Below are 71,389 nucleotides of genomic sequence, written 5' to 3'. Positions count from 1 at the left end.
GCCCCGCTAAGGTCGTCCCGTCCACCGTCTTCCTCACCGCCGACCACCGCCGCAAGACCCAAGCACTCAGTACGTCGAATGATCTTCTCTCTTTAGTCTTTTTTGGCCCTGCGTGCATGAACATGTTGTTTTGACGACCGTGCAATGGATGCAGTGACGTGGAACGTGACGTGCACGTACTCGCAGCACCTGGCGTCCAAGTACCCGACGTGCTGCGTCTCCTTCTCCTCCTTCTACAACGAGACCATCGTGCCCTGCGCCAAGTGCGCGTGCGGCTGCGACCACAAGACCTGCGCTCGCACCGAGCGCGACTCGAAGCGGATCATGTCGGCGTCGGGGAAGAGCGCGGTGCCGGTGGCGGCGCGCGGGCACGTGAACCGGCAGAGCGCGGCGCCGCTGCTGCAGTGCACCACGCACATGTGCCCCGTGCGCGTCCACTGGCACGTCAAGCTCAACTACCACGACTACTGGCGCGCCAAGGTCACCGTCACAAACTTCAACTACCGCATGAACTACACCGGCTGGACGCTCGTCGCGCAGCACCCAAACCTCGACAACATCACCGAGGTCTTCAGCTTCGACTACAAGCCCGTCGTATCCTACGGCTCCATCAGTAAGTCACGACGACATAAACTCTGCAATTTTTGGTGTCTGAAGCTCGTCTGATCTTGATCTCTGTTCGGGTGCGCAGATGACACGGCGCTGTTCTACGGGATGAAGTTCTTCAACGACCAGCTCATGGAGGCGGGGCCCTACGGGAACGTGCAGTCGGAGGTGCTGATGCGCAAGGACGACACCACCTTCACCTTCAGGCAGGGCTGGGCCTTCCCGCGGAAGATCTACTTCAACGGCGACGAGTGCCTGATGCCGCCGCCGGACTCCTACCCATACATGCCCAACGCCGCTCCTGCGGCCGTCTCGGCACTGTCGCTCCTGAGCTATTCCGTGGCTGGCGTCGCGTTCTTGGCGCTACTCATGGCATAAGTGCCACATCGAGATGGCCCTGATGTTTTGCCTGTAGATAGCTGGGTGTTTTAATCATCCTTTTCCCATCTTTAAGCAGGATATGAGCATAGTTTCGAAAGGGAAATATGTCAGGTTGGAATTCACAGGCAGTGACACTTTGCAGTTAGCATCCATCTCACGTTTGACTGATGAGAACCGATGGGACTGTATTCTGTTCACTGATGCTGCATCTTTTGTTCACTTGTTTCAATCTTGGAGAACTCAGAAATAACCTTGGCCTCCATGTTTTGCCTGTAGATAGCTGGGTGTTTTGGGCTTCAAGATTACGAATGCTGTTTTCATCTGGGCGGAATCAAACGTACTAACTTTTTCCCTCTTTAAGTGGAGGTCACTGGATGTAAGCATTATTTCGATAGAGAAATCTGTCTGTAGAAACACAATAAGGATGGAATTCACAGACAGTGACACTTCGCAGTTTGCATCCATCTCACCTTTTCATGATGAGAACTGATGCCAATGTCTTCTGTTCACTGATGTTGCATCCTTTCAATCTTGGAAAACTCAAAACATAACCCTGCATAGACACACTTATCTGAATGTGCTTGTTCATAGCTACAAATGCTGCAGCAAATCATGCCAATGTTGCTAAATGATTAAGCATTCGTCTTGCCTGAGCTATAATTTACAATAACTAGGAATGCCTTGGTTGGATTAATCGTCTCTGCTCTTCTAACAACGTTAAAAGTTCTGTGCATTTTGCACTAATTTATCCATTCCACCTATTACTACGCATGGACAAGCAACAAGGCCGTTGCTGTCCCAACTGTGATGAGTGCAAGGGTAAGTGAAGCCGACAACCGCGGCGAAGCATTCGGCAGCCACGGGTACGCATCTGGAGGCGGCATCACGCAATTGTCACCGTTGAAGTACACTCTCCTCGGAAACGCCCAGCCTTTCTGGAAGGTGAACGCCCGGACTCCTTCCGGAACAGAAGCTCGGACTGAACGTTCCCATCTGGCCCAGCTGTCACCAGCATGTCGTTGTAGTACTTGATGCCCCACAACATCGCTGTGTCGTCTGCAACAGTCGAGGACTTACCGTTAGCTGGAACAAATAATATACACAACTGCAGCATATATGGAAGTGTGAAGTGCTCACTTATTGTTCCGTATGGGCTCAGAGGTTTGTAGTTGAAGCTAAAGATAGTAGTCAGGTTGTCGAAATTAGGGTGCTGCGCGACGAGGTTCCACTGCGAGTAATTCATCCGGTAGTTGAAGTTTGTCACCGTGATCTTCACCCTCCAGTAGTCCTTGTAGTTCACCTTGACGTGCCAATGCACCCTTATTGGGCACATGTGAGAGGTGCATTGCACTAGTGGTTCCAAGCTGCTCGCGCTTTGCCCATTCACCACAGAAGCCAGATAAGGTGAATTGCCTCTGTCAAAGAGTACACTCAACAATCACATAACTGAGCAAACAAAATTCTTATTTTTATACTGTTTCAGAGTATTATTCTGGATTAAGTCAGACGTAATGTAACTTACTCAACGCAGCTTCCTGGTTTGGAGTTGTTATTTTGGCAGCCACATGAGCATGTCGGGCAGTTAACAATGGTATCGTTGTAGAACGACGAGAGCGAAACACAGCATGTCGGGGACCTTCGCGCGACAAACTGCGAGTAGGTACATGTCACGTTCCATGTCACTGCACAGGGAAAGACGAGTTGTCACCAAAGTGCATGCTCAATGTTGTTGCTACTCCAGGAAGATCATGAGCTTGTGAAACAGGCTAGAAGCTTATTTCTGAAACATAATATGCATCAGATACTAGTTCCCGGAAATGAAATTCTCTTACCGTGGGCTTGAGTTGACCTCCTCCCATCCGGTGAAATGAACTTGGTAGGGCTTACAACCTTGGCAGGTCCGCAAGTATACCCCGGCCCGGGGGCCCTCAGGGTGAAACTGCTCGGCACTTTAACAGTCTTGTTTGAAGTCCCTGCCTGACCAACAACGACCTTAAATGATGCCACGGCATTGGCAGAGTCCTGTGCCCATGAGTTGAGGACTCCCCCTCTGCAGCAGTTTGCAAACTGCGTGCCATATGGTGCCCCAGGAAGCAGGTCCACAATCTCCGGGTCCCTCTTGCAGCAATGTGGGATTTCTGCTTTGAATTTGGAGCAATCGCCTTGCTCCGTGGTTTGGCCACCGAACATTTTCCAGATTATCTCCTTCTTTTGCCACATCCAACTGAGTTTCCAGCCCGGCAGTTGAATATGACGATACTGCTGGTAGTTGTATAGTGAAACAACAGCCTGGAGGAATGTGATTTTACAGTTTGTCAGCAAATTGGAAGTATATAGAACTGTGAACAGGATAAAAGATTTTATGGAGGTCAACAGCTTATTAGTTTAAAAAATACATCTGAAGAAAGTCTCAATGATGCAAGTCCTTGACCTGCAGCTCGATACATCACCAAAAACAAATGCACTATTTATTTATTTACCGGCTAATTCACTAATGTTCAGTCATGCCAACTGTTTATTTATTTACATGGTAATTTACTAATGTTCAGTCATGCCAGCTTCTTATTTATTTACAGGGTAATTCACCAATGTTCAGTCCTGGCAACTATCTGAAAGTTTAGCAAGCAACTTAAAGCTCACTACTGGCAGTTATGCAGATATTGTGAAGGCTGTCACATTTTGTTGCATAACAATGACAGAAAAAGATCACTTCGTCACAAAAAAGATTATATATATCATGTGGTAACGACTTGAGCTAATCTGCACAGATTGGAGTACACATAAGGTTGCGGAATAGTTATATTTCCTTATAATATTCTTGTCATGGTATTTGCTTATGTAAGAATGACAAAAGCAGATGTGGACTTCTGTAACGAAAGGGGCATGCACTGAATTGGTCCTAGCTTCAAACAGACTGCGGTGCTTCACTTACCGTATAGCCATCTGGATTCCACTCCATCACATCCCACTTGATTGTGATGTTCCCACCCGGATCAAGCGGATCATACGCGTCTGCAGAATGCCAAGGAAATTTGCTTGAAACACGGTTACTCCAAATTCAAAGAATGTCATAGTAGAAAACATTTAACAAATCAAGTGGAAGCCTTGTTAGCAAAACATTAAAATTAAAGTCAGGAGTCAGGATTCAGTGCCAAGATTATACTGGTCGGTGTTTTTGAAACACTTGACATGTTGCAAGAAATAGAACTGATGTTTGTAACAAGCGCCTTGAATGGAACTGAATGAACACTAAGTGTAATTTTCAATGACCAAATTAATGATTATACTACACCTATCTTACTGTGACTAACTGCCGTTTACATAGAAAGTGGAGATCACAGTTTTAGCATGCCACTATCCAGAAGGCCGATTTTTCGCTGAGTTGCAACAGAATAGTATGTACCCACTCAGTCTCCCTGTTAAATGTGGTATTTGGTTATGAAAAATAGACCAAACCTGCATAGGTGCATTGACTGAAAAGACATTAAAAACTAGATTATATGAAGTCAATTTGATTTTTACAATAAAAATACAGTAAGACGAAGAGCTAACGGTGCGAGAGGCCAAGAAGTAATGAAATTTCAAACTCTTCTTTAGGAGACAGTTTTTGAGCCTCATATTTTTTTAGGAGAGAGTGGAATGTCAGATAGATTCTTCCGATTTCAGTCAGGTAGTCAGGCTGCGTGAAGAACACTGCAACTAACGTGAGAACAGATTACTCAATGGTTGCGAAAATAGCATTCCCAACGAAAAAACTAAGTAGAGGGCAACAGAATCGCAGGAAATCACATTTCGATCACCACGATCGCATTATATGGTGTCAGCAATAAAGTCCAGAAACGTTACCAAAATAAGCAAACAAACCAAATCCTCTCCCCATTTTTTTTGCATTGCTAATTGCCGAATCCTCCGGCCATGGATCCCAGGAATCAGCCCGCATCTCTCGTCCCCAAAATTTCTATCACCCGAACAGGGCATGAATCGACGAACAGCTCTGGAGAAACAGGGGAAAGGCAAAAGAAAACGGCAGAAATCAAGAGCCCTTACCTGACGAAGGCACCAGCGCGGAGAGGGAGAGGAGCAGCGCAATGGAGGCACCAAGACGCAGGAACAGCAGGCCCGGTCTGACCGCCATGGCCGATCGGGAGCTTGCTCAAGAACGAGGCAATTAAGGAGCTGCTCACCCTGATCACTCCCTCCTCCAGTCCGTTCTTTGTGCCGAAGAAACTTCAGAGAAGCAGGTCAGAGAGAGTGAAGAAGGGAGAGAGAGAAGGAAGAGAGCTTTGTGGCGTGTGGGCCGGATTTGTTGCGCGCGGTCGTGTCTGTCCGGGGCGACAGACATGCAGACAGGGTTGAGCTATTCTCGTGGAAGCCTTTCCCTCTCGCTTCCGCGGGAGTGCAAGAAGCTAGCTGCTAGCTTCTGGATCACCATTACTGCCAGCCGTGTTTCTTGCTCGTTTTTCCATTCTTTGATTCACTGATTCTGCCTCCATGTTTCCACTTTTCTGTGAAAGACTAGCTGTAGTGTTTTTTCTCATGTAAGATTTCTGGTCCCATTCAGCCACGGGATGGAAATCTAATTTTACTGAGGCTTTACTACATGCATTGTCGTCAGTTCGAAAATATCCGCACTGAAGAAACTAATTAATCAGTTGATTGATCCAAAATTTGAAGGCCACATATGTATCCTAATGAGCATGATGAGAATTTATCCCCAAAGCCTTGCTGGTCCTCAGTCCTCGCTAGTGCTAACTGATCTGAATTGCCAGGCGCGTTCCTTCTAGACTAGACTAACAAAGTCTACCTTTTTGTGTCTTATGTGCGCAATCTTTTCCAAAAGATTTTTCCACTAGCTAGCTGATGACCATCGGCACACGATATCAACTGGATTGTTCTGGCTGCAATTTTGTCATTGCCTTACGGGCGAAGCCTCGACGGCTATATATAGACTAACCAAAGTGAATCGATCACGTCATCGTGTGGCGATCTTTTTTCTTTGTATATTTCGGGAGAGTTTTTCTTTCGACAAGAAAACAATTTCAGGAAAGTAAAACTAGATTTTTTTTAGCGTTCTTGCTAGTTTTCGGCTGGTCTAGAACCACCCTGGTGCTAGATTAAGCCACCATTTCTCTTTAAAAAATTAAGCCACTATTAGGGCTTTGTGGATTTAGGCCGCTAGATTTTGTTGGTGAGCTTTGGTGTTCTGTTAGGATTTTTATGTTGTCCTTTTGGGTTTTGTTTGCGTCCTTTTATCAGTTAGGATTTTTATTTTTCCCTTTTCTCATTCATGTTGTGCTCGAGTAAATGGGGAGAAATTACTCATTTGGTAGGTAGACGAGCAGACACTGGCGTGCAATTGCATTTTTGTCATCCTTTTCTAATCGAAATTGTCAAAAAAAATCTTGGACGCAATTACATATAATTGCATATATGTGTAATTAGAAACCAATGTTTTCTATGTGCAACTTCATGTAGATATGCAATGGCGAGTACAGTTCAGAACCCTTTGGCAATTTTTTGTATGTGCGTTTCTATAATATATATAAGGGTGTACCTAATTACTTAGTTCTCTCGAAGTACGTTGAATAACATTAGGAGCTAGTGTACCCTACCCTCTCGTTTAGGGTTTTGTGCTCCGGCGGCGATCTGATCGTCCCGTGAGATCTCTCGTTTTCCGCCGGTGTTCGCCGACCCCCACCCATGATCTTGTGCCCTCTGTCGCCCCTAGTCATACCTTCCCCTAGGGTTCTTGGCGACCCCTTGATGGCCTCGGAGAAGGAAGGAAGCCGCTCTGGCCCTACGGCTGGAGAGGATGGGAATCTGGATGATCTGCTTAAGCACTTGGATCTACGCGACGACGAGCTCGATGACGTTGTGCTGGAGGCGAAGACAGTTGAGGAATACCGCAAGGACGCAAGATGGCTGGCAACTGGGAAGGTCCTGACGTCTAGATCTTTCAGTGTGGATGCCTTATTTGAGAAGATGAAAGCGATCTGGAATCTCTCGCGTGAACCTGGATGCCGGGAGGCAGGTGAGAACTTGTTTATCTTTCAGATGCACTGGCTTGGGGACTGGAAGAAGGTGGTTCATCAGGGTCCATGAACTTTCCGTGGATGGGGCGTGATGATTGAAGATTATGATGGTCTTCTGGATCCTGAGGAAGTAAAATTCGGAGGGATGTACGTCTGGGCGCAAATACATGGAATACCTGAGTTGTATAGAAAGATTGCTGTTGTTGATGATCTAGCGAGGCGTGTGGGCAAAGCCAAGGAGGTCCAATTGTCCCCAAAGCTGTACTATGAAGGCAACTATGTTCGGATCCGAGTTCTATTAGATGTTTCAAAGCCTCTAATGCGATTTGTTTCTCTCTCGGTGCCTGATGAAGGGCGAAAGAGGCTGATGGTGAAGTATGAGAAGATTCCTTATCTCTGCAAACGTTGTGGTCTTCTCGGCCACGATCATGAAGAATGTGGCGATGGGGTTTGGAGTGAGAAGGACTTACAGTATGGTTCTTGGATGCTGGCGAAACGTAGGGCAAACCAACCTGCATCGGAAACGAGGGGTTTTAACCGGGCCCCTTTTCGTGGCAGTGGGCGACCGGGCCCCTTAACGAGGTGGTTCTGATGCTTTCTCCCGGAAGAGATCGTCTGCTGAAGCTGCCCTTGATGGACACGATGATATGAAGGAGAAGGCTGAAAGTTCTGGAGGTGCTAGAAGAATGCTCGCCCTTAAGGATGGAGAGGAGGGGACTGAAAACACACCCAACCCACTGGAGGAAGACCTGGAGGAGATTCCTCCGCCTCCGCCCCCATACACTGATCCAAGAGACAGGAACAAACACCGCAAGGTTAACCCAGAAAATAATTTGGTACTGTCAGCGGCCTCCCTCGAGGAGGACCGCCGGGCCCAATGAGTATCGCCGGCTGGAAATGTCGCGGGACGGGGCCTCCAGTGACAGTTCACCTTTTTATCCTCTTCCTTACCGGGAAGGCGCACTTCTCTTCTTCTTCTGGCCTTCACCTCCTGCCCGGCCCGGAAATAGAACCCAGCCCCCTTTCTGATCCATTCATTTCTGCAAGCAGGCGGGATCCAGAGCTAAGCCCCCCTCCTATTCGAAGCCGGGTGTGGCCTCGCCCTTTTGCTCTTCCTTCGGTTTGGCTCCACGAAGGCGCCGCCTAGACTAGGAGCCCCACTCATATTCAAAAGGCGCCCAGCTTTCAAGACGATGATAATAATTAGGCTGCCTTTTTCCAATATCATGGAATAGCATGGCCCAGGGCTAAGGTAACTCCAGTGGGAGAGCCAGGAGATTGTCTGCCTTGTGCAGACATATAGGCCGAGCCTGTTGTTTCTATGTGAAACCAAGCAGAGTGAAGAGCGCGTCAGAAATCTTCGTTACCGTATCGGAATGAAGAAATGTTTTCAGGTGAAAGGAGATGGAAAGGGTGGAGGTCTTGCTCTTTTCTATGATGATGATATTTCTGTTGAGCTACTCTCCTTTAGCAAACGTCATATCGACGTCCATGTTAGTGGTGGCCCGTTCAATCACAAGTGGAGGGGCACCTTTGTGTATGGTGAGCCAAAAGCCAGTGAGAGGCATCATATGTGGACTTTATTAAGGAGAATCAAGTTGAAATCGACGGAACCGTGGTTGATGATGGGGGACTTCAATGAGGCTATGTGGCAAGAGGAGCATTTTTCTCGCTCTAAGCGGTCCGAGAGGCTAATGATGGACTTCCGAGAGGTATTATCGCATTGTGATCTGTACGACATTGGTTTTATTGGCACTCCGTGGACTTGGGATAATAAACAGAAGGGACAACGAAATGTAAAAGTCCGGCTTGACCGAGCTGTTGCTAGCCCCTCCTGGTCAACTTGCTTTCTAGATTACAGGTTGCATCATCTTGCCTCTTCGCGGTCTGATCACTGCCCTCTTATGCTCTCTGTTGATCAGCCCACTGATGCCAGACCTGAGAGACCCCAACGCCGATATGAGGTGATCTGGGAGAGGGAGCCATCCTTGCCAGCTGCGGTTGAGGAGGCTTGGTCCCGGCGTGTGCCCATCCTAAATCTGGGAGATGTTAATGAAGCCCTTAGGGGCGTTATGTCAGGTCTATACGGCTGGAAAGGAAATCATTTCAAATCAGTTGCAAAAGAGATTGAGCGCATGAGGACTCGACTTGACTCCCTGCAACAATGTGCGGATGAGGTGAGCAAGATGGAAAAGGACCGGTTATTGAAGGAGATGGATGAACTACTCTATAGGGAGGAAATTCATTGGATGCAGCGATCGCGCATTGCATGGCTTCGCGAGGGAGACCAAAATACTAAATATTTCCATCGTAAAGCTTCTACTAGACACAAAAAGAATAGAATTCGGAAATTGAGGAGAGCAGATGGCTCCTGGACGTCGGATACTCGTGAGATGAAAGGAATGGCTAGGGATTTCTTCCAAAACCTCTTCACCCGTGAAGAAGACACTGATCCTGAGATCGTAACAAATCTCATGCAGGAATGCGTAGATGACCATATGAATGAAACCTTGTGTGCACCTTTTTCTGAGAAGGAGATCAGTGATGCCTTATTTCAGATCGGGCCCCTTAAAGCCCCAGGGCCGGATGGCTTTCCTGCTCGATTCCTACAGCGTAATTGGGACCTCTTGCGTCATGATGTTGTTGCTGCAGTCCAGCGATTCTTTGCTGAAGGAAGTATGCCTAAAGAGGTTAATGATACAACAATTGTTCTAATACCGAAAAAGAATGATCCTCTGGAGCTTAAAGATTATAGGCCAATAAGCCTCTGCAATGTCATCTTCAAAGTGGTCTCGAAGTGTCTGGTTAACCGCTTGCGACCTCTTCTTCGGGACATCAATTCTCCTATGCAGAGTGCCTTTATTCCTGGCAGGCTTATCACTGACAATGCCCTTGTAGCGTTTGAGTGTATCCATGCCATTCAGACTGGGTCAGTTGCAAGATCAAAATTTTGTGCTTACAAGCTAGATATGGCAAAAGCGTATGATCGGGTTGATTGGAGATTTTTGGAGAGGGTTTTAGCGAAACTGGGCTTTCATAGCCAATGAATACGGTGGGTTATGGCATGTGTTACCACCGTACGCTACACCATTCGCTTTAACGGACATTTGTTGGACCCCTTCTCTCCTACCCGAGGGCTGCACCATGGTGACCCCCTGTCGCCGTACCTTTTCTTGTTTGTGGCAGATGGTCTTTCTTGCTTGATCCGGAAGAAGATTGAGGATGGGGCGCTCCATGAGTTACATATTTTCCGACGCGCACCTAGGATATCTCATCTGCTCTTCGCAGATGATAGCCTTCTTTTCTTTGAGGGGTCGGTAGATCAGGCGTTAGTGATCAAGTCTATCTTGGATCGCTATGAGCGCAGCACGGGTCAATTGGTAAGTCTTGGAAAATGCTCCATCATGTATGGTGACCATTGTTCCCCTGAGGTGCAAACTGATATAAAGGACATCCTGAAGTATGAAACAGAGAGTTTTGAAGAGAAATATTTGGGCTTGCCGGTTCCTGAAGGCAGAATGAAAAAGGGGAAGCTAAAGACTACAAAAGAGAAGTTTGTTAAACATGCTGATAGTTGGGCGGAGAGGTATATGTCTAGTGGCGCAAAGGAAATCTTGATCAAGTCCGTACTGCAATCTCTGCCAACATATGCTATGGGGGTTTTTCAGTTTCCTATTGGTCTTATTGATGAATTATCAAAAATTATCCGAGATTTCTGGTGGGGGGATGAGGAAAATAAGAGGAAAATGCATTGGATGGCCTGGGACAAGCTTGCCCGGCCTAAATATCAGGGTGGAGTTGGCTTCCGTGATCTAAAACTTTTCAACCAAGGTTTACTGGCCAGACAAGCTTGGCGTCTAGTGCAATTTCCGAACAGCCTGTGTTCTAGATTGCTTAAAGCAAAATACTTCCCGGCAGCTAACCTCCTAGATACTGCTTTTGTTCAAAATACATCGCCTACCTGGAAAGGGATTATGCATGGCCTTGAACTGTTAAAGAAGGGAGCCATATGGAGGATTGGGTCTGTAACCAGCGTGAAGATATTCCGTGATAGTTGGCTTCCGCGACTCGGTGCTCTTAAGCTTCAAGGTAGGAACGGACATGCACGCTGCCGCTGGGTTTCTGACCTTATTGACCCATTATTGCATGTGTGGGACGAAGCGCTGGTCCGACAATGCTGTTTGCCAGATGATGTGAGGCCATCCTCGCACTAAAGCTCCCTGCTCGTCCGTGCGACGATTTCATCGCATGGTCGCTAGAGGCAAATGGCATGTTCTCTGTGCGGTCGGCGTACAGACTTGGAATTGAGCCAGTGTTATCTGCCCTGAGTACAGGTCAATCTAGCAGTGCTCCAAATGGAGATCGCCAAGTTTGGAACATCATTTGGAAGGCAAATGTGCGACAAAAGCTAAGGATCTTTGCTTGGAAAGCAGCGACCAATTCCCTTGCTGTAAGAACCAATCTGAATCGTCGTATTACTTCTGTGGATCCAGTCTGTGCTATCTGCGGCTGTGGTAAGGAGGATATCCATCATGCCCTCGTCAGTTGTACCTTGGCTGTGGCGTTACGTCATGGAATGCGAGATTGGTGGAATTTACCGGCAGAATCAGCCTTCCGTGATACTGGGGATGAGTGGTTTCTGAACCTTCTCATCAATGTGGCCGCTGTTGATAGATCTCGCATCATTTTTCTTCTATGGAGGGGTTGGCACCATCGCAACAATATAGTACACGGTGATGGGAAGGCGTCCGTTGCTGCTTCTGTTCCCTACCTGAAGAACTACTTTGAAACCTTCGTCTCATGCACAAGGCCGGTCCTGGACGTTAAGGGCAAATCAGCATTTCTGCAAGTACCACAACCTGATCCTGAGGGCTCGCTTATCTCTAAGTGGGCAGCACCAGCAGAACATTCAGTTAAAGCCAATGTCGACGCAGGATGGGACGCTAAAACAGGGAGAGGCGGTCTGGGTGTTGTCATCAGAGATCACCATGGCCGTGTTATACTGTCAGAATGGAAGCACATCCCATATTGCTCAAGTGCTGAAGAGGCTGAAATTTTAGCATGCCTGGAGGGGATGAAACATTTGTCCAACGTTCCATGTGATAAAGGCATCGTTGAGTCTGACTGTCTACGGGTGGTACATGTGTTGAATGATGGATGTCAGGACAAGTCTCCTTGCTGGTGTCTCTACAAAGAAGGACATGAATTTATTGCGTATTTTCAGGCATATCTGCATCTCAAAAGTGGACCGTGTGAGTAATAGGGTAGCTCACGGTTTGGCACACTTAGGCAAAGAGGGCGAAGTAGGTTTATTGCATGGCTCATGCCCTACTTCCCTGGAGGATCTAGTCTTGGAGGATTGTAATCCTGTGAGGTCGAGGTGTCCTCTAGTTTCTTAGGTTCTCTCGCCTCCTGATGTAACCATTTCTGTGTCTCTTGTGCAGCAAGTTTTTCACGCACTCTTTTCCTTACCAAGGTACCGAAGGGGACTGGAAGGTTTTTAATGAGGCTGCTTGCTTGCGTTTATATATAATGGTTTCATCTTCAAAAAAAATTTACTTAGTTCTCAATCAGATAACATTATTAAATTTCAGTTCTAACTCATAATTAGCACGAATTACAAAGCAAAGCTACGGTTCATATTTTTTCACAGTTCCCCACTTACAGTTGTAACTGGAAATATCGCAGTTGTGACCTCATTTTCAACTAAAAAAACTTAGTTGCAATTTAACTTGCAACTCATATGTGCACGAATCGTGATGCAACTGGACATGTAGGACTTGACTGTTCATATATGAACAATTACATAGTACATGTATAATTTATTGTGTGGCATGCGGTTTTCGCCGATTTCACTTAATCAACCGTGCATGTATGGTCTTCGGGTCGAATTTTCCTTATTAATGGACTTTTTTTCTCTTGTTATATAATGCAATGTTGGAGCTCCCTGCCCCTCTGACGAGGTTGCATCAAAAAAAAAATGTATCTTCACGTGTGTAGTTTAAACCTCTGCATATTTCTTGCTCGTGGACGTGCATGCGCGATTTAACCTGGTCTAAGTTGCGGGTACGCACGTCTGGCCTAGAGTTTCCATTATCACACATCACACAGGGACGGACATGGTCGGAAGCTTGCGGGCGTCGCGTATCCATCCATGCAGGTCTCATGAACGACAACCGAGATCCAGCTGGACAGCGGAAGTGACGCAGCCAAGGATGAAGCAATTAGAGCATCTCCGACGGAAAAATGGACCCCAAAGGTATTTGGAATGGGCTAGAAAAATTTTCGTTTCCAGTCACGTGCTTGATACGCGTACAGCACGCGTCCGTTGGGAACCCCAAGAGGAAGGTGTGATGCGTACAGCGGCAAGTTTTCCCTCAGAAAGAAACCAAGGTTTATCGAACCAGGAGGAGCCAAGAAGCACGTTGAAGGTTGATGGCGGCGACATGTAGTGTGGCGCAACACCAGGGATTCCGGCGCCAACGTGGAACCTGCACAACACAACCAAAGTACTTTGCCCCAACGAAACAGTGAGGTTGTCAATCTCACCGGCTTGTTGTAACAAAGGATTAGATGTATAGTGTGGATGATGATTGTTTGCGGAAAACGATAAAGAACAATAGCAGAGATTTGTATTTCAGATGTGAAGAATGGACCGGGGTCCACGGTTCACTAGAGGTGTCTCTCCCATAAGATAAATAGCATGTTGGGTGAACAAATTACGGTCGGGCAATTGACAAATAGAGAGGGCATGACCATGCACATACATGATATGATGATTATTGTGAGATTTAATTGGGCATTATGACAAAGTACATAGACCGCTATCCGAGCATGCATCTATGCCTAAAAAGTCCACCTTCGAGGTTATCATCCGAACCCCTTCCGGTATTAAGTTGCAAAACAACGGACAATTGCATTAAGTATGGTGCGTAATGTAATCAATAACTACATCCTCGGACATAGCATCAATGTTTTATCCCTAGTGGCAACGAGCACATCCACAACCTTAGAACTTTACGTCACTTGTCCCAGATTTAATGGAGGCATGAACCCACTATCGAGCATAAATACTCCCTCTTGGAGTTAAGAGCAAAAACTTGGCCGAGCCTCTACTAATAACGGAGAGCATGCAAGATCATAAACAACACATAGGTAATAGATTGATAATCAACATAACATAGTATTCTCTATCCATCGGATCCCGACAAACACAACATATAGAATTACGAGATAGATGATCTTGATCATGTTAGGCAGCTCACAAGATCCAGACAATGAAGCACATGAGGAGAAGACAACCATCTAGCTACTGCTATGGACCCATAGTCCAGGGGTGAACTACTCACTCATCACTCCGGAGGCGACCATGGCGGTGAAGAGTCCTCCGGGAGATGATTCCCCTCTCCGGCGGGGTGCCGGAGGCGATCTCCAGAATCCCCGAGATGGGATTGGCGGCGGCGGCGTCTCGATGAGGTTTTCCGTATCGTGGCTCTCGGTGCTGGGGGTTTCGCGACGAAGGCTTTAAGTAGGCGGAAGGGCAACGCGGGGGCCACACGAGGGCCCCACACACCAGGGCCGCGCGGCCAGGGGCTGGGCCGCGCCGCCCTGTGGTGTCGGCGCCTCGTGGCCCCACTTCCTTTCCCCCTCGGTCTTCTGGAAGCTTCGTGCAAAAATAGGACCCTGGGCGTTGATTTCGTCCAATTCCGAGAATATTTCCTTTGTAGGATTTACTGAAACCAAAAACAGCGGAAAACGACAATCGGCTCTTCGTCATCTCGTTAATAGGTTAGTGCCGGAAAATGCATAAATACGACATATAATGTGTATAAAACATGTAGATATCATCAATAATGTGGCATGGAACATAAGAAATTATCGATACGTCGGAGACGTATCGGCATCCCCAAACATAGTTCCTGCTCGTCCCGAGCGAGTAAACGATAACAAAGATAATTTACGGAGTGACATGTCATCATAACCTTGATCATACTATTGTAAACATATGTAATGAATGCAGCGATCAAAACAATGGTAATGACATGAGTAAACAAATGAATCATAAAGAAAAGACTTTTCATGAATAGTACTTCAAGACAAGCATCAATAAGTCTTGCATAAGTGTTAACTCATAAAGCAATAAATTCATAGTAAAGGCACTGAAGCAACACAATGGAAGATTAAGTTTCAGCGGTTGCTTTCAACTTGTAACATGTGTATCTCAATGATAGTTTGTCAACATAGAGTAATATAACAAGTGCAATATGCAAGTATGTAGGAATCAATGCACAGTTCACACAAGTGTTTGCTTCTTGAGGTGGAGAGAAATAGGTGAACTGACTCAACATAAAAGTAAAAGAAAGACCCTTCAAAGAGGGAAAGCATCGATTGCTATATTTGTGCTAGAGCTTTTATTTTGAAAGCATGAAACAATTTTGTCAACGGTAGTAATAAAGCATATGAGTTATGAAAGTTATATCTTACAAGTTGCAAGTCTCATGCATAGTATACTAATAGTGCCCGCACCTTGTCCTAATTAACTTGGACTACCGGATCTTTGCAATGCACATGTTTTGACCAAGTGTCACAATGGGGTACCTCCATGCCGCTCTGTACAAAGGTCTAAGGAGAAAGCTCGCATTTTGGATTTCTCGCTTTTGATTATTCTCAACTTAGACATCCATACCGGGACAACATAGACAACGAGATAATGGACTCCTCTTTAATGCATAAGCATGTAGCAACAATTAATGTTCTCATATGAGATTGAGGATATATGTCCAAAACTGAAACTTCCACCATGATTCATGGCTTTAGTTAGCGGCCCAATGTTCTTCTCTAACAATATACATGCTCTAACCAATAAGTGGTAAATCTCCCTTACTTCAGACAAGACGGACATGCATAGAAACTCACATGATATTCAACAAAGAGTAGTTGATGGCGTCCCCAGGAACATGGTTATCTCACAACAAGCAACTTAATAAGAGATAAAGTGCATAAGTACATATTCAATACCACAATAGTTTTTAAGCTATTTGTCCCATGAGCTATATATTGCAAAGGTAAAGAATGGAAATTTTAAAGGTAGCACTCAAGAAATTTACTTTGGAAAGGCGGAGAAATACCATGTAGTAGGTAGGTATGGTGGACACAAATGGCATAGTGGTTGGCTCAAGGATTTTGGATGCATGAGAAGTATTCCCTCTCGATACAAGGTTTAGGCTAGCAAGGTTATTTGAAACAAACACAAGGATGAACCGGTGCAGCAAAACTCACATAAAAGACATATTGTAAACATTATTAGACTCTACACCGTCTTCCTTGTTGTTCAAAACTCAATACTAGAAATTATCTAGACTTTAGAGAGACCAAATATGCAAACCAAATTTAGCAAGCTCTAAGTGTTTCTTCATTAATAGGTGCAAAGTATATGATGCAAGAGCTTAAACATGAGCACAACAATTGCCAAGTATCAAATTATTCAAGACATTTTAGAATTACTACATGTAGCATTTCCCAATTCCAACCATATAACAATTTAACGAAGAAGTTCAACCTTCGCCATGAATACTATGAGTAAAGCCTAAGGACATATTTGTCCATATGCAACAGTGGAGCGTGTCTCTCTCCCACACAATGAATGCTAGGATCCATTTTATTCAAGCAAAAACAAAAACAAAAACAAACCGACGCTCCAAGCAAAGTACATAAGATGTGATGGAATAAAAATATAGTTTCAGCGGAGGAACCTGATAATGTTGTCGATGAAGAAGGGGATGCCTTGGGCATCCCCAAGCTTAGACGCTTGAGTCTTCTTAAAATATGCAGGGGTGAACCACCGGGGCATCCCCAAGCTTAGAGCTTTCACTCTCCTTGATCATATTGTATCATCCTCCTCTCTTGATCCTTGAAAACTTCCTCCACACCAAACTCGAAATAACTCATTAGAGGGTTAGTGCACAATAAAAATTAACATGTTCAGAGGTGACACAATCATTCTTAACACTTCGGACATTGCATAAAGCTCTCTGGACATTAATGGAACAAAGAAATTCATCCAACATAGCAAAAGAGGCAATGCGAAATAAAAGGCAGAATCTGTCAAAAGCAGAACAGTCCGTAAAGATGGATTTTATTGAGGCACCAGACTTGCTCAAATGAAAATGCCCAAATTGAATGAAAGTTGCGTACATATCTGAGGATCACGCACGTAAATTGGCATATTTTTCTGAGCTACCTACAGAGAGGCAGGTCGAAATTCGTGACAGCAAAGAAATCTGTTTCTGCGCAGTAATCCAAATCTAGTATGAGCCTTACTATCAACGACTTTACTTGGCACAACAATGCACAAAACTAAGATAAGGAGAGGTTGCTACAGTAGTAAACAACTTCCAAGACTCAAATATAAGATAAAAGTGCTGTAGTAAAAACATGGGTTGTCTCCCATATGCGCTTTTCTTTAACGCCTTTCAGCTAGGCGCAGAAAGTGTATATCAAGTATTATCAAGAGATGGAGCATCGATATCATAAGCTCCCCCATCTGTAGTGGTACTAAGGGCTTTGTCAATTTTAGGCCTATAATAATATTTTTTTGGTTTAGGCACTTTAGAGACATACATAAACTTTTGCTCCTTACCCACATAAGCTTTCTCCTTATATTTAAGAGAAGAAAAAGTTGAACCCAAGGTTCCCATAGCTTTTTCAAGTTCGCCAATCCTATTGATTTGATTATCATGGCCAACACAAGTTCCTAGGACACTAATTCTTTCATCAATTCCTCCTAAGGATTTATCAAGTTCATCAGTTTTATCAAGTAACATTTCCAATTTAGTTTCAACACTTGGAAATTTTTTCTCTATGGTTTCCAACTTTTTCATGACATATTCAAGAGAGGTTTCAATTTTAACTTCATTAACAGGTGGTGTTCCAAATAAACTCTCAATAATGCAACTAGCTTCTAAAGCGAGGAGCGCCTAGGAAGTTACCTCTGCGAGACAATCAAGAACATATCTATTCCAGCTAGAGATACCAACATAAAAATTTCTGAGTAGGATAGTGGTGGAGTGTTTCTTAGTGCACCTATTATGGGCATCACTAATTCTATACCAAGCATCTTTTAAACATTCTCCCCCTTGTAGCTTAAACGAACGAACTTCAACTTCAGGATTACTCATTTTAGCAATAGTAAATAAAGCAAACTAGATAAAGTAAATGCAAGTAACTAATTTTTTTGTGTTTTTGATATACGGTGCAAGACAGGAAATAAAGTAAAACTAGCAACTAATTTTTTTGTGTTTTGATATAAGTGCAGCAAACAAAGTAGTAAATAAAATAAAGCAAGACAAAAACAAAGTAAAGAGATTGGATTGTGGAGACTCCCTTGCAGCGTGTCTTGATCTCCCGAGCAACGGCGCCGGAAAATATGCTTGATACGCGTACGGCACGCGTCCGTTGGGAACCCCAAGAGGAAGGTGTGATGCGTACGGCGGCAAGTTTTCCCTCGAGAAAGAAACCAAGGTTTATCGAACCGGGAGGAGCCAAGAAGCACGTTGAAGGTTGATGGCGGCGAGATGTAGTGCGGCGCAACACCAGGGATTCCGGCGCCAACGTGGAACTCGCACAACACAACCAATGTACTTTGCCCCAACGAAACAGTGAGGTTGTCAATCTCACCGGCTTGCTGTAACAAAGGATTAGATGTATAGTGTGGATGATGATTGTTTGCAGAAAACAGTAAAGAACAATAGCAGCAGATTTGTATTTCACATGTGAAGAATGGACCGGGGTCCACAGTTCACTAGAGGTGTCTCTCCCATAAGATAAATAGCATGTTGGCTGAACAAATTACATTCGGGCAATTGACAAATAGAGAGGGCATGACCATGCACATACATGATATGATGAGTATTGTGAGATTTAATTGGGCATTACGACAAAGTACATAGACCGCTATCCAGCATGCATCTATGCCTAAAAAGTCCACCTTCGAGGTTATCATCCGAACCCCTTCCGAGTATTAAGTTGCAAAACAACAGACAATTGCATTAAGTATGGTGCGTAATGTAATCAATAACTACATCCTCGAACATAGCATCAATGTTTTGTCCCTAGTGGCAACAACGACATCCACAACCTTAGAACTTTTCGTCACCGTCCCTGATTTAATGGAGGCATGAACCCACTATCGAGCATAAATACTCCCTCTTGGAGTTAAGAGCAAAAACTTGGCCAGAGCCTCTACTAATAACGGAGAGCGTGCAAGATCATAAACAACACATAGGTAATAGATTGATAATCAACATAACATAGTATTCTCTATCCATCGGATCCCGACAAACACAACATATAGAATTACGGATAGATGATCTTGATCATGTTAGGCAGCTCACAAGATCCGACAATGAAGCACATGAGGAGAAGACAACCATCTAGCTACTGCTATGGACCCATAGTCCGAGGGTGAACTACTCACTCATCACTCCGGAGGCGACCATGGCGGTGAAGAGTCCTCCGGGAGATGATTCCCCTCTCCCGGCAGGGTGCCGGAGGCGATCTCCGAATCCCCCGAGATGGGATTGGCGGCGGCGGCGTCTCGGTAAGGTTTTCCGTATCGTGGCTCTCGGTATCGTGGGTTTCGCGATGAAGGCTTTAAGTAGGCGGAAGGGCAACGCGGGGGGCCACACGAGGGCCCCACACACCGGGGCCGCGCGGCCGGGGCCGGGCCGCGCCGCCCTGTGGTGTCGGCGCCTCGTGGCCCCACTTCCTTTCCCCTCGGTCTTCCGGAAGCTTCGTGCAAAAATAGGACCCCGGGCATTGATTTTGTCTAATTCCGAGAATATTTCCTTTGTAGGATTTCGAAACCAAAAACGACGAGAAAACAAAGAATCGGCTCTTCGGCATCTCGTTAATAGGTTAGTGCCGGAAAATGCATAAATACGACATATAATGTGTATAAAACATGTAGATATCATCAATAATGTGGCATGGAACATAAGAAATTATCGATACGTTGGAGACGTATCAGTGCTCCAAAGCTTTTTCTGTCCGGCGCGATCCAATACGGTGTCTGGCGCCCTAAGCCCGTCCCCAATCCACAGGGGACGTTCCGGGCACGTCGGACACAACGAAAAGCGAGACGGGCACCCACCTATCGGCGACCACTTCCATAACGGTTGGTTCGCGTCTTTTATTTCTCGTCGTACCTTCCCTCCCGTGCCTCCCACCCCTCCGCCGCCGCTCGATTTGCCTGCCGTTTCGACGGCAGATCTCTTCTGAGCGTCGTGGCGGCTGGCTCTCTCGCCGGCCTTTTCGCTGCCGCCGCTTCGCCAGCGCGTCCCAGAAGGCGGCGTCAAATCCGCCCCACCTCCACGCGCAGAAGGTGTTTGACGCCTTGTCAGGTAGGCACGATAGGTCAATGTTCGCTGCCTCGTCTGCCGCGACTGAATTTTAACCGTTAATTTTGCTTCAGACATGTATAGCGACAACGAGATGCTTGTCCGGCTGCTGGAGGACGAGCAAGCCTTTGATGACGACATTCGGGAGCATTTGTTGATCATCGCGTCCCTCCAGAACATGCTTGACACCGAGGCGGGGAAGCGGAAGAGGCCGCGCCGCGGAGGTTCAAGGCCGGGAAGAAAGAAATCGAAGCCCCGGCCGAGGGTGGAGGGGCATACCATGCTGCACAACGACTACTTCACAGATGACACAACATAGGCCGACAATTTTCGGCGCCAGTACAGGATGAGCAAGGGTTTGTTCATGAGTATCCTCCACGGCGTTCGAGAGTTCGACCCCTACTTCAAGCTGAAGCACGACGCTGTAGGTATTGCCGGGTTCTCGTCGATTCAGAAGTGCACCGCCGCCATGAGGATGCTTGCCTACGGAGCACCTGGCGATACACATGATGACTACCTCCGCATGAGTGAATCTACTGCTATTGAGTGCATGTACAAGTTTTGTCGAGCTGTGGTGGGAAAGTTTGGCAAATACTACTTGAGAGGGCCAACTGAAGAAGAGACGGCAAGGATCATGGCACAAAATGCTGCAAGAGGATTCCCTGGGATGCTTGGAAGCATCGATTGCATGCACTGGTTATGGAAGAACTGCCCGTTTGCTTGGCAAGGTATATACAAAGGGCATCATGGATATTGCAGTGTGGTGCTTGAAGTTGTGGTAGATTATGACTTATGGATTTGGCATTCTTTGTTTGGCATGGCGGGATCACACAATGACATCAACATGTTGCAGCGGTCTCCGGTGTTCAGCAAACTAGTGGAAGGTCATGCTCCGATCCACCATGCAACTATGAGATCAATGGCCACGAATATACCAAAGGCTATTATCTAGCCGATGGTATATATCCAAAATGGGTCACTTTTGTCAAAACAATCCCAGCTTCATCAGGTCAGAAGAATTGCCACTTTGCTTCGAGATAGGAAGCTTGCATAAAGGATGTCGAGCGGGTATTTGGTGTGCTTCAACCTCAATTTGCAATTGTTCGGTATCCTGCTCTAAGCTGGTCTCATGACCAAATGTGGGAGGTGATGTAGACTTGAGTGATCATGCACAACATGATCATCGAGGATGACCGCAAGAATCATGTCAGGAGACATGTTGGTCCCTATGAGTGCCAGGGCCCTCTTGCGGAGGTTGATCATGAGGTGCCTGCAGATTTTGCTGATTTTCTTGCCATGCACGTAGAGATCCGTGACATCAATGTTCACGAGCAACTTCAAAATGATCTCGTTGAGCATATGTGGAGGGTCAAAGGATTACCAGCAAATGCCACGGCGCCTTGATCTACCGCTACTTATTATGTTTGTTTAGTTATTTCATTGTTTGTTGTATTTTGATTTGAAAATAATTTTGGTAAACACATTTATTTGTATGTTATGTTTAATAAATGGTTGTGTTTTCGAAAACCCTATCAAAGAAAAGTTTGGAGGCGGCGTTTGGGGGACGCGGCTGGGGAGCGACGTCCGCCAAACGTAGCACGAAGAAAACACATCCCCTAAACGCTCGATCCGACGTTGTTTGGGTGCCACTTTAGGGGACGCGGCTGGAGATGCTCTTAGACAGGAGATAACTAGAGCTAGAGACGAAGTTTCCTTTTGTCCGTGGTCTGCGTGACCGCGTGTGGCTGATCCAGCCGGGAATCGGCGGCGGTGCACGTACGGCGCATACATAGGTATCTCTGTGTCAAAAGAAAAAACGTGAAAAACTATTATCTAGCGAAGCCGCAGAAGAACGCAAAAAATATTATCTATCGAAAGCCCAACGACAGTGTAGAAATGCAATTCTAGCTATACCATGAGCACTCAAAGCAACCACGTTAAGTACCACCATAAAACATAGCATATACCCCAATTGATCACCGGTTATCAGAAATGCCAGCCCAATACACATCAGAAAAGCGGAGAATAAATCATGAGACATGATAGGACGTCTTAAATTTAACCCATGTGTCATGATGGCCTTCACATGTCCCACAATGCGTTTAACGGCTCACCAATGAGAGCAACGAGGAGCATGAAGAAATTAACACATCTTATTTATTACAAATGATAGACTGGGCCGTATCATAGTGAGATATTGAAGCCCTCCAACAATACATAGCGTGTAGACTCATCGGTAGCAACATGAGTGCTATCTGTAGAAGACAACTTATCTGTAGAAGCCATAGCCGGAGAGCACTTCAGAAGGCCAACACAGACGCATACTTGGGCTGACTGAGGAGAAGACCACCACCATATTTTTGTACCTCAATCCCAAGAAAATAATGCAACCGAACAAGATCCTCGAGAGCAGTCCATGTATTGTGCAGAGCGAAGCACAGATAAAAAGGAATGGTAGATACTTGACCTGTAGGTCATGAACGCCGCTAGAAAAATCGCTTTAGCCGATTGTGTCTTGTTAAGCCTTGTGCTAGGTTTGTAGGGGTATCGCACATCTCCTAATAGAGTTGGTGTTGTAGTTCATATTGAGGGATTAATTACAAGGGGTACAAGAGCCAGGGTACAACACGGCATCAGGTATTACTTAGGTTAAGCTGCGATTGCACTTGCATGTCTAGAACATCGGCAATGGAAATGGCTTGGTAAAAATGTCACTTAACTTATCTTTGGATGAAATGAACTTTATTTGGAACAACTTCAGATCAACCTGTTCCCATGGAAGACCGGACTAGAAGAAAGACATGTTGCTCCAACATTATCACATCATAGTATAGGTGGACGACTCTGAGAAAGATCAAGTTCACCAAGAAGAGTTTGAACCCAAATAAATTCAGTTGTAGGCATGTAGCATTAGCAAGTTCTTTATATTCAGACTTTGTAATGGCAACGGGGCGCCGTAGCATGTTTGCGAGCACTCCAAGCAACCATGTTGCCACGATAAACCATAGCATATACCCTAGCTAGTTGATCGTTGGCTATCAGAAAATGCCAAAAGTGCTCTCCGGTGACACGCTCCGAACCACCAACGTGTGCGTCCCTCCCCGTTGGTGGCATCGTCTATGCCCCACTCCTCGCTCTTTATACCTTTGAGCGAAGACGAATTAATATAACTTGGTGTAGCCGACGCGCGACATATTTCCTAGATACTTCAGGTTAATCCATCATCCTTCTCTCCTCTTCTCTCTCTAAGCTCTAGGTTCGGCCCAATACATCTTGTTGATAAGTTTATTTATTTCATATATAGTACCCCCTCCGATCCAAATTAATTATCGTAGATTTAGGAAAAATGTTGCCTAAATCTATCAACATTCCATGAACGTGCACAACTAATTTGGATCAGAGGGAGTAATAACCTTAGGCCTGACAGTAACATTTTTAGGAGCATAGAGCTTAATTAGTTCGTCTTCATCATAGTATGTTCTAGTTTATGACTGATATTATGTGTGTTGGTATACTCTGTGGAGTACATATATGTATTTAATCACAATTACATGTTGTCACTAGCTTGTCGTTCTTATTTTAATTACCGTAACTCCTCATATTATCTACTATTCGTAGTACCTAGTTTAGTTTTGCATTACTATGGCATTCTTGATACAGCTTTTGATGGTGTGATGCAATGTACTAAAATAGGGAAGGTGTTACTAACATTATAGTTTGTAAAGATAGTGTGTATGAATTCACTATAGCTTAACCTGCATGTTGCAGATTAATTTATCATAATTAATTGAACCTTATTTTTGTTGATTGCGGCATGGAGTGTCATTTGTGCTTTCAGTCTGCATGCATTTGGTGCCCCATATGATTTCTCCTTTCCTGTAAAGATTGTGGGCAACTTCAAATCTCATGTGGTGATTAAGTTGTCATGTCATATCTCTATGTACGTACATTTCTCTTGTATTTTTTTATTTATCATAATTGCTAAGAACATGTTTCAAGTCTATGGTGGTGAGGAAGATCTTGTTGTAAAGAGTTAGTTGATGCTAGCTCTGACACTGATCCGGATGACTCGAAAACTCAAATTAGATTACGTGTTTATTTTGAATGGTGTAGCTGTTAGCTGGAGGAGTTCCAAGAAAAGTGTGGTAGAGGCATCTACAACTGAAGCGGAGTATATAGATGTGGCTGCAACAACACAAGGAGTGTGGCTGAATGAGTTCACCGTTGAACTTGGTATGGTTCCAAGTGCATCGAAGCCAATGGCCTTCTATTGTGAAAACACATTGATGCTGTTGGGATTCCAAGTAAGAGTGCTGTGTTAGCAGAGTATTTTTCCCACAAGGGTGACTCGAGGGTTTATATCATACTCCCGGGGAACCGAGCAAAGAGTTGTCTCTCCCTCTCTTCCTCTAGCAATTCTGCAAAGTAAAGTAAAGCCTTGTGTCCCCAACTCTACCATGTGATTTTCAAACACAAGGTTTCGTGTAAGTAAATAAAACACAAGTAATTATAAAGCGAGTAAAACTAGATAGAATAAAGTGACTAAGTAAAAACAGTAAAGGGGTTGATTGTTTTGGGTGTTTTGGATGCAAATAAGAAAAATAATTTTTTATATTTTCGAATTAAAATAGTGCAGCAAATAGAAAACAAGATAAAAGCAATATAAATGTGTTTCTTATGATAAAGAGTGGACCGGGGTTCATGGGTTCACTTGAATATTCTCTCTTTAAGTTGTAGCGGACAAATAGCAATTAATCAATGAGATACAAAAATGCAAAATAATAACATGTGAAAGATACACATTCATACGGGTATCACCTCCTAACATAGAGATGATGCAACACATCTCTCTTATACTCCAAAAGAAAGGAAAAACTCCATGCAATCTTCTATTAAGAATTAACAGAGCATAGCCATAAGTACTTTGACATGATGTTTGAATATCAAATATGTTACCTTCAACAAATAAGATCATTGATACATTGCAAACGTATCTATAATTTTTGATGTTCCACGCTTGTTTTACATCAATTGCCATATGTTTTGTTTACACTTCGTGACACTTTTATAAATTTTCTGGCACTAACCAATTGACAAGATGCCACAGTGGCAGTTCCTTGTTTTCTGCTGTTTTTGTATTTCAGAAAAGTTGTACAAGAAATATTCTCGGAATTGGACGAAACAAAAGCCAAAGTTGCTATTTTACCGAAGCAAAGACGGAGTCTAAAGCAGAGACGGAGGGGGGTGAGGCGGCCAAACCACCCCTAGGCGCGGGCTGGCCTTGACCCACGCCTAGGCATGGTGTGGGGCCCTCGGGTTCCCACCGACCTCGCCCTTTCGCCTATATAAATCCTCCAATGCAAAAACCCTAAATATACCAGCCTCCGCCCACGAAAAGTTATGTAGCTCCGCCGGCCCTCGCAGACAAGATTTGGGGGATAGAAGTCTTTGTTCCGGCACCCTGCCGGGCGGGGAATTGCCCCCGGAGCCATCTCCATCGACTCCACTGCCATCTCCATCGCCATTGCTGACTCCTACGATGAGAAGTGAGTAGTTCTCCCCGGGGCTGAGGGCTCTACCGGTAGCTATGTGGTTTTGAATGTTCTAGGACATCGCCTAGAGGGGGGGGTGTGAATAGGCGGTGTATAAAAACTTCTACTTGAGAACTAAACTAGGCGGAATAAAACTACACATGTGTTTACTAGTTTAGCTCAAGGCCTATCAACTAGGGGTTTGCCTAAGATCACCAACAACCTATGCTAGCATGATGAGCACAATGTGATAACAAGCTAGGTAAAGCACATCAAGCAAGATAGATATAACAAGGTAAAGCGCATAGGTTAAGGAGCTCGGGTTGAGAAGTAACCGGTGCACGAGGAGACGATGATGTATCCCGAAGTTCACACACTAAGGTGCTACGTCTCCGTCTGGAGCGGTGTGGAGGCACGTGGCACTCCAATGAGCCACTAGGGCCACTGTATTCTCCTCGAGCCTTTCCACCAAAGGAAAGGCCTTGATCCACTAAAGGACCCTTGGGGTGGTCACCGAACCCGTACACGCTTGGGCAAACGCCAAGTATCGGCTTGAGGCAACTCCACAACACGGAGGCTCTCAAGTACACGGCCGAAGAGGCTATAACACACCACCAAGCCACCAAGATGCTAATGCGCCACAAGAGGCTAACACACTCCACCAAGGAAACCAACTCCACCAAGGATGCTAATGCGCCACAAGAGGCTAACACACTCCACAAAGGCCACAGCGCCACAAAGACCACCACGCCACTAAGACGATGGGATCACTAAGGCTACAAGGCCACAAAGGAGACACGGCGCCACAAGAGGCAACGCGGCCACTAAAGGCAACATGGCCACTTAGGCAAGATGGCCACTAAGGCAAGATGGCCACTAAGGCAAGAACACCACTAAGGACGAACACCCACTCTACGAGATCGAAACCCCGGAGAGAACTCAAACCGATGCACCTAATGCAATGGCTAATAACACCACTAAGATGCCCAGGTTCTTCTCTCCCAAATTCCAACAAAGCTACAAAAGCTATTGGGGGAATAAGGGAGGAAGAACAAAAAATGTGGAGAAACACCAAGAAACTCCAAGATCTAGATCTAGCAAGATCCCCTCACTTGGAGAGGGATTCAATTGGTGAAGCTCTAGATCTAGATCTCCTCTCCCCTTTCCCCCAAAAATATGCAAGAAATAGTGGGGGGATCAAGAGGAGGAAGAAAGAACTCAAGGTCAACAATGGAGGAGAGAGAATGGAGGGGAAGAAGTGTTTGTGTCGAAGGTGGAAGAGAGGTATAAATAGGGGGCCCAAAATATAGCTGTTGGAGGCAGAAAAACGGTCAGATTCGCGCCCGAGCGGTACTACCGCGTATCAAAGCGGTACTACCGCTCGCGCGCAAAACTGTGCAGAAAACGGTTAAAAATCGGCCCAAAGCGGTACCACAAGCGGTACTATCGCTCGAGCGGTACTACCGGGTCGGTACCGGGTCAATACCGGACCAGATCCATTGTCTCGCAGAGACCAAACCGGTACCTGACCGGTACTACCGCCCTCCCCATTTTTTCTTTAAACTGCGATACGAAAACGGCAATATCTCGAGCTTGGAAACTCCGATTGAGGTGAAACCAATTTTGCCGGAAAAAGGACGACGAGAGCTACCACTACACAAGGTGAAAACATGAAAAAGAGAGAGTGATGATTTTCTCATGGTCATAGAGGTGTAACCTCTCAATATGGTATCTCGGGAAAATCATCACCCTTGCACATGCAACATGCGATGCATCCGGAATCCGTTTCCGATGAGCTAGAGCTTGTCATGAGAATGAACACAAGCTCTAACTTATCTCATGGATAAGAACCAAGAAGAACTAAGAAACACGATGCAATGCATGCAAGGTTTGAGCTCTCTCCGATGATGCGATCCACTATCCTATCGAGCACAAACCTTGTCCTTGCGTGTTCCTCTCGAGTCGGCAAGCTCCGTCTTCATCCTCTTCAACCTTGTACATGCCACCATCTTCCTTCAACATACACGCCACCGTCTTCTTTGATCTTGTACGCACGCCACCATCTTCATCCATCTTCATCTTCAACACAGTCTTCGTCTCTCTTCGACACCGTCTTCGTCATTGTACTCCATCTTCTCCATCTTGAAACCTTGAGACCAACACATGGCTATGGACCTAAGATAGATTCTCAATGCAACCGTTAGTCCATAGGGATTGTCATCAATTACCAAAACCACACATGGGGGCTCCATGTTCTTTCAATCTCCCCCATTTTGGTAATTGATGACAATCTCTTTGAGAGGGTTTAAATATGGAATTTAGCGAACAACCCAAGTTGAATATTTAGAACAAGCTCCCCCATAATATATGCATGTGTGAATGAACTTGACTTTCATTGCATATACCGGCAATTAAAGCCTAGCGGAGTATCCTCTAAATATTCAACCATGCAAAGCAACAAATGCTAGGCATGAAAGGCAAATGCTTAAGAACCAAACAAAAGCAATTCCCTTAAACCCTCCAAACTTCTCCCCCATTGGCATCGATTGCCAAAATGGACGAAAGGTTCGGAAGGCCAATATAGTTAGAATTCCTCCATAAGGTGTGCATTTCTCATGATGTGAGTGAAATCAAATGCACGTATTCAATGACGAATACCGGGAGGAAATCCAACTATATTGAGGATCAAAGATTGCAAGAGGATGTGAAGGTGAGAAAGCTTCGACAAATGAAGCAAGCAATCCAATGACCCAAAAAGAAACACAAGCTTAATAAGAGGCAACTAAAAATGAAGCTTGTGCCAAAATCAATTATGAGTGCTTGAAAATGCAAATAGAACGAAATGAGCACTCATAACAAATTCTTTGTGGAGCCATCAAGAGACAAACAAGAATGGAAGGAATGGACTCCAACAAAGAGGGATATCAAAAGATATGTACCATCTCTCATGTATATAAGTTTCTCTAAGTGGGAAACATCACGAAGATATTTATCCACAAAGAAACATGCACACACAAGATAGGTACGAGAGAACAAGAGCAAGATATCCAAGGTGAAGTAACACAATATACCAATGAGACATTTGCTTTATAGCACAGCCAATGGCTCATATTTATCACATTGTACATTGAACAACTTCAACCAAAAACACCGCAAAGACATCACAAGAATCACCAAGAAAAGGAGATAGTTGAGATGCTTTGAGAGAGGCAAACAAGTAACACCAAGGATACCCCATGGTTGGATACAAGATATCATGCATGAGGGGATTGATACTTGTTACCCGGATGCAATGGTGTGATGAAGTAGATATGAGTTAGTTATAACATCATAGCTCGCCTCCTATAGCCACTTGTCCTCCACTTCTTCTTCATGAGTGAGACGAGCATCCAAAGCATCACCAATGTACCTACGACACAACTCAAGTACAAAGTGGTCCCCAAACTAATTGGGTCCTAGTAGTTAGTGAAACTACAACACATAGGACAAACTCCATGTAAATATGTGCATATGGATATGAATTTGAATTTCATGCACATCTTAGCCGATTTAGGATTATGGTGGAGCTTTCCCTATGCATTGGATCAACGAAAGCAAACATGCCATAAGATATACATGAAGTAAATATGCATGCAAGAATTTCAAGAACCAAATGGAGATATGACTTGGAAAAAATGCAAAATAGGACACGATGGCACACAAAGGTGTGACGTGTCAAAAGGTTGTCCAACCCATATCCAAGAATCAAATCAACACAAGATTGACCCCAAAGTTCAACAAATGAACTAAACACAACGAGCAAGATGATATCCAAAACAAGCATGCTCAAGGAATTATCTCATTTTAGGAAAGTAAAACCAAATATAAAGTAATGAGATAACCAACTCCCAAAGAAAGCAAGGTTCCAAATAAACCAAACCCTCAACACTTTTCATGATGGCACAAAAGTACCGAAAAGAAAAGGTTTGTCTTCTAACGTCAAATTCTTGAAACAAGGGAGTGTTCTAGCAAACATAGGAGAGCTCCCCCAAGATTAGTGCACTATTTAGAATTTTGCATTTGAATACAAAATGCACAAATGCGGGATTATTGCTCAACCATGTTTATCAAATCACTAACAAGGTTCAAGTGAAATAAGGAGATCCAAAAGAAGCAAGGAAGACAAATGGGAGTCTAACCCACAAGGAAAAATTCTTGGCAAGAAATGAAGCAATTGAGCACATGAGCCAAGTGTGAGGATGATCCGGAACAATACCACACAATTTATTACCAATTGTCCAAGAACAAGAGGTATTTAGGAAATATCCATATTGTAGTTTGTGAGTATGTCCAAGATTATCTTCTCAATAAGAAAGCATATGGTAAAGTGGGATTTGTTTGAGCAAACATGTCACATAGGAGCAAGATAATCTATAATATCAATTCTATGTGACACAACCTCAAGTGTTCACATTTTCTAGGATTGTAAGATGCACAAAGCATAATACTCCCCCATAATGTGATAAAGACATTTTTCGTGCAAGAGGCAAATAAGAACCAAGTGAGATAATTAATGGACATTATAGAATTTTAATTCATTATGTCGCACATTTTAGGATTGTGAAATGCACAAAGCATGTCACTCCCCCAAAATGGGATAGTCCATTAATTTCTCACATGAGCCAACAACTAAGATATGAACAAGATGCAATAGGCTCAACAAAGAACAATTGTACATGATGTGCCACCCAACATATATAAGAAGCAAGATAAGCAAGTAGGAAGCACAACATACACAATCACATGCAAGGTACAAAACCAACACATGTAAAAAGGGGAGCGAGTAACTTTTCAATGTAAAGGATTTGGGACTCGTTACCGCAAGGAGGTGCATGGGTAAAGCATGAAAGGAATACAACTTGACTTGAGGAAGTGAGAATGATGAAGATCCCCTAAGTCTTCATGAGCTAGTCAAGCCTCCATGCCCTCCATATGTACCTATTGATCAGATTTTGGCTTGATGGTCCCCAACCAAGTTGGGTCCTAAGAAGTTAGTCACAATAGGTTTGGCAACCCAAATGGTTCTTTTTGAGAAACCACATTGAGTGTCCATATATTTGGCGAACACATTTCCAACCTTATCCTTGCAAAGAGAATAAGCACCATGGATCAAGATAGGGTTGGATGAGTTACCAATAGTGCAAAAGGAGGAGATGTGGCCCTTCTCACGGCATATGTAGCATGTTCTTCTCTTCTCCTTCTTCTCACTTGATTTCTCCACAACGGGAGCCTTGGCTTGATCCTTCTTGGGTAGCGGCCTTTCTTCAAGTCGAGGAAGACCTTGAGCTTGGCCTTGAGGAAGACCATGAGCTCCATCTTGAGGCCGCTTCCCTTGTTTCTTCTCGCCAAGTGGCTTCTTCTTCAAGGGGCACGATCTAACATGATGCCCTTCAATCTTGCACTTGAAGCACACAATCTTGGCGGGGTCCTTCACATGCCCTTGGCCCTGCTTCCGCTTGTGCGTGGTGGACTTGTTCTTGTTGTTGGAGTTGAATCCAAGTCCACTCTTGTCATTGGGGAATTGCTTCCCTTCATGACCCTTTACCAAGTCCTTCTTCAAAGAAGTGACTTGGGCCTCGAGCTCTTCGATTTCCCCTACATGGTTAGTAACAACACAAGTACTAGAGGAAGTGGAAGCTTCATTGTTAGAGCAACAAGGCAAGGTATGTAATTCACCACAAGATATAGCAATAGCATGGGTGGGTGAATTACTAGCACTAGCACATGGAATTGTAGAACAAGGCATAGAAGGTAGTTCACCACAAGATAAGTCAATAGCATGAGTGGGTGAACTAAAAGCACTAGCACATGGCAAAATAGCATTTTGAGAGGTAGTGCTAGTACTCACATGAGGCTCACAAGATTTTACCTTTGACATGATAGCCTCATGAGCTAACTTTAGCAAATCATGAGAGACTAGAAGATCATCATGGGAGCTAGAAAGCTTTCCATAATTTTCTTCCAATTTCTCATAATTGCTTGTTAGCAAAGCAAGTTGAGCCCTTAGCTCAACATTCTCCTTCAAGATGGAAGCTTCACAAGAGGTAGAGTTAGTAGCACAAGCATTATAAATTATAGCATAAGGAGAAGGCAACTTAAAAAGCTCTATTAGGTTGAGAGCCTTAAATTGCTCATGTGACTCGGTGAGTTTGATGAGCTCACTCTCAATAGCCCTAGAGCTACTTTTGAGAAGCTCAAAATCCTCAAGGAGTTTAGCACGAGCACTTACTAGCTCAACATTTTTAATTCGAAAATCATGTGCCACCTCTAAAGCTCTATCACGAGATTCCTTTACCATAGATAGCTCTAGAGTAAAGGTCTCCTCAAGAGATTCATTAGTGGTTTGTTGTTCTTTAAGAGCTTCACTAAGAGTTGCAATCTCGTTTGCATACTCGCTCTCATGCTCTTCCATTTTCTCAATAAGTTTTGTGCTCTCAATGGCAAAAGCAAGATTTTCATGAAGTTAGAGCAAGCAAATTTCTTCTTATGAAGAGCATGAAAAACCAACTCACCCATCATGTTTAAGGAAGCAACATTAAGTCCTTCCATATCATCATCCTCATCATCACTAGATAGATAGGGTTCCAAGGGAGGAGATACCTTAGAAGCCTTAGCCATAAGGCAAGTGTAGGAACCGTGCGATGATGGAGAAGATGAAATACTTGAAGCTCCATCCAATATCTTGTCTTGGCCCATAGTATCCTTGGTTCCCTCTACATTGTTAGTCACACAAATACTAGAGGAAAGCAAAGTATGTTCATTATGGCAACAAGACAAGGCAAGCACATCATCATGGAATGAAGATATGCAAGGACTACCAACACTAGCATGTAAAGCATTTATAGTGCTATAAGTGTTCAAGTCCAAAGATGAAACATTGCAATGGGATAGGGATGTAGAATCATCAAGAGAAGGCTCACCATCAACAATGCAATGTTAATCACCACTCACCATATCATTACCTTGTGTCTTACCACACATTGGTGAAGTGGAAGGAGTGTGATCATCCTCAATGGTCTTGGACTCACCATATGTATCTCGAAGCTTTGTCCAAAACTCATGAGCACTCCGGAAAGGCGCGATGGAGGAAATCACTACATGACTCACAACATGGCAAAGCACTTTAGTAGCTTGAGCATCTAGATAAGAGTTTTTCTTCTCCTCAAAGGTTGGATTTTGTGGATCCTTAGGAGGAGAAAAACCCATATCAAGAATTTGCTCCACATGTGGGTGCATGCCCCTAAAATAATCAAGCATGTATAATTTCCAAGCATCATAATTAGTGCCATCAAATGTAAAGGTGGAAATGTGCACTAATCCTCTAGCCGACGTCATACTCTCTAGGCGGTGAAGCCTAACAAGATAAGAGAGCCCTAGCTCTGATACCAATTGAATGTTCTAGGATGTCGCCTAGAGGGGGGGTGAATAGGCAATGTATAAAAACTTCTACTTGAGAACTAAACTAGGCGGAATAAAACTACACATGTGTTTACTAGTTTAGCTCAAGGCCTATCAACTAGGGGTTTGCCTAAGAGCACCAACAACCTATGCTAGCATGATGAGCACAATGTGATAACAAGCTAGGTAAAGCACATCAAGCAAGATAGATATAACAAGGTAAAGCGCATAGGTTAAGGAGCTCGGGTTGAGAAGTAACCGGTGCACGAGGAGACGACGATGTATCCCGAAGTTCACACACTAAGGTGCTACGTCTCCGTCCGGAGCGAGGTGGAGGCACGTGGCACTCCAATGAGCCACTAGGGCCACTGTATTCTCCTCGAGCCTTTCCACCAAAGGAAAGGCCTTGATCCACTAAAGGACCCTTGGGGTGGTCACCAAACCCATACACGCTTGGGCAAACGCCAAGTATCGGCTTGAGGCAACTCCACAACACGGAGGCTCTCAAGTACACGGCCACAAGAGGCTATAACACACCACCAAGCCACCAAGATGCTAATGCGCCACAAGAGGCTAACACACTCCACCAAGGAAACCAACTCCACCAAGGATGCTAATGCGCCACAAGAGGCTAACACACTCCACAAAGGCCACAGCGCCACAAACACCACCACGCCACTAAGACGATGGGATCACTAAGGCTACAAGGCCACAAAGGAGACACGGCGCCACAAGAGGCAACACGGCCACTAAAGGCAAGATGGCCACTTAGGCAAGATGGCCACTAAGGCAAGATGGCCACTAAGGCAAGAACACCACTAAGGACGAACACCCACTCTACGAGATCGAAACCCCGGAGAGAACTCAAACCGATGCACCTAATGCAATGGCTAAGAACACCACTGAGATGCCCAAGTTCTTCTCTCCCAAATTCCAACAAAGCTACAAAAGCTATTGGGGGAATAAGGGAGGAAGCACAAAAAATGTGGAGAAACACCAAGAAACTCCAAGATCTAGATCTAGAAAGATCCCCTCACTTGGAGAGGGATTCAATTGGTGAAGCTCTAGATCTAGATCTCCTCTCTCCTTTCCCCCAAAAATATGCAAGAAATAGTGGGGGGATCAAGAGGAGGAAGAAAGAACTCAAGGTCAACAATGGAGGAGAGAGAATGGAGGGGAAGAAGTATTTGGGTCGGAGGTGGAAGAGAGGTATAAATAGGGGGCCCAAAATATAGCTGTTGGAGGCATAAAAACAGTCAGATTCGCGCCCGAGCGGTACTACCGCTTGTCAAAGCGGTACTACCGCTCGCGCGCAAAACTGTGCAGAAAACGGTCAAAAATCAGCCCAAAGCGGTACCACAAGCGGTACTACCGCTCGAGCGGTACTACCGGGTCGGTACCGGGTCAATACCAGACCAGATCCATTGTCTCGCAGAGACCAAACCGGTACCTGACCGGTACTACCGCCCTCCCCATTTTTTTCTTTAAACTGCGATACGAAAACGGCAATATCTCGAGCTTGGAAACTCCGATTGAGGGGAAACCAATTTTGCTGGAAAGAGGACGACGAGAGCTACCACTAGACAAGGTGAAAACATGCAAAACAGTGAGTGATGATTTTCTCATGGTCATAGAGGTGTAACCTCTCAATATGGTATATCGGGAAAATCATCACCCTTGCACATGCAACATGCGATGCATCCGGAATCCGTTTCCGATGAGCTAGAGCTTGTCATGAGAATGAACACAAGCTCTAACTTATCTCATGGATAAGAACCAAGAAGAACTAAGAAACATGATGCAATGCATGCAAGGTTTGAGATCTCTCCGATGATGCGATCCACTATCCTATCGAGCACAAACCTTGTCCTTGCGCGTTCCTCTCGAGTCGGCAAGCTCCGTCTTCATCCTCTTCAACCTTGTACATGACAACGTCTTCCTTCAACATACACGCCACCGTCTTCTTTGATCTTGTACGCACGCCACCGTCTTCATCCATCTTCATCTTCAACACGGTCTTCGTCTCTCTTCGACATCGTCTTCGTCATTGTACTCCATCTTCTCCATCTTGAAACCTTGAGACCAACACATGGCTATGGACCTAAGATAGATTCTCAATGCAACCGTTAGTCCATAGGGATTGTCATCAATTACCAAAACCACACATGGGGGCTCCATGTTCTTTCAGGTTTATCTCTCTCTCCCATGGTATGATCTTTATGTGACCATCAGTTTTGTAATCTAGATATCGTTATGCTATTCAAGTGAACTTTAATTATGTGATCTCCGGAGACTCCTTGTCCCACGTGTGCAAAGGTGGAGTGTTGCGTCGTGTGGGTATCTTAGGCTATATTTCGCAGAATACTTGTTCACTGAATTATGATTTGAGTTGGATGTCTTTATGAAATTGTAGTGTGTTGGTACCGCCTATGAATGCTCAAAGTGCAGCGCGGGGTGTTCATTAGTACTTGGGAATACATTTTTAAGGTTTTCTTTTGCAGCCCAACGTAATAAATTAGTGTTCGTTATCCAACCGGAGAGTCTTTCATAGTAGCATAGTGTAGTGCTTATATTTATATTCCTTTATGATATCATTGTTGAGAGTGACCACTTGTGAAAGTATGATCCCTAGACCTTGTTTCCAAACATCGAATCACCGTTTATTTACTGTTTTACTGCATGCTTACTTGCTGCCATATTTATTTCAGATTGTTATTACCACTCATATTTATCCATATCACTTCCATTTTACTATCTCTTCGCCGAACTATACCTATACATCTGACAAGTGTATTAGGTGTGTTGTTGGGGACACAAGAGACTTCTTGTATCGTAATTGCAGGGTTGCTTGAGAGGGATATCTAGGTCCCTGAGTTTGATAAACCTTGGGTGATCCACTTAGGGAAACTTGCTGCTATTCTACAAACCTCTGCACTTTGAGGCCCAACACTGTCTACAAGAATAGAAGCGTGCGTAGATATCAATCATCACTTTTGTCACGTGACGAACATAGCACATGCATTCATTTTATCCCTAGTGAGGTAGCAAAAGAAAAGGCAAAACCATAATAGATCATGAATTTGTTGTCACTATCCAATCACTAAAACCATGCTACCCCATCTAATAAACACATCACTCCACACAAGCTCTTACATATAAGTTGGATCGTAACAAATAATTAAGAACGGGGTACATAATATGCAGCTATCAATACATCTTGCACATAATACGATCAGATCTCATAGCACAATATCATAGAATAAGGATCCACCACATAGGTTTTACAAATATGGCCATAATCACGTAGGGCAGCTCATATGGCACTAAAAACTATGAAGAACATGAGAGAAATAGATCAAACTACTGCCACAAACCCGTAGTCCAGAGGTGGACTACTCCCCCTTGATCATGGTGATGATGATGAAGACGTTGGAGAAGGTGGAGATCCCTCCAACGATGATCCCGATGGAGTTTCCCCCTCCAATCTTCGCTGCTGCAGCTTCTATGTTCGTGTTTCTGTCTTCTGCGGTGCTCTCCTCCCGAGAACTCGGCGGGGCCATATATATAGTGTTTTTTAGGTCAAAATACGTCGGTGGGCGAAAGAATCGGCTCAATTGGACGATCGACGGCTGAAAGAGGAGTGGTGGCGCGCCCACCATGTTTAGGCACGCCACCTGGCCTCTTTTGTGCCTCAGGCCCATTCAGGTATGTTTCCAAGCTCCATGGTGCTTCTCCCGATGAAAAAGTGACGCTCCAAAAATCTCATGTCAACTTGACTCCGTATAGGTCTCTGAAAGTGAAAAATACGCAAAACAGGGATTTTCTGTTCCGCAGAGTTGTAAACCAAATAAAGGTGATCATTGGTAAATCCCCATAAATCAATGTAAAATATGATATTATCATCATATATTTTACAAATATGTGAGAATTCAATATGATAAAGGACAAACGCGGAGGAGTCAAGGTCTCACGAGCTATTCATGATTATGTCAAGGAAGTGACATAAAGATTTGGAAAGTACATACGAATTTGAATGTCCTAGATCTGAACCTCTTCCATGATCAAAACATGATCAGCATGTGGAATCTATGGGTGTTAGAGATTTACCAATGTAAACTAGATTATTAATTCCTGTGCAAGTGATAGACTGTTGAAGATATGCACTAGAGGTAATAGTAATAAAGTTATTATCATATTTTATTATTCATGATAAGTGTTTATTCACCATGCTAGAATTTTATTAAGAGAAAAAATTAATACTTGTGTGGCTTGTAGACAATAGTGTGTCCCTAGTATGCCTCTACTAGACTAGTATGCTCGTTAATTATTGTTGAGGTTTTCTAACCATAGACATGTGTTATCAATTAACAAAGGGGTCATGTCATTAGGAGAATAACATGGTGGACATGATCTAACTAAGATAAGCAATTACATCGTATCAATATTTAAATTATATAGCTTTCCAATGTCAAATATAGCAATTCTTAGACCATGACATTATGCTACACCCTATTACCAAAATAATACTTTGAGGACATCAACCGTCAATTCGTAATTGAGTGATCATAAATGTGTTCTTGGGTATCTCAGAAAGTACTTGTTGGGTAGTATGTATCATGAGTGGGATTTGTCCATCCGCGTAATGGATAGATATACTCAAGGCACGCTCAGGTAATGCACATTCTATATCATTCGCAAGAACGTTATTCATGAGTTAGACACAAGTGAATTATGTATTACGGTACGAGTAAAGACTATCTTATGTGAACGAGATTGAACTAGGTATGGTGATACCGACTATGAATCCCGGGAAAGTACAATATCGTGAGACAAAGAGAATGGAATGGGAGATTGATTGAATCTTTGGCATAGTGGTTCAACCGATAAAAGATCTTCATGGAATGTGTGGGATCATCATAGCCATCCAAGTCTCACTGGTGATTATTGATTGGAGATGTGTCTCGATCATGTTCGCATATTCTTGAACCTGTAGGGTCACACACTTAATGTTCGATGTCGCTAGGGTAGTAATGAAAAATGGATAATGATGAGGCCGGAGATTGTTCAGAGTCTCGAATGGGATCCAGGACATCAAGAGGAGGTTTGGAATAGTCCAAAGAATAAGATTCATATCTAGGAAGTCAATTTCAGGGTTTTGGAAAAAAAGTTTGGATTTTCGCAGTATTGTATAGGAAGCGTCTATAAAGTTCTGGAGGGCCACCAGTGGGGCCCACTTTTCATGGGGAGGCCTACATGGACAAAGGGGGTGCAGCCAGGCCCACTTGAGCTAGGCGCACATGCCCACCTTGGCTCAGCCGGCCAACCAAGGAAAACCCTAAAGGGGAGCCACCAGTCGTGGGGGAGGACTCTTTTCTCCCCCCTAGCCATCGGCCCTAGGGCTTGGAGGAGGGTCCAAGGAATCGGCATCCCTCCCATGCACCCTATATGAAGAGGGGAGGGAAGGTGCTGGCCGCACCCTTCCTCAAAACCCTAGCCGCCCCTTCCTCCCTCTCGATCTCTCTCTCTCTCCACCGCTACACCGGCCTCGCAAAGCCCTGCAGAAAATCACCACGTACCACTCCCACCATACCTATTGTGCTTCTACATAAATCTCTTCTACCTTACCTTTTCCTATCTGGATCAAGAAGGAGGTGACGCCATCAAGCCGTACGTGTGCACATCTCGGAGGCACCTTTCGTTGCAGCATTGATCGGATTGGATCATGAGGAGCAAATCTTAATCAAACACGTTATAAACGCTTCTGCTTAGCGGTCTAAGAGGGTGCGTGGATCTGAATCTCTTTCTCTCTCTCTGTGTAAGGGTATATTGCCCCTATGTGTGGTTTTGGTAATTAATGATAACCCCTATGGACTCATGTTTTCATCGATTTTGTATGAAGGAATATTCCATATGTACTACTTGTAGTCCATGTGTTGGATTCAAGTATGGATGCCATGAAGATAAAGATATACCTTGAGTATTGGCATTGAGATCATCGATTTGAAGACATATATGTGATATGATCAAGAAGAAGAAATGAAGATGGAGTTCTTATGTGGAACTCAATATTATCCATGCTCTAGCTTATGTGTTAAGCAATGAATGATAAAGATCTTGAGTGCTTGATTCCAAGTGAAGAATTCAAGTTATGGCTCTAAGTCAGTGTCACGATAGTCTCATAAGTTGAGCTATGGTTGACTAAAATTTAGAGCATACAAACAAATAAAGAATTCTTTATGCACCTCAAGATAGTATGATAGAGCATGAGAAGATACAGGGTTGACCAATACAAAGAGTGAATAATAGATTCAAGTTTGGTCAACACATGAAGCATGAAGAATGTGCCACGTGAGGTCATGTGGTATGGTAAGCCTTGTCAATTATGCTTTATGAACTAACCCATCATATATGTGCCCTTGTGTTTGTCTATGTGGGTTAGGTATCTTTCCATGGGCATGCATCAAAAGTGAGATCTCATATAGCCAATGAGAGGATGACATCAAGTGGTGATTGTCATCAAGGTTGAGTTGGGAAAGTTCAAGTTGAGCATATCAAGAGGATCATATGCTTGAAGCTTGCCGTCCATTTGGTGATAATGTACATGTGAAGATGTGCATCAATGCAGCTTTCCCATCAAGGTGTATGGGGAGCATTTGTGAGTCTTCACGAAGCAACAATGATCAAGTGAGACATTCCGGCTTGAGTAGAGCTTGAAGAGTTATCGTCAAGATCAAGCGGGATGCGCAAGGAAAAGGTATGGCCTTTCTAGGTTTTCCTTTTACCGGTCTCAAGGTGGTTGTTGGGAGACCGGATTATAGGATAGATAGCCGCACTATTAAGAGGGGCTTTCGGTTGGGTAACTTGGTCACATCATCTTGGGAAGCTCAATCCTTTGTATACTTTGCATATCCCTATTGCTTCTTGGTATTTATCTATGTGAGGTTCTTGAGCTTGTTTCTAGCTTTTCAACAAGCCCAAGTTCACCGAAAACGAAATCCGCATGCATCTTCTATTGCGTTTTCGAGTTTGGACGTCTTTACGTTGGGAGACTCTCTCTCTAGAATCATCTAAAAACATTCTGTGAGGAGTCTCAATATTTGTCGTTATCTTTCCAACAAAATTGGTTTCATGTCAATCGGAGTTCAGGAGCATTTTATGTTTAAAAGAAAAATAAAAGGTTTTTGGGAGTCCTGCAGTCCGGCCCACCGCCCGGCACCGCCAAGCCTCCCGCCGGCCCGCCCGGTGGGAACCGGATGTTGGGCTCGTGTACACCGGGCCTGTTCTAGGGGGTCTCCTGGCCCAAGTCCGGCACCACGCCCGGTGACTGCCGGACTGGCCAGCCCAGCGCCCAGTCGACCGGCCCTCCCGCCGGTTGGGCTCTTTTGGCCGTTGCCGGCCTGCTGCACCCTGTCCAGCCTGTCAGCCGACGCTTTCGGCCTATGCGCTGGCCTGTCCGGCGCCCGGCCCGGTGGACCGGTTGGCTGGCCGGCTGGGCCGTTTTTCTGCCTGTTTTCTCACCCAACGGTTCTATTTTTCCTACACTATAAATAGGCCTTCTTTCACCTTGGGCTGGGTAAGTTCTTCCTCTCTCTCCTCCATTGTTGACTTTGAAGAACTTGCCTTATCTCTTGATTGCCCCCATGATTCTTGCTCATTCTTGAGGGATCTAAGAGAGGAGATCTAGATCTACAATCCCCACCAATCCGTTTCTCTTCTAAGTGAGGGAAACCCTTTGGATCTAGATCTTGGAGTCATTTGTTGATTTCCTCCATTGCTCTTCCTCTCTAATCTCATCCTAATATTTGTTGCTTTGGTGGTATTTGAGTGTGAATGATTTGAACACCTTTGGTGTTCTTGCTTTGCATCATTGCATAGTGTTGAGCTCTCCACCATGATTAGTTCGAGTGAGAGACCGTGAGCTTTTTACTCTTGGAGGGTGACCTCCTAGTTGGCTTGGTTGGTGTCCCGGTGACCTCTTCGTGGAAGGTTGTCAAGGGAACCGAACTTCTCCTTCGTGGAGCTTGTGAAGTGGTTGAGGATCTTGCATCTCCGGAGTGGAGGAAAAGCTAACCATAAGGAAATGGGCTATTCCTTTGTGGGATAGGCTCGGAGAAGAAGGTGAGCCTTCATGGCGTTGGGAAATCCTTCGTGGGATCCCACCTCTCCAAACGTGACGTACCTTCTTGCAAAGGAAGGGAACATGGGAATACATCTTCGTCTCCGCGTGCCTCGGTTATTTCTATACCCGAGTTTACTTTCCCTTGTGATAGCCATCGAGGTTAAGTATTTATTATATCTTGCTATCACTTGTTGTTCCTATATATACTGTGCATATCTTGCTTAGCTCTAGTTGTTGTTGTTGCACTTAGTTGAGCCTACCATATTTAGGGTTTGTGCTTGTAAAATAAATGTTAGTTTAATTCCGCATTCTTACAAGCTAAATCCGTAAGAGTTTTTAAAACGCATATTCACCCCCCCCCTAGGTGACATCTCGTCCTTTCACTCTCTCGCTCGCTACTTGCATCTTGTAGATTGGATCTTGGCTCTTTTATATTATATCTACTTTTGTTCTTTCTTTGTAGGATTTTTTTTTATTTTCTATGCTACGAATCGCATCATGGTTAGGAAAATATTATCATACGGAGACCGTCTAGTTTTTATTAACTTGGTTTTTACTAACTTGCCAATGTTTATGTTGTCTTTCTTGGAAATAACTATAGTGGTAGGAAAGAGGTTATAATTTTGTTTTCTCTTTCTTTTGGAAAAGTGATGAACAGAAAAATAAGTATAGATTAACCAAATGAAAATAATATGCAGATCTAAGGACCAAGGTGGTACTGGTAGGGTTGAGGTTCTAGAAATTGAGAATAAACGTTTAGCCGGCCAAGTGTTTGTTTAAACTTATGAATGAAGAGGGGGTGTGACAATACCTACATTCTAAAACTCTATCCCAAGTTAAAGCAAAACCAACAAACTCTTCATTTTGGAAAGGCTTGAGAGTTAAAGACAAGTTTTTTTTTTTGCTGAAGGGTCCATAGCTACATGGAACGTGAGTACACCGGGTTCTAGGTTCTGGGAAGACACGTGATTAGATGACTCCCCCTATCATAACAATATGCATGCTTGTATAGTATCGTCAAAAAAAAGAATTTTCAGTGGCAAGTGTTTTATTGGTGGCACGTCTAAATATAGCTTTTAGAAAGGCTCCAGCCGGTAACAAATGGTCAAGGTGGCCTAATTTTGTTCAGCAGTTAATGCATATAGAGTTATCCGAGAATAAGGAAGTATTTAGATGGAGTCTAACATCATCAGGTTCCATCTCGGTTAAATCAATGTATCTAGACTTAATAAATGGACACACAAGGTTTCTTCATAAGTATATTTGGAAAATCGAGATGTTTATGTGTTTCCTTCACTGAAAAGTGCTTCTAACCAAAGATAATCTGGCAACAAGAAATTGGTAAGGTAATACTAAATGTTGTTTGTGTGACAAAGATGAAACAATACAATGTCTTTTTATACCCTGCCCGTGTGCGAAGATCTTATGGCAGATTGTGCACAGGATATCACGATTTTTTTGGGAATTGATTGCAAGGAATTGCATAAAAAAATATAAAGTTCAACTTCAAGTTGACGTTTGTGCTTTACTTTGGGCTGTGTGGAACTCGGGCAATGACTTGAATTCTAACAAATCAAGAGCTCCCTCTTTTGCAGGTTATCCCAGCAAGACATGGATATTAGATGCAACCGGTGAGGCCGATGGTTTGATAAACAGATATCATGTCGATGTACATACGCCTCATGGATGGTTGATACATGTATCCATTTTGTAAGATCCTTGAGTTGTAACTCCTGAAATAATTTTAATAAAATAATAAAAGGCTATATGCATGAGACGACGCAGAGGCTAGGGCTTTCCTTAGAGCAAGTCCAAGAGCACCCCTACATTTTCTCCCCTATATCTTCATGTAGGGGACACCCCTAAAAAGATTCCTTCCCTATATTTTTCTTCTTTCCAACAGCTCCCCTATAATTCCTCCCCAATGTCATATTCACATGTATTTTAATAATGTAGAGCCCACATGTAAGATTTATAACAAGGCATAAACATGGGTTGAGGCATGTATAGGGGACACCTCCACAACCCCAATGCATAGGGGAGAGAGGGGGGTTGAGTTGGGAACACCAATATTTAGGGGAGGTTATAGGGGAGCTGTTGGAGCCATATTTTTCTTCTTTCTTCCCTATGTTTGGTATAGGGGTGGTTATAAGGGTGCTGTTGGACTTGCTCTTAGCATGCTAGTATTCCACCATCCAGCCAACAGAATATCAACTTCTTTAATTATGTGACTATAGGCCAATTCTGCAGTTACTTCTTGCGCTTCCATTACACTAGGAAGCCACTGTACCAAACAGTTTCGCTTACTGCCTTACTGGCACTCATGTTTATACAGACACAATGGCCTTTATGAATCAAATTTCAGTACCCAGCTAGGGGCAAAAGTTCCACAAAATTAAGCCACCACAGTCACGAGAAAGTTAAATTCAATCTTGCGAAAAAAAGAAAATACCAGTAGAGTGACACAAACATAGTAAACGCAAGCCCTTCGAAGTGAATTCATGGCAACATCAGAATATCGTCTTGACATAACATGGGAGAAAAATCAAGGCAAAACACACCAAATCCAAATCAAGCAAAGCCAGACGAATTTTAGTTTCGGCTTCAGTTTTACATTGAAATAACCACATAAGATTGGCTACATACTAGCAAAAGAATCTAATTTCAACTAGATAGAGAATGGATTACATAACATCATAACTGACCACAAATCAGGTTTAGTGTTCTCATCTCCTAGAGCCTCAACATCACATAAACATGGTGCCGCACAAAACCATCTATGTTTCCGTTGGACTAACACGAAGACCAGAGGTATTGAGAGCTACAGGGGAGAGCAAACGTCCCTCCATGATTCACCACCTACTTACACATCTTCATACACAGCAAAAGAATCTTCAGTCCTTCTGAGTTAGTACTCACGGTGATGCTCGTAGGCACCGTCTGACAACTCGAGTGATGAGGCTGCTGCCTTGTCCAAAAACCACACTAGCTTCCCGTCTGTTGGCTGAACCATCCGGGCAGGCACTGACGTGGGGGTGTCTGGGCCATCGCTACTGTCATACACGGCTAACTGAACCGCAGTTGCTTTGTCGACGCCTGTCGCTAGGATTGCTATGTTTGATGCTGAGTTTATTACAGGAAGGGTGAAGGTGATTCTCTCAGGGGGAGGCTGCGGAGAGTCAGTGATGTAGGTGACCCAGTCGTCTTTCAGCTCAAGGGCTTGATGGTTAGGGAAAAGTGAGGCAACATGTCCGTCAGAGCCCATACCGAGAAGAATGAGATCAAACTTGGGGCAGTCTGTGCTCTCTGAGACTCCTATCGTGCGGACCTTCACCAGCTGCCTGATGACAAACTCGTAACCTGTCGCTGCATCCTCAACTGTGGCATTGTCGTTTATCGAGTAGACATGACTACTGAGAATAGGTACCTAGAAAAACACCATTTAATTGCAACAGATGATTAACTTGTGAGAAATAAGTGGTCCAAGCCGTACATTACAAAAGTGCCTCTGCATAATCTTAAATTCAACAGAACCCAACTTTCTTCTAACATTGTACTAATTGCTGCATTTTTATCTGCTTCTTTGTACAAGACGACGCAAATTAAGTGAAACAAGGAAATCTATGTAGCATGAAATGGCAAAGGCACTGGTATACACATGATCAAAGACTTGAAACTGTCCACACTGAACAGAATTCACCTATCTCGTGGGGAAATGATATCAAGACATTGGCTTAAACTCCTTCAGATAAGTAAATCATGTGATTGGTGCCACTTAAGACAGAGGCACTAATCCTGTTTCAATCAACAGTGCTCATTTGGATAAGCTCTAACACCGACAATAATGGCTGGAGATGACCCTGAGGAGCAGATAGGGAAAGTTGTGGTTGGTGGTGGGAGTTGTGAGAGTAGTTGGAAGTTGGATCTAATGAAGTCGCGAAGTAGTTGTTAGGACGCCTTAATCCTGTTCCCGCAGTTGCCAAAGAAAACTGACAATCTGAGCATCATGAACTACCAGAAAATGGTATATCAAAATGACAAATTAGCCCACTTTCCTCACAACTTACCCAGATCAACACCAGTATCTAATATGCAAAATCTACGAAGATAAAAGTGATACTCCCAACTTACAAAATATTGCATATTTGTGTCTTTCGATATACGACATACCAGTATTAAAGCAAAATGAACAGTGTTCAGACAAGTAAAATATATATGCCAAATGAGAAAAAAGACACGAGCCTGGATGTCAGAAACACAACTTTGAGCTAAGGCACATTATACTTTCCATGATCTTTCATTTAACTTTTTTATCTTACAGGACTGGCTGGTCGGTGCTCCTTTCAACTACTGATTTATTTTCGAACACTTTGGACTAATGAAATGAACTCTCAAGGCTTCCAAGTTTGAAATTAGTGGAACACCAAATACTCAGAACACTCGGACGGAACGAGAAGAAACAAATAACAGTGGGAATTCATAGGCCACAGATCTACTGTACGATTTTTTGGACCGACAGTCAGGCCAATATACTGGCACTGGGCAAAGGTTGCAAAACGTACCCATTTCAGTTGTTAAATTTTCCACATGACTGATATACAAACTTTTGTAACCTAAAAACATATATAATACAGGAAAAACTGAATGACCCAACTGATATTCGTATGTGATTTGATATACTGAAGAAAAATACATATTAATGGAAATAGTGTAAATAAACAACAATGTATGGTTATGATGGATCTCATGCAAATGCATGGTATAATATCATCTCGTAAGCACAAATGCAAAACAAGCAAATCTCGAGAAAAGAAAATCATGGAAATTAACTGTAGTTCTATTCTAGGCTGTACTATGAATTTTCTGCTACAGTTCATGTACCTTTGATAGGAATCCTTCTTTTGTTAACTTATAGTTACTGTCCGCATGGTTCTTTGCTACAGCACGTTCGTCAGACCAGAATATGTACCACTTAGACCAATCCACTGTCTTGTTATATGGCCCTTCACAAAGTTTCCTTATCATCAATTAAAAACATAATACTTCAGATACAATATTGTGTGCTGTATTGAAAATTCTTCCACAAAATATGACATATTAGCAAACAAAGATTAGGGAAATCCCCATTACCTCAAGAAACTGACAAGGGGGCCTCCAGATAGGGCAATAGTGAAGTATCCCCTTTCTTTCACAGAAATTTCTGAAACTTGTGAGATATACTCAGCCAGATCTGTTGCTATCTCATCTGAACTCTCAAATATCCTTACTTCACTGTTCTTCTTTGGTTCATATGCAGCCATTTCTCTTTCTATTGTCACTTTGCTTCTGCCCGGGGTTCTATATCAAGGTATTGCTAATTTGCTACACCAAATAGTCCTGCACAAAAAGCACCAGTATATTACCAACAATGAGGTCAAGCAGAAGTGATCCAACTCATGTAATTATTCAAAGCTAAATAATACAAACTATATGCAGAGTCCCTAGTAGTTTCACTTTAGAAAAGAGAGAGAAACTCTAATAGTTTCGGCAAGCAGGGCACCAAATTGTAAAAAATGACATGTAATTATCACTGCACGATATCATTACCTAATCTCATGAACCCTCGTTTCCTAAATACCAACACCATAGGAGCTTTCCACTAATTGAGATGTCAAAATTGGCAGTCTAAGATAACCCTCCATCGACCAATATTAGCAAGGGTATTTCGTTAATTGTATGTTAATTGACTTTATACAATTTCCATATATTGATGTTTTTTTCGAAAAGGGGAAAGCCCAGGTCCCATATATTGATGTTCAGCCTCAAATGTCTAAAATAACCCTGCAGTAGAATATGACAACATGGGGTTACCTTCTAGAATATAGGAGAATGATGATCAAGGAAACCGGAAAAGCAAGGATAACATGCATCCAGCACAGGTATGCTGATTGTTACTCTGCATTCTTTAATATGAGATCCTTCTACAAGCTATGCTTGGACTTTCAGATAGCATATCGAAATAAAATGCCAACTTGCAAGGGAAATGGCTAGAAAACTACTAGTACTGTGTTGTAGAACTTGACCAAAAGTAAATAATTTTGAATAAAAGAGTTTGCACGCAACATGAAAGTAACTAAGAAAATGAGCATGGACGCCTTTCACGTCAATTTGAGGAAGCATAGATTTGTTGTTCAATATGATGTGACAGCAATTGAATTGAATTTGCTAATACAGACGAGATGATAGATCTACTATTGCTTTGATTCATTCTAACTTTGACATGTTGCCCATATGAATTATGCAAGAACAGAGTTCCACTATTGCACATGAATATCTGAAACTCGCTTTCAACACATGGTTGGTAGAGTAAAACAGACTACTGAACATAAACACCTCGCCAAAATGACAAGTCCAAAAATTCAGATGCAAATGATCAATTCTGAATGAAGATACGTGGCCAAGGTTCCAAATCTAATTAATATCAGACAAATTCAACATTTTAAATCCAGAGCATCATAATATGGATCGACTTAATCAAGCTGAACTCCCAAAGGATCTTAATCTAAGATAAGAAAAGACATAGCAGCATGAGTAATCTCATGCATTACACACAAGAGTGTCTCAAAATTAGTAACAGTAGTCCAAGGAACATAAATAGTACGTAGGTCATTAAATGAAATTCTGCCGACTTCTACTTCTGCTCCATGAATGGGGAAAGCCTGACTCAATTCTAGGAACAGCATTGGGGAAGAAAAAACAGGAAGGGCAGTTGGTTTTAGCAGACATCATTTGATTTTGAGCCGAGACCAGTTCAACGCTTCCAAAGCTTTTACTGTAATTTTTTTGGAGTCGCAACAAAAGAACTACAGTGGTGGCGGAAAAAAGCAGGAACACTGCAGGGAAATCCACTCTAGACGCCAGACTGAAAAAGGTGCTTCCTTTGGCCCATTCCTCCCATATTCCGCCAGGAAAAGAGGCCAGAGGAACTCGGATAACGTCACCATTGCTCGTCAGAAGAAAACGGCTAGGTTAAGAACTGCTCCCCACCAATAATTCAGCAATTCATCTCCAAATCGAACCTTGAGTTCCGCTACTGTACCTCGGCTAAAACCCCCTCTACGGCAATCTCGCACTCCATCGACTCGACGAACCAGTCGACCCGCATTTTTCCTCGCGGCGATGTCCTCGGAGTGATTCAGGAGTTCGAGATACGATCCACTCAAGAACAGCAGGAAGAATTGCTGTTCATGGCGGTTGCCGGTGCTCCGAACCATCTCCGCCCAGGAGAAAGAAGATGCCGCCCAAAATCAAGAACGCCCCAGAGGAGGAAAAGTAACCCTAACGCCCGGATCCAAAGAACTCACCAGAGCTGTGCATTGGCAGATTTGTTTTGCCTCGCTCTGCTGCCTCCTCTTCTTCTCCTGCTCAAGCCGCAAGGAAATGAAGGAGGGGTATAAAAAGAAGAAGCCAGGGCAAACCTACTACTGTACATACACACAGGAGCATAGAATAGATGAATATATAATTTCTTTTTCACACTTCCTATACAAAATTGTTCGTTAGGAAAAAAGATGTCTGCATCAGAGAAAGAAGAGGGATTAAAAAAAACCTTGTTTTGATCTGAATTCTCTATGAATTACGTGCTTCCCTCTGCCTCCTTTTTTTCCCTTTGCTTTGCTTCCCTTCCTGCTCTGTTCTGTGTCGCCTCCGCTCTACAAGTGGCTTTATCACCCCCTGTTTGTTGGTATGGATGCTTCCATTAAATTTTGGTTGGGCCTATCTGTCGAGCTGCAACGCACGTGAGGCTGCCCTCATCCTTATCTGGACTCTCGCTTGTCATCTACCTCCCCTCGTACTAAGCAGATTACCCCTTATTAAGCTTTCCATAAAAAAAAGCTGTTTTCTCTAAACAACAGAGCTTGCAAATCGATGTGCCGTGGACATTGTTTTCCATTCAAGTGAGGCTGGAAATTTATGCACCATTGGCATATGTGTTCCTTGTCTTTTAGCTATTTTGATGTGTTCTGTTTCATTATTGTGGCAAAGTATCTGCAGATTTTTTGTCAGTTGCCATGTTGCTGATGCAAGTTGAAGGGAACTTGCTGTCCGGTTCATCCTTTTTGAGAAAACGATGCAGCTACTGTCTGTATTGGAACTGATGAGAGGGAGCGAGCAGTTGTAACTTGTAAGCTATGATGCCCCGATGCTGTTTTTTTATAAGAAAGCAACGAGATTTCTATTAAGCAAAGGAGACGTAAACAAGATCAAAGTGAACCAACTCTTCACGCCCAGAAATGCTAATCTGATCCTACGGATATCTCGACTCAAGATGTGAACCTCTAGGGACAACGTCTTTGGGATATGTGTCGGAAGATTAAAAAAGAAATGAAAACATAGCTCTTGATACTCATACTTTATAGATTCTACCAAAAACACGGAAATTCACTTTTGACCTTGTGTGTGTATGCTCATGTCGGCGAAGAAAACATTTTAGAAGGTCAAAAAATTCGAACAAAAATTTGATGCATGCATCTCGATACTCTGCCAACTTGCCAAGTCTCACAGAAAACCGACCTTTTTTTGCGTTATGTGTAAAAAATATAAAGAAATTTATCGTGAAAAACTTTTCTTAGCATTGAATTTTGCCCTTTTTACACATGACAAAAAATTGATTTTTATGAAACAACTTTGTAAGCACACTGAATGTCAAGATGTATGAGTGAATTTTATTGTAAGAATATTTTGACATTTTAAACTGTGTTTAAATGCCAAAATTCCTCTCTTAAGAAAACGTGCCTATAAAATTTTAAAATCTTGAAAAAGCAGATAGATATTGAGTTGTAACTTGCACGTGTAAGTTTTTGTTAAATAGTATGTGACCATTTTACTAACTCCTTTAAAAGTGAGAGAATGAGAATACAATAGTTAAACTTCCAATTTTAGCTAATTATCTAATTAATTTTTCCATGGGGAAGAAAAATGAGAATGCAAAAGTTTAACAGCTAAAAATAAGCTATCGGTGCACACACTTTATATATTATAAAAAAATATTTATCAGTTTTCTAAAAAATGAAAATAACACATGTAGATATTGACTTGAAACTTACCCCTGTAAAATTTCATTCAATAATATGCCCATTTGTAAGATTTAAGGAATAGAATGATAAAATTTACAGCCTATGCAAAGAAACTAGGAAACTAAAAGAAACTACTCAGTTACTAATTTGGTTAAACTCGCCTATGCAAAGAAGCTAGGAGAAACTCTCTTTCATTATCAAGAAGGTCCTAGCCCTAGTTTCGAACGATATAAATTAATTCCCATGAAAGTGACTTCTAAGGTTTTTCATAATAAATTTCTTGTACATTTCAACGAAAACCATCTTGTAGTGAAAAATCCATGGAAACCTCGTAAAGAAGCCATAGTAGAAACCATTTTCTGAGTTAGAAAAAATAATCAAAAGTGTAAACTATCTATTATATTTATATTTAGGGAAATACTTCTGTACACACATGCATGGGTGTAGGCGTTTGTATCATCCATTTATTTCTCGAGATTCGTGCCCACCATGGTAGATGGAAAGATTCCTTTCTCTCTTCTTTTTTATCCGAATCTCAAAGCACAATGGACCGTGACGGAAACACTCACCTGTACACATAATACTTCAAGTTGAATTATATTGCATCTGTAAGTTAAGAGAAAAATAAATTCAGTATGAACTATAAAATATTCAACATATTTATCTTTATCTCCGATCCAAAAATGTTTGAGTTTGGTTTAAGATCACGATATATATTTATAGAATATAATATGTTCACCATATAATATATTTTTCAGAATTATTTGAAATATTTACACATGTGTTGGTCTCCATGGAGTTTTCACTGCAAGAGTGGTTTCCACAGGCAATATGTCCCTTACGTGAGAGATTATTTCGTATACCTAAGAGCCACTGCTCCATGTCATAAAAATATTTCCATCTCACATGTGTTGTGGGAAGATCCTATGCGAAAGGACATAGACCCTGACGGCCGTTGATCCGGCTTCTTCGGCGGCGTGGTCATGTCTGGTGGTGGCCGGTGGATCCTCTGCGCCTCTCCTTCCCGACGGCTCACGGTGGTGGCCTTCTTCGGGTTTGGAGGTGGCGACGGGCGTTTCGTCGCCGGGTCTGTGGTCGGTGGCGGCCTCCTCTTCCGCCGATGAGGTCGACCGGCGGCGGCGGCGAGGGGGGCTGCCGTTCTGCCTAATAAAGGTGGTTGTCCTAGGGTTTCTCTCGCGCCAAGTGAAGATCAATCGGAAGCTTCTTCCCACCGGGCTGGCTGGATTGTCGTGTTCCGGAAGGATCTGCCGGCGAAATTCATTGTGCGATCAATGCCTGAAGATTGCCTGGATTGGGTGCTTTCGGCCGTGCGCACCCATGTTTTTTTATCCGACCGTTTGGTTTCGGAGGGAGCGCTTCGAAGCTCGTTGGTCTGTTAATATCATGGAGTTCGTTTTCTTTCCATGGTGTCGGCGGAGAAGGTCATAAAAGCCGAGATCGGCGTAAGAGCAATGATGGTCGAATCTTGGTTGTGAGATGAAACCGGCTTGGAGCTTCGTGACTTCAAACAGCGACTTGTATGTGGGGGCGCGCTACACAGAGAAGTTCGTAGTTCTATCTTTCGGGTGAAAATTCAAGGTCTGGCCTTAATTGGTTGTGCCTGGCAATGTTCTTGTTGAAGGCATTGTTTTGAGAGGGAGAATTTTCTTCAGGGTGAAAACCTAAGATCTATGATCGGGCGATGACAGTGTTTGTGCACTATTTCCTTCTTGGAGGCGTCGCTTATGGAGAAGCTGATCTTCTGGTGTTGTCTTGGTGGTGTCGGTGCTGTTGTTTCAAGTTCTCGATCTCTGTAGCGGGACTTTTCTTTTTTTGTATTTCTTCTTTCTTTTTTTTGGCTGTGTGCATCCTTTATGCCATTAGGGCATGATGTTGTTGCAGAGGCTGGGTGTAATTGGTATCTCTGCTATATTAATATATGCTCTTTATCGAAAAAATATGTGTGTCTTATTAAAAGTAAGATGTTTTCATAATGAGAGGCGTTATTTACGTCATATGTGGTGACTTAGTCAATATTGAAGCTCTGTGACTCCAGTATTTAGAGACTATAAAAGAAAGGGATTAAAAAAAAGGTGAGTGGCTACTGGCTAGTCAGTCCAACAAAACACACACACTATCATTATCCTCCGGCTTTACCCAAACCAAACAAGTTCACAAGGCCTCTCGCTATCTCAAGTTCTCAACCATCCAAGCATTGAGATGATGAAATGGACAGACGTGTCATTCTCAAGCTTACGTGCGTGCCTCCACCTCTCTCTAGTTTACCAGCTTCGAATCATTGCTAGTTGCACCGACGGAAGCAAACGAGCTCTCTCATCTCACAGCCGTTGGTTGGCTTATTGGTGATTGAGGAAACGGCACCACGCAAAAAATATCGAGTTGCGCAAATTTTGGGAGCTCACAACCGGATATCGACAATCGCCGTCACACATCAGGCAACAACAAGATAGGGTAGAATTGTATGTGCGTGCACAAATTCCATTTTCTGATGAGAGGGGAGATCGCGTTGGGAGGATGTGAGCTTCTGTTTCCCAAATAGTTTTGGGCCAAATCAGGTCTCCCTGTCACCAATACTGTTTTGCCCTGTGTGCACACGAAACAGGCTGATATTATTGGGACAGCGAAAGAAACAATGGATGGATGGGCAGGCTCCAAGGTTGGTGTGCTGTCCATCCACGGATTTGGATTAAAGAAAAGAGCTAATCATTTCTTAGCCCCCTAGATGCCTAGCTAGACTTACATAAGCAGCATCATTCTTCACCTTGTGCATATAATAAATCTAGAAGAAACTTTGGTACCTAAAAATGGCATAATTTCAGTAGGAGACACAGACAGATATGTTGCTATCTGGACAAGGACCATCGGTAGACAGCAACAGTGATTTTTATAACCCCATAAAATGAGCAGCAAAAGAAAGATTAACTCGGAATCTGTCATTTCAGCTCAAAAACTTTCATGATTTGCCCAGTTCCTTTTAGGTTACCTCTCACTGAAGCACTTATTGGTGCGCATCAAACTGTGCTACTCCTAGTAAAGACAAAATGGGGGCAGCATCCCAGGATCCAATTGTTTTTGTTATCTCTCCTCTATCATGGTGAGGATGGTATGAGCAATGAGCTCGATCCAAGAATGACATTAGATAAGAACACTCACAGAGAGAGGTACCAGTGCACGCTAACCAAGTTTGTCTAGCTCGACACCACAATAAAGGCGGGTAGGCGGACAAACTGAAATTCCTGGTGGCAATCCCAGAATGGAACATGTGTCCCTCATCTCTTGGGACCGTTTCTGTCCAAGCTGGAATCCCACATTGCCCATTTGGACAGACCTAAACCCTGATGTGACACACAGCAAAATTACCGCAAGGAACACTTTCAAAGCTGGTGTAAACAGGAAAAGGAATCATGAAAAACTAGGGCGCAGAGCGTTGCTCAAAGGATATAAACTACAACCAGTTGCTTCATGAGAACCCAGAAGCTTCTTCTCAATAATTGTGGTAAATAACAGAAATGAACATATGTTATTTGTGCTGCAACACGATTGCAGGGAACATCAACAAAAGAGTCAGGAGTCCATCAACCGAAATACAAAACATACGAAGCCCTCGGACCAGAGAAGTGGCTGCTGTTGGTTAGCCACTCAAAATGGGGGGGCACAATTCATGGACATCAATTTTCTGCTCTTCTAAATTATATCAGTGGGCTCTTTCTGATGCTTCACTTCCCAAGATCATCCGCCCCAACCCAACTGGAACATAATTAGAACAAAGCCATCAGTAAAACATATATGCAGTAAGACTTGATAATATTGCCTAGCTAAGAGTACATCAAAATAGTCTTGTGGAAGGAAGATGCGTGCTAGCGTTGGCTAAAAGAACAGTTAACCAAGTTTACTACTCCCACCGTTCACTTTTGTAGGTCAAGTTATGTCATGCTAGCGATACATCCCTTTTCCCATTTTTGCCCCGTTCGGACATGCCACTCTTGCATCGCTCGCCCGCATTCCTCTCCCTCACCTGGCTCACTCCCCTCACCTCGCTCGCTGCCCTGCCACCCTCTCCCTCGCCTGCTTCGCCGCAGCCTTCTCCCTTGCCCGCGCCGCCGGAGACCTCTCCCTCTTCTTCCTCATGTTCAAGATACGAGTTTTCCCCTCCGGCGGCCAAATCTGCAGCAGCATTGCTGGATTTTTTTTTTCTCGTGTCCCAAGGTCACCGTGGACGCTGGTGGATCAAGACTCCACTGAGTGGATGCTGGAGCCCCCACCCACCCAACCCACCACGCTGGCCACCCAGTCTCTCCATCACCCGCGCATCTGCTATGACCTATAGGGGAGGACGCCGACCAAGCCCCGCAAGGAGAGGAGCTCGTTCAAGGCTACAAACACTGGCAGACCGTGATAAGCAACAAAGGACAGGCTGATTAGTTACAGTAACAAGGAGTCATCAGAGAAGAACCTGTATATTAACATAGATTGTATTAGGAAATATGTTCATGGTTTAAGCTTGTAAATCAACGCATGGATACTGATTAAAGAGCCGTTCTTCTGGTTAAGGAACTACGGCTGCTGTAGCATTTATATTTTTTTGTACAATGACTCCATGGTTTAATCTTGAACCATTGTCACCTAAGTGGAGTTTACAACATAATAGTTGGTCAGTTTTTTTGTAAAATGAAGACTTGAATTAGTGTGTAGCAAAAATAAAATCTAATCTCCAATTGACATACAACATGGCGCGATACAGACTGTTTGATGTTTATTCAATTGGAATCTCTATGAAACTAAGGTGCTCTTTTTGGGGGTTTACATCAACACATGGCAACATAGTGAACAGGATTGAAGAAATCAAACCAAGAATTCCTACGTACATAGACACATAGTACAGACCTTAATGCGATTCGACAACTGCCACCACGCACGCACCGATGAGCAGTCAGGCGATTGGAGCTGCAACTTCACCAATCACTTGATTGACTAGCGGTGATGGTTGGGAGAGGGGCAGCCATGGTGTCTGATTTTGGGGCAGCTTGCTAGCTTGGAGATTAGGATTGAGAAGGACAAAGAAGACTTAGAAATTGGGGATTTTGAGAAAGGGGAGAAGAGCTTCAGCTGTTCACTGTACGTCAGGACGTCGTCGACTTTAGACTGGACCAAGCAAATAGCTGGCTGCTGGAGCTGGATCAGTTATTCTCAAGGGCCATATACCAAAGTACTCCTAATATTTTGTCATTTGTGAAGACTGGGCCAGGGCCCAGTATGGTCCCCAAGTAGTTCCATCTATGGCTACGACCCCGTCCGCCCTTGTGCAGTCCCCAAGTAGTTCCGTCTATGGCTACGACCCCGTCTAGGTTATACAAGGACAAACACAACCGTTGAGAAAAAAGAAAATGTAAACTCTGCTACTGTTTTTTCGAGGAATCGTGTTAATAATTCTATGCTACTAAACTCATAAAACCGCTGTGATGCACTCACAATCTTCAGAAGTTGCTAGGTAGGTTGGTACTGCTAGAGACCCTGGTAAAAAGGATATCTTGATCCTTTGACTATGTTTCCGAGGAATGTTGCTTGTGCTGCCTGCTGTGTTCGAGAGATAACCCTTTGGTCTGTATTTTTCTTGTATGCTGCTTGCATGGCAATTCAGATGTGTAGCTTATGTTCTGTGCTCACAAGCTTTTGTGCTCAGGCAGTAGTATTGTGTTTGCTCAGGAGTCTGGTAATGTGGTTATTTTGTTTGCTAATTGCGGTTAATGTAAGGTCTGTTTTTGGAAGCAGAGCATGGTAAGTGGGGCTCTGCACCTGAATTAGAAGCATTAGGAAAAAGAACATTAGAAGGACATTTATAAACATTTATACGTATTTTCTGATCGACTTGTATCTGTTGCAGAAATGACTTGTGGGCATTGGGGTTTTCGTTGGTTCTTCACCATATAAGGATGCCAATGAGTGGTTAATTTTCCAGAGAATCATAGCAAGGGGTCTCAGAATTATAAGGATGCCAGTGAGTGGTTGATTTTCTAGTCTCATCTCGTGAGTGGTGAAGTTTCTAGTCTAGCTCTAGTCTCATGTTGAAAAGGAAATTGTGCATGTTCTGTGTTAACTTCCTGGCTCATGTTTGGCTTACTTATGCTTTATGAATTGCGATTGCTTTGCTTGTACTCTAAATTCTGAAACCAAGTCCACAATTTAAACACTGCTGGTGCTGCTATTCGCTTGAGAAATTGTTGTAGTTGGCTGCTCTTTCAGAAGGGATATGCTTACTTACTTTAGATGATCCATGCAATGGTGGACATGCCTGGATGGTCTGCATACAGCTAAAATTTAACTGCCCCATATAGATCTTATTACGTAATTATATAATGTGTTGCTGTTGTACCTATTCATGATCAAGGACGTGCTATTCTGAGGCAGGCTCACAATTTACAAAATCAGAAAATGGCATAATAAAAAATCTGAAATCATAGTATAGAGAACAGGTGAGGGCATTTTTGAACTTATGGAATAATAATCTTCTCATTTTTATTATCAATACCACCTACGTACTACACTGTTTCAGATAAAAGGGCATTGCCAATAAGAAGAGTGCAGTGCTGGCTAAAACAGCTAAAATAGGAAGATGGACTAGTATATGAAAACACAGATCCATATGCACGTCCTTGATCCATACACAGTTGGTTGATAGGGAAGTGCAAATAAGAAGGTGCAGTGCTGGCTAAAACAGCTAAAATAGAAAGATGGACTAGTATATGAAAACACAGATCAATACGCGCAGCAAATGCAGAAGTAAACAACATAAACATCATGATTAAAAATAGCACGAGTATGAAAAATACCCCTAGTCTTCTCAAGCCCTCATTCGCCGCCTAGGCTTCTTGACAAAGCTCATCTTGAGCTTGTACAGCCGCTTGCTCTTCAATATCTTCTTCTCCGGTAAAGTCAGCCTCTTCTTCACCACCTTCTCCTTCTTTTCTTTCACGTACCTCTTGTCAATCTTATACACTCCTTGTGTCACGGTAACCCCACGCGCTACAGCCTCCCTGAAGAGTGCATTTGAGCGATCCCCTAAATTATGCGTAGCCAGCTTCTCGATCAGCAAGCTATACGATTTCGTCCCAGGTGCATGCCCATATCCTTTCATCATGCGGAAGACCTTGATAGCATGCTCAACCCTCTCAATCCCACATAAAACCTTGATGAACCCATAATATGCCTTCCTATCAAGTTTATCTCCAAACCCTGCAGACCGCATCCATGTCACCATCTCGTCCCCTTCGGAAATCCGGGCAGCCTGATACAAGCTCTTGATCAGTATTAGGTATGTGTCAGCATCTGGCGAGCATCCCCACTCGCCCATCCGTCGGAACAGATTCATTGCATCCTCAGTCCTGCGAATCTTGCAGAGATTTTTAATCAGCACCCTGAATGTTCCTGCGTCCCGGGGAATGCCATTGGCCTCCATGTCAATCAGGAACTTCTCCGCCTCTGCAGGCATCCTTAACGGGTCCTTCTTGCGACAGAGGCGGCAGACGCAATCAAGAACCGCATTGTAGGCGTCCAATCCAGGCTGGAACCCACCGTTGCGCGTCTCACCGATCAACCTTAGCGCATGGTCCAGCTTACCAGCGTCGGCATAACCAGATACCAGCAAAGTGCAGATATTATCATCGGGGAAGATCTCATGGGCGACCTTCTTGACAGCGCGCTCCGCAAGCTGTGGGAATCCCTCAGAGGAGAGGGAGGCCACCAGGGAAGTGAGCGCCTCGCGGGTGCGAAGCTGCACAGGCAACTCGTCGAACACCTTGAGCGCGTCAGTGGCGCGCCCGGCTCTGGCGAGGTGGAAGAGGTAGGCCTTGAGCGTGTCGGGCCCGAGCGCGGATGGGAACTCCTGGAGGAGGGTGCGGACGGCGGGGAAGTCGCGGCGGCGGGCGAGGTGGCGGACGACGAGCGCGAGCGCGCCGTCGGAAGGGTGGAGCGAGCGGCGGACGAGGAAGCGGAAGAGGTCGGCGGCGGCGCGCGAGGTGGCGGGAGGGGAGAGGGAGAGCGTCTCGGCGAGGAGCGCGGTGGTGGGGCGGACGTCGGAGAAGTGGAGGGAGAAGTAGGCCTCCGGGGAGGTGGCTGGCGGCGGGGTGGAGGAGAGCTTGGTGACCGCCGCGGCGAGGGAGGATGCGATGGAGGTGATGTCGGTCGCTGGGGCGGCGGTGGTGGAGAGGTGGCGGATCAAGGGGGATGGGGCGCCGGCGGTGGCCGGAGATGGTAGGAGGCGGCGGAGGAGGTGGCGGCTCCACATTTTGGAGCGGGGAGGAGAGGAGATCGAGAAGGGTTTGGGGAGGTTTGCGGTGGGCACCCAGTTTCATCAGATCTAAGCGGCGCCGAGGGCAGTCCTCAGCGTCGATTTGAGAACGGACGGGCAGGATGGATAGTGAAGTACTACGGTTGTTGAACTATGCTTCCATTCTCATCATTTTATTCATCTGTGAAAGCTGTGATGTTTCACAAACTTACATTCTTTTACAGATCCATCAACGAATACAAAATTTTACAGTTTGTTAGACAAATTTCAACATATAAATATGGGAAATCAAAAGGAGGGACCTTCGGAGTTGCCCATGTTTGCACTAAATTTGGACAGCCCCACAAGCTTGCGGATGTAGACTATTCTAGTATTTTATTTTCAAATACGAGCTGAAATATAAAGAACAGCAATATTCAGAGTTTATTCCATTTATTGTGTGTAAATGCTCTCATGTTCTCTCTCTCTCTCTTGTCTCTTAATCACCTACTTAATCAGAGACCTATGCTAATATTCAGAAGATTTGTTTTGTCTTTTTGATCTATTTACTATTTAATTTGGATAGACTTATCCTAATATCGGACCCTATTTTTCTGTAGATTTTCAATTTTAATATCCAGTTACTACTACGAGATACAATAAAATAGAATGTTGAACTCTTTTGAATTTCTTAAATTTTGCGGAAAGAAAAAATATTTAGTTGTTGTGATCATCTGTCCTTTGATTTGCTTTATTCAAACCTAAACTTGCTCACTACCCTTACTGAGACGGCTAACAACCGTCTTAAAGTGAGATTCGAATTCTTCGACTGAGAAAGTTTCTCTTTTAGGCTGAGTTTAGTGGTACCGACAAGTGCATTCATAAAGGGGGGCAAAGAATTTAGAAATACATTCACCATATTTGGCAAGTGCTTTGAGCGTACATTTGACCAAAGTGCATTTTTATAAATCTGGGATCATAATCTTTCGAATATATGAAATAATTTAAATTGGTTTTTGTTATCTGGAGTCAAAAATTCTAAATGATGGATCCGGCAAACATAAATTATGAAATATTTTTAAATGGTTTTGCTTATTTGAAATCTAAAATAAAAAAATGTTGTATTCATAGCTTTGAATACCCCACATTTTGATAATGTAATAAAAATAATAATATAAATATGAACATATAAAATATTGGAAATGGAAATACATTGCAGTGTGTGAAATCTTCAAAGTTGACAAATAATTTATCTAACAAACCAAAGATACTTTGAACTATATTTTTTTATGAATTGGTCATCTTATTTTTAAGGAATGACATTGACTTAGAGCATGTCTAACAGACCCCTTAAAACGCCCAACCCCGTAAAATAACCGCCGATATACGGGGGTAGAGCTCTACCCGGCCGTCTAACAGACCCCTTAAAACACCCAACCCCGTAAAATTTTTACAGTTTTGGCTACGGGGCGGCTCCTCGCCCCGTACAAGTACAGGGTCAGAGGCTGAATACAGGGTGAACCCCTCACCTGTGGCGCGCTGAATTTTCACCAAATTGCAACTGCTTCCGCCATGGAGCCCCGCTGAAGAAACGTGCGACCACCTCCGCCGCGCCGCCGAGCGTCCGTGGCTGCCGCGCCGCAGTGCTCCGCAGGTCTTCTCGCGGGCGGGGCGGCCGTGGCGAGCGAGGGCGGACGTGCGTGCGAGGGCGGCCGTGGCCAAGGCGAGGCGGGCGAGGCGGAGGCGGCGGCGGCCGGTGGCGGCGGCGGGCGCGGCGGCGGCGGTGGCGGTCGTGGTGGGCGGCGGAGACGGGGCCGTGGTGGGCGGGCGGCTCGCCCACGGCCGTGCGGTCGGCGGCGTGCGTGGGCGGAGCGACGGGGGCCGTGGCGGGCGTGCGCGCCGGCGAGGGCGAGCGGCAGGCGGCAGCTGGCCGGTGGCGACGGGCAGGCGGCGGCGTGGGAAACGGCCGGCCGGGCGGGGCAGTGAGGCGGTGCAGGCTAGGAGGAGGAAGAAGGAGAGGAGGAAGAAGGGAAAAAGAAAAAAAAATGATTTGGCATATTCTAGGAATATGCTCTTTACGACTTAGGGATACGGGTTCATACTTGTCTCGAGCTTTCTACGCGAAAAGTGAATACAGGGCCCTTTACTCGTGTTTTAAGGGGCGAAAATATACGAGGCCTGTTAGACATGCTCTTAGCTTTGTTAACATCAAATAAACGGGTACATAGTCAATAAGTTTGCTTAATAGAAATCTAGGCGGCATTGACGTAATTACAAGAATTTCTATTACTTTAGCAAAAACTAGCTAGCTTATTAGCAGTGCCATTTGCTTCGCTTCGGCAATGCTTAATTGACCTTCTCAATCATTGTAGACCCGTATCCGTGTCAACTGCCAACACAATCTGCATTGACATAGTTGCCCACCGGTGTCCTAATCCTTTTTTTTATTTATATCTTCGGTTGTTCTTACTTAACATAGTTGATGGTCTGTTGATGTACTAAGAAATCTCACAGTAAAAAATCTGAACTGCTATGTATTTAAACAAGGGTCCACATGCCAGATTATTTTCAAAATTTCAAACCGAAATTCAAGATATATACATTTCATTATATATGCCACTTCAAAATCGTCTTTGAAGGTTTTATAAAGGCTAGTCAGCCTTCTGAGGCAACCTCAACCATTTTTCGGGAGAAAAAAAGTCACTTCATTAGATATGTGGCTTATAAACCCTTAGAATTGGTATCATTACAAGGGGATTTAGCACTGGATGACAATTTTCTTTAATTTGTACTTCCTAGCGAAATAGATGTAGGCAATTAAATTTACAAATGAGATTGCTGCAAAGCACCAGTAGAAGTAGTCAAGATGCCCTTCGTTCAGATCATCAGGTATCCATCCAGGGCTATCATGCCATGCACTAGTCACCCTTGTAACAACGGTGATCATAGCTGAGTTCAAGTAGTTACCGAGAGCGAGGGTGAGGTATGCAAACGACGTCAATATGCTCTTCATGGAGTCTGGTGCCTGGCCGTGGAAGAACTCCAGCTGAGTGATGAAGCCGAAGCACTCTGCCCCAGCGATGAAGATGTATTGTGGGAGCTGCCACACGATGCTCAATAACTCGCCATGCTGGACACTCTCTAGCCTCTTCGTTTCTAGAATAGCAGCTAGTGCCATGGCGAAAAACATCAGGACACGCCCAATCCCGATCCTCTGCAACTGTGTTAGCTCTGATCCACTTGTGAACCATGTGGTCGCTGGTACAATGACTTTGTTCGCAACAAGAACCCAAAGCGTCACAAATACCACTTCAAAGGAACACAAGGAAGCTGGTGGAACTGAAAACGAGCCAAGCTTGGTGTTCATCACAGTTCCCTGCTGAATGAAGGTAGTCTGCATTTGTGAGAATGCAGCACCAAAGAATACTCCTGTTACCCATACTGGAAACAAGCGGATGAGTATTTTCAATTCCTCAACTTGAGTTACAGTACAGATCCTCCATGAACTTTGACAACTGGTGTTGTCCAAGCGCAGATCAGAAATAACAGCTGCTCTGTCAAAGAACCTGAGAAAAATGACGGCGTGAGAGATATGAGACAATCATACCAACTTCATACAAAAACACATGATAGCAAGGGAATAGCAGTAAAAACATGTTGCATCTTGACTAAATTATTTACATTTTCCAAATCTCTCAAGTATACCAATTTTATTATTTATACCTTCTCTTCATAAGTTTAAAGAGCTACACAATATGCAGATTGATAGTCTATGGTGTTATGTCGACTACATTTCAGAAATCATCTAGTATATGTGGAAAGTAGTACATTATTACCAAGCAGAAAGAAAGAGAAAAGGGAATACTAGTAGATATTCTTACAAAAGAAGCAAAATATTAGGACTTCAATTTGGTACACAATAACTACTAATTAACTGCAGCCAATAAATGTTCCTAACTTGATTGTGCTAAAACACAGTGTCCAACTTCATTTGCCTGTTGATCTAGCTGCAACAATAGATCTGGCTGACTGGCTTTTGTTTCTGCCATACCATACTCTAACTCTTTCAGATTTCCTTCACCACTATAATCGCCGCCATGTCGCACCCCACACATTTGCACGTCGCACCTGGCATCCTCCTCTTGCTCCTCTAGCATCTATCATGCTCAGACTTTGGAGAACACTCCTTGCTTAGCCTTCCTCTCTCCATCCATCAACTGTCCTGCCCCGGAGCTAGGGCAACCTCCTCTGCTCGCTACTGCTACTTCGCTCGCTCCGTCACCAACCAGCAACCTTATTGTCGGCAGCAACAGACCCAAGAAGTTCCAGTTACTTATGTAACTCTTTTTGTTTTTGAACTTTACTTATGTAACTCATTAGTTTAGTGTGACACATCCAAGTTCCAAACAAAAAGTAGGGGAAAAACATCCCTGGGCAACTTCTGACCAGATAGCCTACCGAGCATGGCCTAGCCAGGCACCCCCACAACCGAACTAGTGAGGTAAATGCACATGAATACTTTCAGTTGGAGCTAAAATGTGGGAAAAAGAAGGAAATATACCATATATATTGCAAAATTCTCAGGATAGATTAACACAAAAACAGAAAGTGAAGTACCTGAAATCATCAGTATGAGCAAGTTTGAGTTCGCTGTCGTGTGTATTCTTGCTAGTCGCCTCATAAAGGAAAGAGCTATCAGCAGGGATCTCTAAGCTCATGTTCTTACAAGCAGCAACAATAACCTGTAAAATACTCTTTACTGGTGAACCACTGGGCTCACGCCGCCGGAGTACTGGTGTTCCGACCACAAAGCCTACCAGAGCAAGAGCTATGCACGTGGTGACAATACCATATCCTATAGCCCAACTCACATTCTCCTGAACCCAAACCACAATGGTTCCTGAAGTTATCACACCAAAGATGGCACAGATATAAAACAAACTGAAGAAATCTCTTCTCTTTTGCATATCTAGACTGTTCTCATTGTTGAATTGGTCTGCACCAAGTGGAAGCAATGTGGATCTTGCTCCTCCACAACCAACAGCAGTTAGATACAAACCCGAGAAGAAAATTACATTTTGAGTTCCCTCTGGTGATGGGCATGAGCTGAAGTTGCATAACACTGGAGTAGAAGGTATAGAAGCTCCAACTGTAATGACTACTGCGCCCTGCAATATGCATCAGTATTTCATCATAATCTTCTCCCGAGAAGACTGAATGGTTAAACTATTCAAAATATATAAGGTAAGAGAAAAGATCGAAATATGAATTAGAAAAATGAGGTGAGAAGGAAGACTGTGATCTTACAAGTACGTATATTATAAAGGAGATCAGGACAGTCTTGTAATTGCCCCAGTATGTGTCCGCTATGACGGCTCCAAGTATAGGCACAAAGTAGCTTGTACCATACCAAAGAGAAACAGTTGAAGCGCTTGAGGCTATGCCACCATGGAGAATTGAGCGGATATACACAACTAGGTTCATGGCGATGCCATTGAAAGCCATGCTCTCCAAGCATTCAAGTCCTGCAGGATTAGTGAATTAGTATTCTCCTAATAGATAGGAATTTTAAAACTACCTACTTTTTTTCGAAATGGGGAAAAAGCCCCCGTCTCTGCATCGATCGATGCATACAGCTTTTTACCAACTAAAGTTTATCAGATGACTCTTATATAATACTGAATGCCAAGAATAACCTATCCTTACACTAGAATCAGAAACAGAGCAACTAACCATACGGCCACAGGTACAAGGATGCTGATAACAGCTTACAACACCACACACAACACAAGCACACACAGATATGAAACAAGCCCAGCTTGGAACGGCGAAGACCTTCACGCTCGGTGTCTAGGAAGAAGCACACAGCAGCAAAGACCAGCCAATCGACCTTGATCACACCTCCAGAAGATCAGCACCAAGGAAACTCCGGCAGAACACAAATCTCCTCCCTTGCTGCAGAGGGCCCCTGCCCTCTCGCCCTGGATCGAAGGGCGTCGTACCGACAGACAAGGATCTGTTCACCCTTGAACAAGGAGAGTTGTTGTACAAGAGACAGTCACATGAGGCTCGATCTTGCAGGCCTTATCGCAGCGACGAGCACGCATCTGCAGCAACAGCTTCGACAGGGACAGCCGAGAGGAAAAGGGAAAGCTTGGGGGCAGCCACAGAACACGGAGGTGCAGGGGAGTCGAGCGAGGGCGGAAGGCTCCCCCAGCCCCGCAACCCTACCAGCTGCAGCAGCAGCCCACAGATCCCTCCAAACAGGGCAACACTCACCAGCTACCGCTGGCCCCAGACGGCACCTCCAGGGAGGGTGCGACGCCGTAACGCCGCCGCCGTCCAATCCGACGGAATTTGGGCTTTGGCCCGGGACGGAGGTAGGGGGTGGGGAGGAAGGGCCTCAGCGGTGCCTTCGGGAAGGTGAACGGCGCCGACGGCGTCGCCACCGCTGTGGTCCACGACCAGGGATTTCTCCCGGCCCCGGTGGACCCACCAGCTCCCCAGCCAGCATCTGCGTTGGCGCCAAAGCTGTCGGCAGCCAAGATCCGCGGGGAGGAGAAAGCCCAAAAGGGAGTAGGAGATCTGACCTGAGCAGACGGAGCCGCCCATGCCCAGCTCGCACCCGCCGTTGCCCCGCCGTCCGCACGGCCAGAGCACCGGTTAGCAGCTTCCGCGAGCGTCACCGGCCGCGCAGTCAATGTCGCCTCACCACACGAGGCCGCCGCCTCGCGGCCCGATAGAGCCCCCACCGGCGAACTACCAGAGGAGGCCACCCTTACCTAAGGTTGAGCCAGAGGCCAGCCATCGGAGCAGGGGATCCCATCTCGCAGCAACCGCGACCGCGGCGAACCCGGCGCGGAGGTCCTCCATCTAGACACCACGCGGGGAGCCGAGAGCTCAGATCCCCGCCGCCCCCTTCATCGGCATCGCGAGCTTGGCCGGCGGCGTCTCTGGGGGCGACGAGGAGGGTGGAGGCGGAGGGAGGAGCGGCGGCGGCAGACCTAGGGTTTCGCCTCCTCGGTCGCCTGGACATGGGCGGATCCACGTACACCCGAGTGGGGGCATAGGCCCCCACTCAAAAGTTTGAATTCCCTTAGTACATGTACATATTTTGAAAAAAAATCAACTAAAATTCAGCAAATGATATGCCCCCACTCAGGATTTTTTCTGGGTCCTTCCCTGCGCCTGGAGGAGGCGACGCGAGGAGAGCGAATCGGTTTTTCGTGGGTGGCATCATGTTAAAGAATGTAAAAGAGGTTGCTCTCCATTTCGAAAAAAATATAGACACATATGTTAGTTCGTTACCAGTTTGTCTTATGGTCTTCAGTGAAGAAGATGGTGAATTGAAAAGAGCAAACGCAATACTACAACAAGGCTCACCGAGAATAATTGCAGGTGCTTTCCAGTCGGAACTTGTACATTTAAGCTCTGGCTGTTGAGATACTTCCAGTAGAGAGTGTGATTCTTCACCATCATGGCTTGTTGTTGCATCGTCCTGGTAGAAGACCATGTATCAGTGTAAACATTGTTGTTGAAGAGTAAATCCAAGCCAGCTCATTCAGTGATTTTCCCATACAAGTCCAACAATCTAAACTCTATATATGTTCTGGCCAAATTCTCAGTGGAAAGAAACAAGACGCTTAATGCTGCTGCACTTATTTAATTTTATGTCGACGTCCCCAGATCACAGCCATCACAGTTTCCAGTTTATGATCAGCTCTTCCCCTATTGATGATACTCGGGCGAAGCAGGCCCTGGTCAGAGCTGGTACTATCTACTGTGCCAACCACCAGCTCGCGCTCGCGCGTTTTGATTAATTGGTCAGTCACAACTCCTATCCCCTGTGAGTCTCGTCCCTCTCTCGAACTGCCCCTTCTGTCACCGGAGGTTTCGCCGGTTCAGACAAAGACACTGCACACGCCGGCACATGATGGGCATTTATCAATAAACATGAGCTATAACATCATACTTTTCAAGATAAGATGAGTCTACAATCTAATAAATATAGCATGCATGATACTATCATATACAAGTAACTATCCACTATGAAGGTAGTAGCATAGGGTAGTAAGGGCATCTCCAACGCGGCGACCCATCCCGCGTCCGGATGGGTCGAAACGGACAAAACCGCGGTCCAGCGCGCGGATCCATCCCAAATACGGATGGCCGCGGCGTCCGGGAGGACCCAAACCCGGCCCAAATCTGGGACGAGATTGCGTGGCCGCGGACGCCGATGGCTGGCCGCGCGCGTCCGCCCCTTGTCCGCCCCTGGCCCGCGTGTCATAGACATAACTAATTTTTTTCATTAAAAATACTCATTACATTTTTTTTAGTCTACTACTTCTATCCTAATACGTACGGGGCCGGCGGCCTCGCCGGCGACTCTTCGCCGGCTCGCCGTCGGGGCCGTGGATTTCACTCGACGCGGACGGCCTGTACGCGTGAGGATTCCACTCTAGCTTACGAGCTGGGTGGCGCGGCGGAGGCCTTCATCCTCCTCCTTTCCGTCCGCGCGCCTCGGGCGCGCTCGCGCTCCGCCTCCTGCGGCGGCACCATCCGCTTCCCGCATAGCTCCAGTTCCTGCAGGGCGGCGCGTTCCACAGCGGTGCGCGCCTCCAGGCAGACGCTGCCAGCGGCCTGGGCCTCGTGGTTCTCGTTCCACCGGCGCATGCGCTATTGTCGGCCGCGCTCCGCCGACGCAGCAGCCTCCCGGGCACGCCGCTCGGGCGAGGGCATCTGGATGAGGTAGCGGGCTACTCGCATAGCGAGCAGCTCGTTCTTCTGGCCGAGGAGGTCGCCTAATCGGCGGCGGCGGGCCCGGTAGGTTGCCTCGTGCTCCTTCGTCACGCGCGTGAGGTCGGCGAGACGCTCCTCGATGGCGGCGTTGATGTTCGCCAGCGCGAGGTCCTCCTCATTCACGGGCTCGTCCTCCGCGGCGGCCGCCCCCTCCTCCGCGGCCTCGTACCAGCCGTCCGCGGTCTCGTGCCAGCCGTTCGCGGCCGCCTCCACCATCTCCGCGTCCCCTTCCTTCTTCGCCGCCGCCTCGGCAGCGACGCGGAGCGCCTCGTCGTCGGCGACCCACCGCGAGTCCGCGCGCTCCTCCTCCTCCGTCCGCGGGAACCTGGCCCGGGCGGCGAGGGAGAGCTTGGCCCACGTGGCCTGCAGGGTGCGAGGCATGGTGATGGAGAGGGCGCCGGAGAAGGTGGAGGGGGAGAGGACGGCGGAGAGGGTGTGATGCGGTCTGTGACCGTCGCCGTCTTTTATAGCCGGTGGCATGGCGGGAAACTTGGGCACGAGCGCGCGCCAATGGCCTTTTCGCGCGCGCGGGAACCTTGGTGCGCATGGGAACTTTCCCGCGCGTTCCACCGCCCACCATTACTATCCCGTCGAGGCCTGCCATGGCGCAGCGCCGCGCAAGGAAGACGAACCACGTGACGTCTTTTTAGGTCGCCGCGTTGAGCGCAACGTGCGACCCAAACGGACACGCGGACGCGGGCTGCTGTCCGCGTGTCCGCTCGGCCACCCAAACGGCCGAAAACGGACGACTCAGCGCGTCCGTTTGGGTCGCTCGGTTGGAGATGCCCTAACATGCACCATGTTACTATTTTATATTACTCCCCACTATGACTAGTCTATCGTGGATATCGTGGCTTGGTTTGATCTTTTGACCTCCCGTGATTTCTGGTTGCAAGGCCAAATTTGCGACTGACACGTCCATCCATAAAGTAATCTGTAACAATCAGCTCGTATGTGTAGCTTTCGCTGTCATCACCGTCGCAGCTTCTGCCACCATTGTCACCGCACCCGCCATGGTTGCTGGCAGCAGTGGCGGCTTGCCCTTGCCCTTGTAGCATGGACGAACCAACTTATGTAGCAGCGGCGCCTGACATTTGCAGCCCACGCAGCTGGCTTTTGCAGCCTGGGGCAGTGATCATGCGGCGGTGGCACCACTGATCGGATTTTGTAGCAGCGGTGGTCGGCGTTTGTAGGAGAAGCTGCTGCCATTTGCAGCTAGGGAAAAATATTTTGTTTGGATAAAAAATTCGATCACCAACAAAATTTGCGAAACTTCGCAAGATATTTCGTGCAAATTAACGAAATTTTATTTGAACTTGAATAAATTTAAACTCCAACCAAACAATAGAGAAAATATTCTAACTATCAACACAGAGGCGTTATCGTCCTATTGGTCTGTCATCTGTTCACGATAAGTTTGGCCGAGGTTCAACTTCTAGCGATGCAAACAGTTTAAAAAATAAATCTTTAGTTTCAGCATAAAGTGAAACTAAACCAAAAAATAAAGTCATCTGGTACTAGAACTAAAGACGCCCAGCTACGGAAATTCTTGTTGAAACGAGTGTATTCTGCAGGTTTTTTACTCGGTAAGTTTAATTATACCGAAATTCAAATATTTCGCTGCCCTGCGGAATGAACGAAATTTCGCGAAATTTTAAACCATGTTTGCAGCTAGCTAGTGCAGCTGACGTTTGCAGCAAGCAGCCAAGCGGTGGCAGATCGACCAGTTAGCAACAGCGTCCAGCGGGCGGCCGGCCGGTCTCTGTAGCAGCGGTGGTCGGCGTTTGCAGCAAAAGTGACCGTTGTTTGCAGCGACTACGGTGCGGCGATGTGCTTGCAGAAGCAGAAAAACAACGGCGGCGTGAGGGGTCGAATGGGGTCCAGATGAGGCTGCGCTCGCTGGGACGCAGGGCCGGGCCGCGCCGGTGGCGACCGTCAGGCTTCAAGGGCTCGACGGGTTTGGTGGATACTGGATAGGTAGAGGCGGAGCATGCGCGGCGGAGATGGAGGTGAAGGCAGCAGCTTGCGGTGGCGTTGTGATATGAGGCCATGGGAGAGAGACAGGGGGCGGAGCTGCAAGTCATGCACCAGCGACAAAGGAAATTTTACTACCACAAATTTTGCTATGTGCACCAGGTTAGGCCAATAGGAGTGCACCATGGATTAGATCTTGACATCGAAATCCTGCCCAAGGAGCATATGCATACATCTTCATTTCTGCACCTAGCAGGCTGGTTGATGTGCACCTACCTAGCTGGTTGATGTGCACCAGGTGATTTTTCCCCTGTAGAGGTAGATTGGCAGGAAAAAACAAGTGGACAGGGAAGGGAGGGGATAAGGTCAGGAAGCAGACGCTTTTCCCTTGCATCATTGATCATCAAGATTCGGCAACGCAATACTAACTAAATTCTCGTGTGACTGGAGCTGCAAGATCTCACTCTCCAGGACCCAACAATTCATGCAGCTCATCGCACTGGAAAAAGAAATACTACAGTAGAAAAGCTCGGAAATCTGCCATTTGGCCGTACCTTGACGAGGATGCTCGCGCGCAGGCCGCCCTCCTCCATGGCCATCCGCTCAACGAAAAGAAAAAGGAAATCCTGATCCGGTGCTCTGGCGGCTGGAGCCTAGAGGTAGTGGACTGGTAGCGGTAGATAAGGTTGGGCGCTGGACGGAGTGACTTGTTGCTTGAAGCATCTTCCAGCAGATGCCCAATAACAGGGAACGATGTTCGAGTCAGCGACCTATCCTGTACGTCCATGCGTTTTCGGGACCTGAATCCCACTAGTCTGTTGATCATCATTGCCGAAACAGAGCCTGATTAGAAGCCACAGTTAAGCTGCGACCCTACCGACCATAGGCTATGTATAATTCTATTCGCCTGGTGATGACAAGGGGAGCAGACAAAATGACATAGGAACACAGGTGCATACTGTGCAGCAAGCCCCACCTCTCTTCTTCCCTCGTCTCTTTACCTCCGCTCCAGTGACCTGAATGAGTGATGTGTGCCATCACCAGCTTCTTTATTTTCTGCTTGGACGAACAGACACAGATTTTGTAGCTTGTGGACACAGACAATCTTCTGGTTGAATAGTAGTTAATCATGTGGAAAATACATGCTTGCACCCGGGTCTAACCGGGCCCCATATCCCACTTTGCACTCACGTGAATCACGTGCATCACTATAGTACTACCTCCGTTTCAAAGAATAAGGCGTCCTCGTTTTACGAGCTTTCTGTTTGACCAAGAATTACTTTAAATGGATAAAAATTATTTGTATGAAATTAATATCATTAAAAAGTGTTTTTCAATACAAATTCAACTATACTAATTATATATAATATAATCAAGATTTTGTTGCTCAATTTTTATGGTCAAAGTTCGTCTTGGAAAACGCGTGCGCCTTATTCCTTGAAACAGAGGTAGTATGTATGTAGGGCTCAGGTGCAATGGAGCTCGGGTATTTTTCAAATTTTGAAAGATGCAGTATCATTTCAAAGATGCATGTATTCACTCAAGTGGGCCACCACCCAGATAGACCCTGTGCACGACATGACTCATCCAGGTTCTGCATGTAATAAATTCATATGACCAACTTCTTTCCCACAAAGTGTCAGGAGCCACATACCACCAATTTAGTTCTTCGTTATTTCTTCCCAACATTATCTTTAACGACAGGCAATGGATGCTTACAAAAGAAATTTTGAATCCTAGAAAAAAGTTATGTTGAATCATAAGTGTCTACAA

At 44.9% G+C, this 71,389-nt stretch overlaps 4 protein-coding genes and 1 pseudogene across 8 annotated transcripts in view; 1 reads left to right on the top strand and 4 right to left on the bottom strand.

Moving 5' to 3' along the window:
- The window catches only part of LOC124672588 (COBRA-like protein 6), a 1,701-nt gene extending 717 nt beyond the window's left edge, over positions 1-984 (top strand). The window contains exons 3-5 of the mRNA XM_047208798.1: positions 1-69; positions 155-613; positions 692-984. The exon at positions 1-69 is cut by the window's left edge and continues 388 nt beyond it. Coding sequence (XP_047064754.1) covers positions 1-69; positions 155-613; positions 692-984 — 821 coding nt within the window. The remainder of the gene's footprint in view (positions 70-154; positions 614-691) is intronic.
- Positions 985-1,573: 589 nt separating this feature from the next.
- Positions 1,574-5,122, bottom strand: LOC124672782 (annotated as a pseudogene).
- Positions 5,123-44,072: 38,950 nt separating this feature from the next.
- Positions 44,073-49,222, bottom strand: LOC124669888 (probable 6-phosphogluconolactonase 2). 3 transcript variants are annotated; one of them, XM_047206422.1, is made up of 5 exons: positions 49,092-49,222; positions 48,847-48,903; positions 46,634-46,879; positions 46,385-46,520; positions 44,073-44,930 (listed from the first exon to the last, which is right to left on the bottom strand). In XM_047206422.1, exons 3-5 carry the CDS (start codon positions 46,801-46,803, stop codon positions 44,412-44,414), a joined length of 825 nt encoding a protein of 274 aa, XP_047062378.1. In that variant the 5' UTR covers positions 46,804-46,879; positions 48,847-48,903; positions 49,092-49,222; the 3' UTR covers positions 44,073-44,411. The 3 variants fall into 3 exon arrangements, with proteins under 3 accessions (XP_047062378.1, XP_047062380.1, XP_047062379.1); XM_047206424.1 differs by lacking the exon at positions 48,847-48,903 and having other exon boundaries at positions 49,092-49,198; XM_047206423.1 differs by lacking the exons at positions 48,847-48,903; positions 49,092-49,222 and adding an exon at positions 47,354-47,416.
- A 4,785-nt stretch (positions 49,223-54,007) lies between these two features.
- LOC124674278 (pentatricopeptide repeat-containing protein PNM1, mitochondrial) lies at positions 54,008-58,881 on the bottom strand. Its single transcript, XM_047210315.1, has 2 exons — positions 57,408-58,881; positions 54,008-54,327 (listed from the first exon to the last, which is right to left on the bottom strand). Exon 1 carries the CDS (start codon positions 58,859-58,861, stop codon positions 57,419-57,421), a length of 1,443 nt encoding a protein of 480 aa, XP_047066271.1. The 5' UTR covers positions 58,862-58,881; the 3' UTR covers positions 54,008-54,327; positions 57,408-57,418.
- Positions 58,882-61,534: 2,653 nt separating this feature from the next.
- Positions 61,535-70,396, bottom strand: LOC124678850 (protein NRT1/ PTR FAMILY 8.3-like). 3 transcript variants are annotated; one of them, XM_047214698.1, is made up of 5 exons: positions 70,171-70,396; positions 66,227-66,757; positions 64,151-64,368; positions 63,461-64,011; positions 61,535-62,409 (listed from the first exon to the last, which is right to left on the bottom strand). In XM_047214698.1, the coding sequence occupies exons 2-5, from the start codon at positions 66,354-66,356 to the stop codon at positions 61,602-61,604; spliced, it is 1,707 nt and encodes a 568-aa protein (XP_047070654.1). In that variant the 5' UTR covers positions 66,357-66,757; positions 70,171-70,396; the 3' UTR covers positions 61,535-61,601. The 3 variants fall into 3 exon arrangements, with proteins under 3 accessions (XP_047070654.1, XP_047070653.1, XP_047070655.1); XM_047214697.1 differs by having other exon boundaries at positions 66,227-66,341; XM_047214699.1 differs by lacking the exon at positions 70,171-70,396 and adding an exon at positions 69,800-69,817 and having other exon boundaries at positions 66,227-66,341.
- Between the last annotated feature and the right edge of the window lie 993 nt (positions 70,397-71,389).

Source organism: Lolium rigidum, chromosome 7 (genome assembly GCF_022539505.1).
Source record: "Lolium rigidum isolate FL_2022 chromosome 7, APGP_CSIRO_Lrig_0.1, whole genome shotgun sequence".
Lineage (NCBI taxonomy): Eukaryota > Viridiplantae > Streptophyta > Magnoliopsida > Poales > Poaceae > Lolium > Lolium rigidum.
Note: the sequence above shows the minus strand (reverse complement) of the source record. Positions and strands in the feature narration are given on the sequence as shown.

Coding starts and splice junctions, on each gene's coding strand:
- LOC124678850 (XM_047214697.1), bottom strand. CDS start 70,215: ATGGCCATGGAGGAGGGCGGCCTGCGCGCGAGCATCCTCGTCAAG. Junction 64,369..66,226: donor AGCACCTGCAATTATTCTCG/GTGAGCCTTGTT, acceptor CTAATCCTGCAG/GACTTGAATGCTTGGAGAGC. Junction 64,012..64,150: donor CCTTTATAATATACGTACTT/GTAAGATCACAG, acceptor TGCATATTGCAG/GGCGCAGTAGTCATTACAGT.
- LOC124669888 (XM_047206422.1), bottom strand. CDS start 46,803: ATGGCTGCATATGAACCAAAGAAGAACAGTGAAGTAAGGATATTTGAG. Junction 46,521..46,633: donor CCCCTTGTCAGTTTCTTGAG/GTAATGGGGATT, acceptor ATTGATGATAAG/GAAACTTTGTGAAGGGCCAT. Junction 44,931..46,384: donor AAGAAGGATTCCTATCAAAG/GTACATGAACTG, acceptor GTGTTTTTCTAG/GTACCTATTCTCAGTAGTCA.
- LOC124674278 (XM_047210315.1), bottom strand. CDS start 58,861: ATGTGGAGCCGCCACCTCCTCCGCCGCCTCCTACCATCTCCGGCCACC.